The 66,207-nt window shown below is 39.8% G+C and overlaps 1 protein-coding gene across 1 annotated transcript; it reads right to left on the bottom strand.

The window, feature by feature from the left end:
- Positions 17,152–54,886, bottom strand: TMEM236 (transmembrane protein 236). The gene is made up of 4 exons (XM_005688057.2): positions 54,630–54,886; positions 44,091–44,163; positions 37,257–37,398; positions 17,152–17,822 (listed from the first exon to the last, which is right to left on the bottom strand). The coding sequence occupies exons 1-4, from the start codon at positions 54,884–54,886 to the stop codon at positions 17,242–17,244; spliced, it is 1,053 nt and encodes a 350-aa protein (XP_005688114.1). The 3' UTR covers positions 17,152–17,241.

The raw sequence follows: 66,207 nt of genomic DNA, 5'->3' as shown, positions 1-66,207 counted from the left end.
ACAGATCTACTGTGTTATTTTTCAGAAGTAAAGCACGAATTAAGAACATTTTGAAGCAGATATCAGTAATTAGATAGCCAGCTCACAACTGGAGTGTGGGAAATGTTAGCCAAATAAAAGGAAGCTGCTGGAGTATTTCTTGAAATTTTATTTTAGTTTTTTAATTTAAATTTACTTATTTTAATTGGAGGATAATTGCTTTACATTATTCTGTTGGTTTCTGCCATACATCAACATAAATCAACCATAGGCATACATATGTCCCCACCATCTTGAACCTCCCTTACACCTGCCACCTCATCCCACGCCTCTAGGTTGTCACAAAGCACTGGATTTGAGCTCCCTGCATCATACAGTAAAGTTCCACTGACTGTCTAATTTTACATATGGTAATGTATATGTTTTAATGAATAGTTTGTCTTCAAGTGGAAAGCTCGAAGATTCACCATCTTTGTAATATTATAAACTTTGCTTCCTAGTAAGAAATGTGATATATTTATCTTACCAATTTTTTTTAACATTCTAAATTTCAGATTACTCTGACAGGATGAAAAAATGATGAAAATGTAGGACACAAAGAAAAATGTTTCTTTTTCATTAATCCAGTGTTTCACTGACATAGAAAGATTGGTTACAAAACACAGCAAATGAAACAAAATATTTCTTTTTAAAGCACTGCTTCACTGATTTATCATGAGAAAAAAATATATTAAATGAGACATCCATGGTTTTTAAATGTAAATCAACCATATAAATTCAGAAAGTTTGGCCTAATTTGGATTTACTTTAATTTCAGAAGCAGATAAAACTTAACTGAATTCTCTCTACACTCACATTCAGGTTTTTTAAAAATCAAACAAAATGTGTCATATGGCCAACTAGGATCAGTGGTAGAATCTGTGATTTTCAAACAATAGGAGGCCTATCATCCCACAAAGAATTTACCCCATGACCTTGACCTTACTAAAACAAAGATTTAACAGGTAAAAAGAGGTGACCAAGCAAAAAAAAGAAAGCCAGTTCTTGTGGGAGTGTAGTGGAATAAGAAAATTTAGAAATTCATCATTCCACTTCAACAGGTACTAAACTGGGCAGAAACTGTCTGGAGTAGCTATTTTAATATCCCAAGTAACAAGCAGAAACTTAGGAGGATCCAGTGGAGAGCTTGATGGAAATGCTGGTATATTTCAGTGAATTTCAAGCTCTTCCTTGGGTAGTGGCTATCATCTTCCACTCCCCCATCTTTTTGGCAGGTGACAGCCTTTTTTGCACCCTGATGGATCCAGGATAGCCCTTCAGGGACTCACCTTCCAAATATCAGACTTGTGTATTCTGAAGGGTAATTACTGCTTTTAATTGCTTTCCCCACTTCTATTCAACATGGCAAAAAAAGTTCCAACCAGAGCAATTAGTCAAGAAAATAAATACTTAGGAATATATCTACCTAGAGAAACTAAAGACCTATATATAGAAAACTATAAAACACTGATGAAAGAAATCAAAGAGGACACTAATAGATGGAGAAATATACCATGTTCATGGATCAGGAGAATCAATATAGTGAAAATGAGTATACTACCCAAAGCAATCTACAGATTCAATGCAATCCTTATCAAGCTACCAGCGGTATTTTTCACAGAGCTAGAACAAATAATTTCACAATTTGTATGGAAATACAAAAAACCTCAAATAGCCAAAGCGATCTTGAGAAAGAAGAATGGAACTGGAGGAATCAACCTGCCTGACTTCAGGCTCTACTACAAAGCCACAGTCATCAAGACAGTATGGTACTGGCACAAAGACAGAAATATAGATCAACGGAACAAAATAGAAAGCCCAGAGATAAATCCACACACGTATGGACACCTTATCTTTGACAAAGGAGGCAAGAATATACAATGGAGTAAAGACAATCTCTTTAACAAGTGGTGCTGGGAAAACTGGTCAACCACTTGTAAAAGAATGAAACTAGATCACTTTCTAACACCATACACAAAAATAAACTCAAAATGGGTTAACGATCTAAACGTTAGACCAGAAACTAGAAAACTCCTAGAGGAGAACATAGGCAAAACACTCTCCGACATAAATCACAGCAGGATCCTCTATGACCCACCTCCCAGAATACTGGAAATAAAAGCAAAAATAAACAAATGGGATCTAATTAAAATTAAAAGCTTCTGCACAACAAAGGAAACTATAAGCAAGGTGAAAAGACAGCCTTCTGAATGGGAGAAAATGATAGCAAATGAAACAACTGACAAACAACTAACCTCAAAAATATACAAGCAACTTATGCAGCTCAATTCCAGAAAAATAAATGACACAATCAAAAAATGGGCCAAAGAACTAAATAGACATTCCTCCAAAGAAGACATATGGAGGGCTAACAAACACATGAAAAGATGTTCAACATCACTCATTATCAGAGAAATGCAAATCAAAACCACAATGAGGTACCATTTGACACTAGTCAGAATGGCTGCGATCCAAAAGTTTACAAGCAATAAATGCTGGAGAGGGTGTGGGACAATAAACACTGTTGGTGGCAATGCAAACTAGTACAGCCACTATGGAGAACAGTATGGAGATTCCTTAAAAAATTGCAAATAGAACTGCCTTATGACCCAGCAATCCCACTGCTGGGCATACATATCAAGGAAACCAGAATTGAAAGAGACATGTGTACCCCAAAGTTCATCACAGCACTGTTTATAATAGCCAGGACAACCTAGATGTCCATCAGCAGATGAATGGATAAGAAAGCTGTGGTACATATACACAATGGAGTATTACTCAGCCATTAAAAAAAATACATTTGAGTCAGTTCTAATGAAGTGGATGAAACTGGAGCCTATTATACAGAGTGAAGTAAGCCAGAAAGAAAAACACCAATACAGTATCAGTCAGTCAGTCAGTTCAGTCGCTCAGTCGTGTCCGACTCTTTGCGACCCCATGAATCGCAGCACACCAGGCCTCCCTGTCCATCACCAACTCCCGGAGTTCACTCAGATTCACGTCCATCGAGTCTGTGATGCCATCCAGCCATTTCATCCTGAGTCGTCCCCTTCTCCTCCTGCCCCCAATCCTTCCCAGCATCAGAGTCTTTTCCAATGAGTCAACTCTTTGCATGAGGTGGCCAAAGTACTGGAGCTTCAGTTTTAGCATCGTTGCTTCCAAAGAAATCCCAGGGTTGATCTCCTTCAGAATGGACTGGTTGGATTTCCTTGCAGTCCAAGGGACCCTCAAGAGTCTTCTCCAACAACACAGTTCAAAACCATCAATTCTTCAGTGCTCAGCCTTCTTCACAGTCCAACTCTCACATCCACACATGACCACAGGAAAAACCATAGCCTTGACTAGACGGACCTTAGTCGGCAAAGTAATGTCTCTACTTTTGAATATACTATCTAGGTTGGTCATAACTTTTCTTCCAAGGAGTAAGCATCTTTTAATTTCATGGCTGCAGTCACCATCTGCAGTGATTTTGGCGCCCCCCAAAATAAATTCTGACACTGTTTCTACTGTTTCCTCATCTATTTCCCATGAAGTGATGGGACCAGATGCCATGATCTTAGTTTTCTGAATGTTGAGATTTAAGCCAACTTTTTCACTCTCCTCTTTCACTTTCATCAAGAGGCTTTTTAGCTCCTCTTCGCTTTCTGCCATACTAACAAATATATATGGAATTTAGAAAGATGGTAATAATAACCCTGTATGCGAGACAGCAAGAGACACAGATGTATAGAACGGACTTTTGGACTCTGTGATAGAGGGAGAGGGTGGGATGAATTGGGAGAATGGCATTGTAACATGTGTACTGTCATGTAAGAAATGAATCACTAGTCTATGTTTGATACAGAATACAGGAGGCTTGGGGCTGGTGCACAAGGATGATCCAGAGAGATGATATTGGGTGGGAGGTGGGAGCGGGATTCAGGATTGGGAACTCATGTACACCCATGGCAGATTCATGTCAATGTATGGCAAAACCAATACAGTATTGTAAAGCAAAATAAATTTTAAAAATAAATAAATAAAAATAAAAGGAAAATAAATAAATAAAGGCATCCAAGTCAGAGAAAATGGAGTAAAAGTATCTTTCTTCCAGAGATGACATTATTTTATATGTGAAAAATCCTAAAATGTCTACCAAAAAAACCCCTGCTAGAGCTAATAATCAAATACAACAAAATAGAAGAATACAAAATCAAAACACTATTAATTAAAAATCTGAAAAGGAAATTAAGAAAGCAATTCTAGTCACAATAGCATCAAAAAAGAATAAAATATTTAGGAATAAATTTCACCAAGGAGGCAAAAGACTTATACAACAAAAACTACAAAACATTGCTGAAAGAAAGAAGACCAAAATAAATGGAAAGCTATCCTATGTTCATAGAGTTGCAAACATAATATTGTTAAAATGACAATACTACCCTAAGAGATTTACAGATTCCATGCAACCTCTGTCAAAATCCCAATGATGTCTTTTGCAAAACAGGAAACTCCATCTTAAAATTCATATGAAATTCCAAGAAATCCCATATAGCCAAAACAATCCTGAAAAAGAACAGCGTTGGAGGTCTCACACTTACTGATGTCAAAACTTATTATAAAGCTACAGTAATCAGTATCGTGTGTGGTTCTGGCATAAGAGAGAACATAAAGACCAACAGAATAGAACAGAGAGCTCAGAAATAAGCACTCAAATATGAGGTTAGTCAGCTTTTTTACAAAGGTACCAAGACCATTCAATGCAAAAAGTATTCAAAATGGGTCAAAACCTAAAGTTAAGGGCTAAGACTATAAACATTTTTGTAAGAAAACATCAGGAAAAATCCTCATGACATTCTATTTGGCAATATTTTTCTTTCTAGACATGACACCAAAAGCAGAGCTACAAAAGAAAAAAGTAGATTAAATTAGGGTTTATCAAAATTTAAAAGGACACTATCAAAAGAGTGAAAAGAATGAGAGAAATGAGAGAACATATTTGCAAATCATATATCTGATAAAGAATATCCATAATGTGTAAAGAAATACAACTCAACAACAACAAAGCAACCAATTTTTAAAATGAGCAGTGTACTTGAATAGACATTTCTCTGGAGAAAATATACAAATAGCCAATAAGCACGTGAAAAGATGCTCAACATTGTTGTTGCTGTGTAGTTGCTCAGTCATGCCCAACTCTTTTGCAACCCCATGGACTGTAGCCCACCAGGCTCCTCTGTCCATAAGATTTCCCAGGCAAGAATATTGGGCTGGGTTGTCATTTCTTTCTCCAGGGGATCTTCCCAACCCAGGGATTGAACCCACATCTCCTGCAATGCAAGTTATTCTTTACCACTGAGCCTAGGTGGGGAAGACCAATCAATATCGTTCAGTTCAGTTCAGTCGCTCAGTCGTGTCTGACTCTTTGCAACCCCATGAATTGCAGCACACCAGGCCTCCCTGTCTATCACCAGCTCCCAGAGTTCACTCAGATTCACGTCCATCGAGTCAGTGATGCTATCCAGCCATCTCATCCTGGGTCGTCCCCTTCTCCTCCTGCCCCCAATCCTTCCCAGCATCAAAATCTTTTCCAATGAGTCAACTCTTCACATGAGGTGGCCAAAGTACTGGAGTTTCAGCTTTAGCATCATTCCTTCCAAAGAAATCCCAGGGCTGATCTCCTTCAGAATGGACTGGTTGGATCTCCTTGCAGTCCAAGGCACTCTCAAGAGTCTTCTCCAACACCACAGTTCAAATGCATCAATTCTTCGGCGCTCAGCCTTCTTCACAGTCCAACTCTCACATCCATACATGACCACAGGAAAAACCGTAGCCTTGACTAGACGGACCTTAGTCAGCAAAGTAATGTCTCTGCTTTTGAATATGCTATCTAGGTTGGTCATAACTTTTCTTCCAAGGAGTAAGCATCTTTTAATTTCATGGCTGCAGTCACCATCTGCAGTGATTTTGGAGCCCAAAAAAATAAAGTCTGACACTGTTTCCACTGTTTCCCCATCTATTTCCCAATATGGTTAGTCACTAGAAAATCGCAAACAAAACCACAATCATATATCACTTCATGCCCATTGGGATGGCTGTTATCAAAAAACAAAAGCAGAAAATAACAAGCATTGATGAGGGTGTGGAGAAATTGGAACACTTGGGCATTACTGGTGTGAATGTAAACTGTTGTAGCCACTATGGAAAAAAGGTTGCTCCTATCCCTAAAACATTAAACGTGGAATTGCCATATGATCTATCAATTTCACTTTTAGATGTAACCCAAGAAATCGAAAACAGAGATGCAAACAAATATTTGTACACCAATGTTTATTGCACATTATTCATAGTAGCTAAAAGGTAAAAAGCAACACAAGTGTCTATCAATAGATGAATGGATAAACAATATATATATAATGGAGTGTTATATATAATGGAATATTATATATATTAATATTATTCTATTCCATTGTAATAAAATAATATGTCTAATGGAATATTATTAAGCCATAAAAAAGAAATTCTGATACCTGCTACAACACATACAATCTTTAAATAACACAGACATAAATAATACAGAAAAGGACAAATGCCGCATGATTCCACTTATATGAACGTAGAATAGACAAATTCATAAAGACAGGAAAAATACCTCTATTTCTACCAGGAACTGGTGGGGGAGGGAAAATGAGTGTTATTGTTTAATGGCTTCAGAGTTTCCACTGGGGATGAAGAGTTTTAAAAATAGTGATAGTTGTACAACATTGCAAATACACTCAAACCACTGAGTTGTACATGAAAATGATAAATTTTATGTTATGTACATCTTATCACATTAAAATAAAATCCAGCTCTTATCATCCTCTTCATACCCTTCTACTAAGTTTTGGTTCTGGTTTTTGCTTAGCTTTTTGATGGTTGTTTTCAATTAGTACTTCCTTCAAGCTAAAGGAAGATTTCTATAAAATAAAGGAAATCCTCTTTTTTTTTTTCTAATTGGTGAGACAATTGCTGAACTATTTCATTTCCTCTTAGATGCTCTCAAACATTACATACCTCACACCCACTCAGTTCCATGTAAGATGAACTTAGTGACTCCTTTGCTCTGAAACAGTTCCAAGAAAATCAGCTCAACAAATTATTTGGTAGCTTATTCCATCATTTCTCCTACTTTAAACTGGTAATTTACACAGAAGTTTATTTGGTTTAACCATCTCTATCTTTTAATAGGCAAATTTGCTCAAATGATACGAAGATAATTTTGACCCAGAAGGAAAAAAAGATATAATGATGCAGTAAAGCAAAAACTTAAAAATTTTAAAGATAGAAAACTGGGTTTTTAATTGTTCTTATTCTTCAATTTTCCAGTCCTTATCAAAATACATCAAAACACCAATAATGCTTTTGCAATTTAATAGAAAGTAATTAACTTTATGGGAATGAAGAATCTTGGTATTATTTATCAAAAATTTGACTTTAGTTTATAATACTCTTCAGATAGTATATTTAGATTTACTGTAATGTACAGACTATTTGAAGAGCCAGTGTTTTGTTTTGTTTGGCATGGCACATGTCTTTCAAAATAATTTAATTATAAGATTATTTGACATATTAAGAAGATCATACATTATGACCAAATGGGCTTTATTCCAGGGATGCAAGGATTTTTCAATATCTGCAAATCAATAAAAGTGATACACCACATTAACAAACTGAAAGATAAAAACCATATGATTATCTCAGTAGATGCAGAGAAAGCCTTTGACAAAATTCAAAATCCATTTATGATAAAAACTCTCCAGAAAGCAGGCATTGAAGGAATATACCTCAACATACTAAAAGCCATATATGATAAAACCACAGCAAACATTATCCTCAATGGTGAAAAACTGAAAGCATTTCCCCTAAAGTCAGGAAAAAGCCATGGGTGCCCAATCTCATCACTACTTTCAACATAGTTTTAGAAGTTTTAGCCATAGCAATCAGAGAAGAACAAGAAATAAAAGGAATCCAGATTGGAGAAGAAGAAATAAAACTCTCACTGGTTTGCAGGTGACAGGATCCTCTACATAGAAAACCCTAAAGACACACCAGAAAATTACTAGAGCTAATCAGTGAATATAGTAAAGTTGCAGGATATAAAATTAATACACAGAAATCCCTTGCATTCCTATACACTAACAATGAGAAAACAGAAAGAGAAATTAAGGAAACAATCCCATTCACCATTCCGATGAAAAGCATAAAATACTTAGGAATAAATTTACCTAAAGAAACAAAAGACCTATACCGAGAAAACTATACAACACTGATGAAAGAAATCAAAGATGACACAAATAGATGGACAAATATACCATGCTCATGGATTAGAAGAATCAATATAGTGAAAATGAGTGTACTACCCAAAACAATCTATAGATTAAATGCAATCCCTATCAAGCTACCAATGGCATTTTTCACAGAACTAGAACAAATAATTCCACAATTTGTATGCAAATACAAAAAACCTTGAATAGCCAAAGCAATTGAGAATGAAGAATGGAACTAGAGGAGTCAATGTGCCTGACTTCAGACTATGCTACAAAGCTACAGTCATCAAGACAGTATGGCACTGGCACAAAGACAGAAATATAGATCAATGGAACAAAATAGAAAGCCCAGATATAAACCCATGCACCTAAGGACACCTTATCTTTGACAAAGAAGGCAAATATATACAATGGAGAAAAGGTAATCTCTTTAACAAGTGGTGCTGGGAAAACTAGTTAACCACCTGTAAAAGAATGAAACTAGAACACTTTCTAATACCATACACAAAAACAAACTCAAAATGGATTAAAGATCCAAATGTAAGACCAGAAACAATAAAACTCCTAGAGGAAAACATAGGCAGAACACTCTCTGACATAAATCACAGCAGGATCCTCTATGACCAACCCTACAGAGTAATGGAAATAAAAGCAAAGCTAAACAAATGGGACCTAATTAAACTTAAGAGCTTTTGCACAACAAAGGAAACTACAAGTGAGGTGAAAAGACAGCCTTCAGAATGGGAGAAAATAATAGCCAATGAAGCAACTGACAAACAATCAATCTCAAAAATATACAAGCACCTCGTGCAGCTCAATATCAGAATAATAAATGACCCAATCAAAAAATGGGCAAAAAAACTAAACAGACATTTCTCCTAAGAAGAAATACAGATGGCAGACAAACACATGAAAAGATGTTCAACATCAATCATTATCAGAGAAATGCAAATCAAAACCACAATGATGTACCATCTTACGCCAGTCAGAATGGCTGCTATCAAAAAGCCTACAAACAATAAACACTGGAGAGGTTGTGGAGGAAAGGGAACACTCTTAAACCGTAAATGGGAATGCAAACTAGTACAGTCACTGGAGAACGGGGAGGAGATTCCTTAAAAAAAACTGGAAATAGAACTGCTATATGACCCAACAATCACACTGCTGGGCATACATACTGAGGAAACCAGAATTGAAAGAGACACCTGTACCACAATGTTCATCGCAGCACTGTTTACAATAGCTAGGACATGGAAGCAACCTAGATGTTCATCAGCAGATGAATGGATAAGAAAGCTGTGGTACACATAAACAATAGACTCTTACTCAGCTATTAAAAAGAATGCATTTGAGTCAGTTCTAATGAGGTGGATGAAACTGGAGCCTATTATACAAAGTGAAGAAAGTCAGAAAGCAAAACACCAATACAGTATATTAACATATATATATGGAATTTAGAAAGATGGTAATGACAATCCTATATCCAAGACCGGTCCCATCACTTCATGGCAAATAGATGGGGAAACAGTGGACACAGTGGCTGAGTTTATTTTTCTGAGCTCCCAAATCACTGCAGATGGTGATTGTAGCCATGAAATTAAAAGACACTTGCTCCTTGGAAGGAAAGTTATGACCAACCTAGATAGCATATTCAAAAGCAGAGACATTACTTTGCCAACAAAGGTCCATCTAATCAAGGCTATGGTTTTTCCAGTGGTCATGTATGGATGTGAGAGTTAGACTATAAAGAAGGCTGAGTGCTGAATAATTGATACTTTTGAACTGTGGTGTTGGAGAAGACTCTTGAGAGTCCCTTGGACTGCAAGGAAATCCAACCAGTCCATCCTAAAGGAGATCAGTCCTGGGTGTTCATTGGAGGGACTGATGTTGAAGTTGAAACTCCAATACTTCGGTCACCTGATGAAAAGAGCTGAGTCATTTGAAAAGACCCTGATGCTGGGAAAGATAGAGGACAGGAGGAGAAGGGGACGACAGAGGGTGAGATGATTGGATGGCATCACTGACTCGGTGGACATGAGTTTGGGTGGACTCTGGGAGTTGGTGATGGACAGGGAGGCCTGGTGTGCTGTGGTTCATGGGGTCACAAAGAGTTGGACATGACTCAGCAACTGAACTGAACTGATATGCAAGACAGCAAAAAAGACACAGATATAAAGAACAGACTTTTGGACTCTGTGAGAAAAGGTGAGAGTGAGATGATTTGAAAGAATAGTATTGAAACATGTATATTACTATATGTGAAATAGATGACCAGTCCAAGTTCGATGCGTGAAACAGGGCACTCAGAGACAGTGCACTGAGACAACCCAGAGGGATGGGATGGGGAGGGAGATGAAAGGGGGGTTCGGGATGGGGGACACATGTACACCCCTGGCTGATACATGTCAATGTATGGCAAAACCCACCACAATATTGTAATTTGCAGATAGAATTATAATAAATTAATAATAAATAATGCCAAAGTCTTTGACTGTGTGGATCACAATAAACTGTGGAAAATTCTGAGAGAGATGGAAATACCAGACCACCTGACCTGCCTCTTGAGAAACCTGTATGCAGGTCAGGAAGCAACAGTTAGAACTGGACATGGAACAACAGACTGATTCCAAATAGGAAAACGAGTACGTCAAGGCTGATATTGTCACCCTGCTTATTTAACTTCTATGCAGAGTACATCATGAGAAATGCTGGGCTGGAAGAAATACAAGCTGAAATCAAGATTGCCGGGAGAAGTATCAATAACCTCAGATATGCAGATGACACCACCCTTATGGCAGAAAGTGAAGAGGAACTAAAAAGCCTCTTGATGAAAGAGAAGGAGGAGAGTGAAAAAGTTGGCTTAAAGCTCAACATTCAGAAAACGAAGATCATGGCATCTGGTCCCATCACTTCATGGCAAATAGATGGGGAAACAGTGGAAACAGTGTCAGATTTTATTTTGGGGGGCTCCAAAATCACTGCAGATGGTGACTGCAGCTATGAAATTAAAAGACGCTTACTCCTTGGAAGAAAAGTTATGACCAACCTAGATAGCATATTCAAAAGCAGAGACATTACTTTGCCAACAAATGTCCATCTAGTCAAGGCTATGGTTTTTCCTGTGGTCATGTATGGATGTGAGAGTTGGACTGTGAAGAAAGCTGAGTGCCTAAGAATTGATGCTTTTGAACTGTGGTGTTGGAGAAGACTCTTGAGAGTGCCTTGGACTGCAAGGAGATCCAACCAGTCCATTCTGAAGGAGATCAGCCCTGGGATTTCTTTGGAAGGAATGATGCTAAAGCTGAAACTCCAGTACTTTGGCCTCCTCATGTGAATAATTAACTCATTAGAAAAGACTCTGATGCTGGGAAGGATTGGGAGCAGGAGGAGAAGGGGACGACAGAGGATGAGATGGCTGGATGGCATCACTGACTCAATGGACGTGAGTCTGAGTGAACTCCAGGAGAAGGTGATGGACAGGGAGGCCTGGTGTGCCGCGATTCATGGGGTCGCAAAGAGTCGGACATGACTGAGCGACTGAACTGAACTGAATGTTTATATTAATAATGTTATAATATAATTAATATATTTATAATAAATTAATTTTAAAAGCTTGTTTGATCCATTTAATATTTGAAAAAAAACTAAGAATAAGGCAAAAAAATGTATTTTTATGATCTGTAAATGACCCAGATTTTACAGATGGAAGTCAAGACACAAAAACAGTGGGTATCTTCTTCAAATTACACCAAATATGCAATATTATGTATAATTGTAAGCAATTTAAAAGGTAGTTTTTAAAGTTATGTACTAAAATATTCTGGAAAACCTATTTTCTAAGGAACCTACATCTTTAAGAAGAATAACGAAATGCATTGTAGAGAAAGAAGACTTTTCTAAAAAATATCCATTAATATTCCAATTTCAAAGCAAGAGAAATTATGAGATTTTTATTGATAATTAGTTAGTTCAGTCGCTCAGTTGTGTCTGACTCTTTGCGACTCCATGAATTGCAGCACACCAGACCTCCCTGTCCATCACCAACTCCCGGAGTTTACCCAAACTTATGTCCACCGAGTCGGTGATGCCATCCAGCCGTCTCACCCTCTGTCATCCCCTTATCCTCCTGCCCCCAATCCCTCCCAGCATCAGAGTCTTTTCCAATGAGTCAACTCTTCACATGAGGTAGCCAAAGTATTGGAGTTTCAGCTTTAGCATCATTCCTTCCAAAGAACACCCAGGGCTGATCTCCTTTAGAATGGACTGGTTGGATCTTCTTGCAGTCCAAGGGACTCTCAGCAGTTCAGTCGCTCAGTCATGTTTGACTCTTTGCAACCCCATGAATCGCAGCACGCCAGGCCTCCCTGTCCATCACCAACTCCCGGAGTTCATTCAGATTCACATCCATTGAGTCGATGAAGCCATCTCATCCTCTGTCGTCCCCTTTTCCTCCTGCCCCCAATCCCTCCCAGCATCAGAGTCTTTTCTAATGAGTTAATTATTCACATGAGGTGGCCAAAGTACTGGAGTTTCCGCTTTAGCATCATTCCTTCCAAAGAACACCCAGGGTTGATCTCCTTTAGAATGGACTGGTTGGATCTCCTCGCAGTCCAAGGGACTCTCAAGAGTCTTCTCCAACACCACATTTCAAACGCATCAATTCTTCGGCGCTCAGCTTTCTTCACAGTCCAACTCTCACATAGGCACATCCTAAAAATTAAGATTTGTGTATGGATAAATGCCAGTTTACAAGCAAATATTACTTTGGAAAATATTATTCCCAAAACATATTTTTAAAGTTTGATGTATTTAAGACTATTTTTTTTTTTGCTTTCCAATTATTATGCTGGAGAAGACTCTTGAGACTCCCTTGGACAGCAAGGAGATCAAACCAGTCAATCCTAAGGGAAAGCAACCTTGAATATTCATTGAAGGACTGATGCTGAAGCTCCAATACTTTGGCCACCTGATGTAAAAAGACAACTCACTGGAAAAGACACGGATGCTGGGAAAGATTGAAGACAAAAGGAGGAGGGGGCGTCAGAGGGTGAGATGGTTAGATAGTATCACCAACTCAATGGATATGAATTTGAGCAAATTCCAGGACATACTGGAGTATCAAGGAGTCTGGCATTTTGTAGTACATGGGGTCACAAAGAGTTGAACACGACTTAGTGACTGAACAATAACACTACTACTTTTTTAGGAAGACATTTTTTTGAGCAATTTTAGGTTTACAATAAAATTGAGTGGAAATTACAAAGACTTCCCATCTCCTTCCCTGTTCCCACACATGCATTGGTTTTGGTTTTATTGGTTTTCCTCTATAGATTTTGTTTCAATTTCATTGATTTCTGCTGTAATTCTTATTGTTTCTTTTCTTCCCCTTATTGGCATTTGATTGCTCTTCTTTTTCTAGCTTCCCAAGGTGGAAACTTATTTTACTATAAATTTCCCTCTAAATACTGCTTATGCTTGTACATTTGTACAACTCCATACATTTGGATAAGGTTTGTTTTCACTTTTATTTACTCCAAAATATATTTTAATTTCTGGTGAGATTTCTTCTTTGACCCATGTGTTATTTAGAAATGTGCTGCATAATCTCCATGTAATTGGGAATTTTTCTATTACCTGTTATTGATTTCTAATTTAATTCCTTTATGAAAAAAGACTTTATATTGTTTCTTCTTTTAAATTTGTTGAAGTGTGTGTTATGCCCCAGAATGTGGCTTATCTTCGTAAATGTTTCTTGTGAGCTTGAGAAGCATGTGTATTCTGCTGTTGTCAGATGAAGTGGACCACAGAAGTCAATTATATCCAATTAATTGATTAGTGTTATTGAATTCAACTCTGTCTTTACTGATTTTCTATCTGCCAGAACTGTCCATTTCTGAGAGATGGGTGTTGAAGTTTGCAACTATGATTGTAGCTTCATCTATTTCTTTCTGCAGTTCTATCAGTTTCTGCCTTATATGGCTCTGTCATTAGGCGCATATACACTACAGATTATGTCTCCTGAGAGAATTGACTCCTTTATTATTATGTAATAATCCCTTTCTTAACCCTTGAAAAATTTTTCTCACTTTGAAGTCTGGTCTGTCTGAAGTTAATGTAAGTGCTGCTTTCTTTTGATTAGTGTTAGCATGGTATATTTTTCTCCATCCATTTTCTTTTATCTATATGTAATGTTCATAACTTTTTATAAGGACACAAAAGCTACATGGGTCTTAATAAAAAAAAACCATTAGAAACAATGAGAATTGCAATGTAATTTTAATAGCTTAACTTTTAATCACAGAGTGTATAACAACCAATGTTTTTTTAGCATAATTTGCTGCAATGTCTGTTAAATACCATAGACAAACTTTATAAACATGCACATACCCTTAAAACTATTAAATTAAATTAGGTACTCTGTAATTTTCCTCCTACATGGAGTGTTTTGTACATGCCTTCATTATTTATACAGTGTTGTGACTCTCCAAAATATCAGGCACATTCATGTTCAATTAAGTGCAAAATGCATTCTAAACTCCAATAAGTAATACTTCCCAAATTATCTGAGCATTGTTCACTCTATACATTCCAATACAAAGATAAATATAAATGTACATAAAATATTTTCATATTTAGGAATATTAAAATGAACTACATGGTTATATATTTTTCTTAATAAAAAACTATCAGGTATAAATTGAGAGTAATTATTTGTGTGATAATCTTGTTTTAGAGTTACAAGCATTATAAGTTTCTGTGGGATTGACAGAGGAAGATAAGATGCATTGTTAAACAAGATATTCTCAGGCCTTTCTTTAAGGATTTAAAGATTAATGAGGAACTCAGAAAAGCAAACACACAATGAAAGTCTTTAAAAAGTGCTATAGTTAGGGTTCTATAAGAACTCATAAGAGGGACACTTTTTTGAATTAATACCTATATCAAGTTTAAGTCTTTTAAAATTTTAACCTTTTTCAAAAAACATTTATTTATTTGGCTCTGCCAGGTCTTTAGTTGCAGCATGCAGGATCTAGCTCCCTGACTGGGGATCAAATCTAGTAGCCTGCACTTGGGAGCATGGAGTCTTAGCCACAGGACGACCAGGGAAGTCTGCTTACATCAACTTTAATCTCTATCTTCAGTAGATTACTGACTTCTAAACATAATACTATTTGATGAAAAATTATAGTCTGAGGTAACCTAAAGATTTCATATATTATTTTTCACAAGTGTATGGTTTAAATTATTATTCCCAGAGGGTAAGCAAAGACACAGAAAAGAAAAAATAGGAAAATTAAAACAATGCATTAAGCTACCCGTTTCTCTGCAGGGATTTGCTCCAATTAAAAGTCTTAGCTTTTATCAGTTATTATAGTTAGCCAGACAATACAATGAGAACACTCCCTATCTAGTTAATCCTCTCAGACCTATAAAGTACTATTTAACCTTATTTGTAGCTCAAACAGTAAAGAATCTGCCTGCAGTGCAGGAGACCCGGGTTTGATTCCTGTGTTGAGAAAATCCCCTGGAGAAGAGAATGGCAATCCACTCCAGTATTCTTGTCTGGAGAATCCCACGGAAAGAGGAGCCTGGTGGACTACAGTCCATGGGATCGCAAAGAATCACACACGACTGAGCAACTAACACTACTAACCTTATTAAAGTACTAGTAGTATACTCACTTTTGGATGTTTGCCCCAAGTCATAAAACCAGAAGTTAAGCTTTCAGCAATTGTGAATAGACCTTATCTTATGGTATAAGGAAAAACCATAAAGCCTAGGGGGAGAGTGAGACTGGAGGATTTGGTGGAAAGTTGGAGTGACAGTAAATTCAGTTATTCATTCTTTAAGCTATTTGTTACCGCAGATCACTGAAGAGATTGCCTGCATAAAACATGACTCTGCACATGTAAGACTCTCAGAAATCTCTATAGCATTGGAAAATTTATACAGAGTGGAGAGCCCCTGCTATGCATATCTGAGGGTATCCCAACATATGAAATCAAATCACATAATTCCATATTTAATTATTTAATGTCAAGATAACTATTATATATTATCACATAAGACACTAATGCACTTGCTGTTATATTTGTAAGTTGAACTTCTAACTTTAAACAGGGCTTGCACCTTGCTTTCATGATGGTATCAAATTCCACAAATAAATATTCTTTCACTTTGAAATTTTCCTCTTCAATTAATGGCTTCCTGTTATAAAAGTTTATCTAGATCTTACCTTAACTTCATTACATTAAATTGAGTCAAATGTCTGTGAAATTAAATTGTTTTCTCTGCTGAAATCAATTACATAAAAATCTCTTGCCACAGTGGAATAAAGAACATAATTACATGTCTGAAGGAGACTCTAAAACAATTCAATTAAAAAAAAAAAAATACATGAATCAGTCATGGGTGTGCATGCGTCCCCCATCCTGAATCCCCCTTCAACCTCCCTCCCCATCCCATTCCTCAGGATCAATTTGTTAAAAGTATTGATAGAATCTAAACTTATTTAATAATAACAGGCTTATTTCCTAAAATTAATTTTAACTAATTCTTGTAATGCCCTTTCTGTCAACGATAAAAAAATCTCATTCTTGGACTAACTTAGTAGGAAGACATGTTCTCATTTTTTAAGATGCTTTACTGAAGGGTACTTTCAGAAAAAATGCAGAATACATAACAAAATTAACTACTGACATTTTCTACAAATCTAGGGGAACCAACTTAGAAGACTACAACTTTGCTTACATTTAGCACCATTTGCATACATTTAAAAAATTGACATGTTATAGTTTTTAAAACTAGTTTTTTCTCTAGCATCTATTTCTTCATTTCTTTCTAGAGTGCAAAGTAACATATGCCTGACCCCCAAAAAGATCACAAATGTACGCATGTGCATAAAAAAGAGGTTTGACCATAGGACATTTTCTCTTTAAAAAGACCTCTCAAAGGTAGAGAACATCCTGAATTTGGTTAAGAAATTGAAGTAAACATAAGACAGAGTCACCAGCACATTTTTAAAAAGACCCAATACGGGTGTGATTGTTCCCAGGACAATGATTAAACTCAGTCTAACAAAGATAAAAGGTAGATCTTGGAGAAGGATGACAAGGGAATTCAGGAGCGGGTTCCGGGGAGTGAATATCATTCGAAGAAGAGAAATGTAACTGAAGATGTAGACCGCGTACAGCCAGCCTGACTTGTACACCCTGGGGTGTCCGGCCACCCGCACCATTTCTATGGTGTCAGCCCAGAGTGGAAAGCTCCCGAGGAAGATCTCTGCACGCACGTCCTGTTGGGACAGCGTTCTCAGGATTCCCCATTCAAAGGTGGGCTCCTGGGGTCCCTCCAGCTCAGGAGAGGAGCTCCCTGTGGCGCCTCCTAGTGGCCGCGACAAGTGGGTCCTGCTGGCTGGCTGTGGGCGAGTCGGGTTTTCTTCATTTTGCTTCGCTTCACATGTCACAGTTCTTATTTGTTGCAAATTGGTCGTATGGATGTGCCTGTCTTCGTTACCTGCAACAAATTGATTTATTTAAATTTTCATTAAAATGTAACTTTTCATTCAATTTTATTTAAACTTACAAGGATTTCCCTGGTGATCCAGTGGCTAAGATTCCACGTTCGGAATGTGGGGATCTTGGGTTTGATCCCTGGCCAGGGAACTAGATCCACAGGCTGAAACCAAAAGGTCAGGCACAGTTGCAAGGAAGATGGAAGGGCCCACATGCTGTGACCCAATAAATAAGTGACTGTGTCTGTTACTGGCTCAGTTGTGTCTGACTCTTTGTGACCCCATGGGGTGTAGCCCACCAGGCTCCTCCATCCATGGGATTTTCCAGGTATGAATACTGGAGTGGGTTGCCATTTCCTTCTCCAATAAACAAATAAAAGAATAAATATTATAAAATAAATAAATGAATATTACCTTATTTATATTTGTTGCAGTCAAATAAATAAATATTTTTAGAAATAAATTTAAATTTTAAATGCCTTATTTAAATTTTTAAATTTTATTTCAAATTTAACTTTTCCTTCAATTTGTTTAAAATTTAAATATAAACATTTTATTTAAATTTCAAATTTTATTTAAACATAAAATTCTTAAATTTTTATTTGAAGTGAAATATTTAAATTTTTATTAAAATTTAAAATTTTATTTAAACTTGAAAATGAAATACAAGTGATCTCTTATTTGAGGTCTGTGTCACACATGGAACTTCAAGATAGCAATTGATAGCACAATGCCAAAAAATGTAGAGGCAGAGAATGCTTTTTGTGTCTGTATTTCCGGAGGTATGGATCCTAAGTCATTCTTACCATTTCAAAATAATACCCATTACTGATTACTGAGCTAAGTAAGCACTTTCACATATTGACTCATTTAATCCTCAGAAAAAAATTGAGAAATAGGGATTAGTATCCCAGTTAATAAATATGGAAAATGGAGTCTAAGAGATAAAGTGACACCTGAATTCAAACACACAGTTAGGAATAAACGGAGCTGGAATTCACACCCAGACTTGTTTGACCCCAATTGACAATTTCTTAACTTTATCACTTTCTAGAGGCAATACATCAAGTGCTAATTATAAACCATACACATATCATAAAATCCAATGAATCAGAAGTTCAATGGTTCAGTCTTGTCACTTTATAAGAAGCCTACAGGAATGACCACAACCCAGATCTCCAGGTTTAGAGTCTGGTGCTAAGAGGGTCTTTTTTTGAGCATGAGACAGTCTTAGGGAAGGGTAACATTCTGAATCTAAGATTTTTAAGCTGTTCTTTCCCCTGAAATTTTTGAACTAGTCAGTGTGATTGTTTAGACAAGTATCTCATTTGTGACCACTAAGCTGTGGCTGATCAACAGGTCAGTCATCTGAATGAGTAGGGTGTTCCTCATCAGCATCACAAGAGTAAGTGTGTGTGTGCATGTGTGTGTGTGAGAGAGAGAAAGTGAATGTATGTGTCTCTCCATACACACATAGGTATTAAGATTGTGATTATGAAGGAATCTCAGATCTCAGAACTTACTGCTGATGATTATGAAAGAAAAAGAATATTATTTTCCAAACATTTAACCACTCAGGCACCAATTTCACTGCTAAGAATTTCTCAGCTCTTGACACAGTTTACTCAGCCAACAACATGCTGAGCTGTCGCATTCCTTGATAAGATAAAATTTAAAGGGAGTCATTAGATGAAATAACTCTAAAGGTTAAAGACACAAAGGCAATAAAATTTGTTGAAATGTACTGAGCAGAAGTGAAAACATTTTAAAACAAATAAGTTATTATGATTAATGACTAACAAAGGGCTTGATGACTATAAGTAGGAGTTATTTAAAGAACAAACTTCAGTTTTCTTTCTATACAATTATTTTAAAACTGTAAGTGTGACTTGAATACATTTATTAATTAAAAAAATAAATTATTGATGAGATATTATTTCCTTCTGATATGAATTATTCATAAGTGTTAGGACTCATGACCCTTAGAAACCTCCTTTTCAAACTTAAGATGTCACAGTAGCATGAGGAAGAATCATTTTTTTATTAGAATATAGTTGACTTACAATGTTATGTTAGTTTCAGGTGCATATAGCAAAGTGATTAAATATATATACATATATTGTGATTGAGCTACCCTGCGTCCAAGGTCAGGGGTGGCGGCCGAGAGGAGCTACCCTACATCCAAGATAAGGAGCAGTGGCTGCGCTTTGCTGGAGCAACTGTGAAGAGATACCCCACATCCAAGGTAAAAGAAACCCAAGTAACACAGTAGGCACTGAGAGAGGGCATCAGAGGGCAGACAGACTGAAACCACAATCACAGACAACTAGCCAGTCTGATCACGTGGACCACAGCTTGTCTAACTCAGTGAAACTAGGCCATGTCATGTGGGGCCACACAAGACAGACGGGTCATGGTGGAGAGGTCTGACAGAATGTGGTCCATTAGAGAAGGGAATAGCAAACCAGTATTCTTGCCTTGAGAACACCATGAACGCCATGAAAAGACACAAAGATAGGACACTGAAAGATGAACTCCCCAGGTCAATATGCTACTGGAGATCAGTGGAGAAGTGACTCCAGAAAGAATGAAGGTATGGAGCCAAAGCAAAAACAACACCCAGTTGTGGATGTGACTGGTGATAGAAGCAAGGTCCAATGCTGTAAAGAGCAATATTGCATAGGAACCTGAAATTTTAGGTCCATGAATCAAGGCAAATTGGAAGTGGTCAAAGAGGAGATGGCAAGAGTGAACCTCAACATTCCAGGAATCAGTGAACTAAGATGGACTGGAATGGGTGAATTTAACTCAGATGACCATTATATCTACTACTGTGGGCAGGAATCCCTCAGAAGAAATGGAGTAGCCATCATAGTCAACAAAAGAGTCCAAAACGCAGTACTTGGATGCAATCTCAAAAATGACAGAATGATCTCTGTTTGTTTCCAAGGCAAACCATTCAATATCACAGTAATCCAAGTCTATGCACTGACCAGTAATGGTGAAGAAGCTGAAGATGAATGGTTCTACAAAGACCTAGAAGACCTTTTAGAACTAACACCCAAAACGGATGTCCTTTTCATTATAGGGGACTAGAATGCAAAAGTAGGAAGTCAAGAAACACCTGGAGTAACAGGCAAATTTGGCCTTGGAGTACGGAATGAAGCAGGGCAAAGACTATTATTAGAGTTTTGCCAAGAAAATGCACTGGTCATAGCAAACACCCTCTTCTAACAACACAAGAGAAGACTCTACACATGGACATCACCAGATGGTCAACACCAAAATCAGATTGATTATATTCTTTGCAGCCAAAGATGGAGAAGCTCTATACAGTCAGCAAAAACAAGACCGGGAGATGACTATGGCTCAAATCACAAACTCCTTATTGCCAAATTCAGACTTAAATTCAAGAAAGAGGGAGAACCACTAGACCATTCAGGTATGACCTAAATCAATTCCTTATGATTATACAGTGGAAGTGAGAAATAGATTTAAGGGACTAGATCGGATAGAGTGCCTGATGAACTATAGACAGAGGTTCATGACATTGTACAGGAGACAGGGATCAAGACCATCCCAAGAAAAAGAAATGCAAAGAGGCAAAATGACTGTCTGAGGAGGCCTTACAAATAGCTAAGAAAAGAAGAGAAGTAAAAAACAAAGGAGAAAAGGAAAGATATACCCATTTGAATGCAGAGTTCCAAAGAATAGCAAGGAGAGATAAGAAAGCATTCCTCAGCAATCAATGCAAAGAAATAGAGGAAAACAATAGAATGGGAAAGACTAGAAATCTCTTCAAGAAAATTAGAGATACCAAGGGAACGTTTCATGCAAAGATGGGCTCAATAAAGGACAGAAATGGTATGGACCTAACAGAAGCAGAAGATATTAGGAAGAAGTGGCAAGAATACACAGAAGAAATGTACAAAAAAGATCTTCACGACCCAGATAATCACAATGGTGTGATCAGTCACCTAGAGCCAGACATCCTGGAATATGAAGTCAACTGGCCCTTATGAAGCATCACTACGAACAAAACTAGTGGAGGTGATGGAATTCCAGTTGCTGCTGCTGCTGCTGCTAAGTTACTTCAGTCGTGTCCAACTCTGTGTGATCCCATAGACAGCAGCCCACCAGGCTCCTCTGTCCCTGGGATTCTCCAGGCAAGAGTACTGGAGTGGGTTGCCATTTCCTTCTCCAATGCATGAAAGTGAAAAGTCAAAATGAAGTCACTCAGTCGTGTCAGACTCTTAGCGACCTCACGGACTGCAGCTTACCAGGCTCCTGCATCCATGGGATTTGAATTTCAGTTGAGCTATTTCAAATCCTAAAAGATGATGCTGTGAAAGTGCTCCACTCAATATGCCAGCAAATTTGGAAAACTCAGTAGTGGCCACAGTACTGGAAAAGGTCAGTTTTCATTCCAATCCCAAAGAAAGGCAATGCCAAAGAATGCTGAAACTACCGCACAATTGCACTCATCTCACACACTAATGAGGTAATGCTCAAAATTCTTCAAGCCAGGCTTCAGCAATATGTAAACCATGAACTTCCAGATGTTCAAGCTGGTTTAAGAAAAGGCAGAGGAACCAGAGATCAAATTGCCAACATCTGCTGGATCATCGAAAAAGCAAGAGAGTTCCAGAAAAACATCTATTTCTGCTTTATTGACTATGCCAAAGCCTTTGAGTGTGTGGATCACAATAAACTGTGGAAAATTCTGAAAGAAATGGGGATACCAGACCACCTGACCTGCCTCTTGAGAAATCTGTATGCAGGTCAGGAAGCCACAGTTAGAACTGGACATGGAACAGACCGGTTCCAAATTGAGAAGGGAGTATGTCAAGGCTGTATACTGTCACCCTGCTTATTTAACTTCTATGCAGAGTACATCATGAGAAATGCTGGGCTGGAAGAAACACAAGCTGGAATCAAGATTGCCGGGAGAAATATCATTAACCTCAGACATGCAGATGACACCACCCTTACGGCAGAAAGTGAAGAGGAACTAACAAGCCTCTTGATGAAAGTGAAAGAGGACAGTGAAAAGTTGGCTTAAAGCTCAACATTCAGAAAACTAAGATCATGTCATCCGGTCCCATCACTTCATGGCAAATAGATGGGGAAACAGTGGAAACAGTGGGTGACTTTATTTTGGGGGGCTCCAAAATCACTGCAGATGGTGATTGCAGCCATGAAATGAAAAGACACTTACTCCTTGGTAGGAAAGTTATGACCATCCTAGACAACATATTAAAAAGCAGAGACATTACTTTGTCACCAAAGTCCATCTAGTCAAGGTTATGGTTTTTCCAGTAGTCATTTATGGATGTGAGAGTTGGACTACAGAGAAAGCTGAGCACTGAAGAATTGATGCTTTGAACTGTGGTGTTGGAGAAGACTCTTGAGAGTCCCTTGGACTCAAGGAGATTCAACCAGTCCATCCTAAAGATCAGTCCTGGGTGTTCATTGGAAGGACTGATGTTGAAGCTGAAACTCCAGTACTTTGGCCACCTGATGTGAAGAGCTGACTCATCTGAAAAGACCCTGATGCTGGGAAAGATTGAGGGCAGGAGGAGCGGGGGATGACAGAGGATGAGATGGCTGGATGGCATCACCGACTCAATGGATGTGAGTTTGGGTAAACTCCGGGAGTTGGTGATGGACAGGGAGGCCTGGCATGCTGTTGTTCATGGGTTCACAAAGAGTCAGACACGACTGAGCAACTGAACTGAACTGAACTGATGGTGATTGACTGAGTCCCTCATTCGTGTCTGACTCTTGTGATGCCATGGACTATGGTCTGCCAGGCTCCTCTTTTTCATATTCTTCCCATATAAGTTATTACAAAATATTGAGTAGAGTTCCCTGTGCTGTTACAGTAGGTCCTTTTTAGTTATCTATTTTATATATAGTAGTATGTACATGTAAATCGCAATTTCCTAATTTATCCCTTCCTGCCATGTTTCCCCTTTGGTAACCATAAGTCTGATTTTGAAATCTGTGAGTCTGTTTCTGTTCTGTAATAAGTTCATTTCTGTCATTTAAAAAATAATTTTATTTAATTATTTTTGGCCGTGCTGGGCCTTCGTTGCTGCGCAGGCTCTCCTCTAGTTGTGGTGAGCGGGCTTCCCACTGCAGTGGCTTCTCTTGTTGCAGAGCACAGGCTCTAGGGTTTGCAGGCTTCAGTAGTGGGCTCAACAGTTGCAGCTCCTGGACTCTAGAGCACGTGTTTGATAGTTGTGATGCATGGGCTTAGTTGCTCTGTGGCATGTGGAATCTTTCCAGACGAGGGATCGATCCCACATCTCCTGAATTAGCAGGCAGATTCTTTACCACTGAGCCACCAGGGAAGCCCTGTGTCATGTTTTAAAAGTAGATTTCACATATAAGTGAGACCATATGACAATAGAATACTACTCAGCCATAAAAATAAATTTTAAAAAAATGAAATAATGCCATTTGCAGCAACATGAATGAACCTAGAGATTATCATATTTAATGAAGTCAGACAGAGTAAGAAATCATTTTGATAAATTACACTCGAGAGAAAAATATACTTATTGTTCTAACTTCTCTCTTTTGCAAGTTATTACTTTAATAATCATAAAATCATCTTTTAAAACTCAGATGCTTACTTACATCAGTTGTATCTCTTATTTTACCAAAAAAAAACTAATGTAGAAAATAGAGAGTGTGTTGTGTCTTAGAGTACACTCCTTCACCTCTCTTAGTAGATGAAAGTGTTCAAGTGAAAATTCAAATTCCTTTGTCAATATGAAGAACACAGCATATAATACAGACTCTTGAGGATGACTGCAAATTCAGCATTGTTTCAAGGCCAGGAAGTGCCATCTAAGAAGTGACACATTAACAGATTTTAACCAGTGAGAGTCATAATATCTGAGGATGAGAGCTGTTGGTTTGAACAATAAATTCTTTTTTTATCTATTTATTTTTAATTGAAGGATAATTGCTTTATTGCATTGGTTATGAATCAGCCATAGGTCAACCCATGTCCCTTCCCACTTGAACCTCCCTCCCACTTCCCCCTCATTCCACCCCTCTAGGCTGTTACCAAGCCCCAGTTTGAGTTCCCCAGAGTCATACAGCAAATTCCCACTGGCTATTTTATATATGGTAATGTATGTTTCCATGTAACTCTCTCCATACCTCCCACCCTCTTCTTCCCCCACCCTCAACTCCCCAGCTGTGTCCATAAGTCTTGAGCAATGAATTTTTAGGTAGGGTTCATTTTTAATGAAATGAGAAGAAGGCTTCAATCCATGCGTATTTGGTAAAACCAGGCCTGGAAGTCTCCCATTTCTCCATACTTCATTAGGGACTAGTTTAGATTTGGGGACTAGCTTAGGGGACTAGTCCTCTTCCCAAGTAAGAAACCCTATAACTAAGAGCTGGAAAGCTCTGCTGGCCTCTCAGAGGGGACGGCAGAGTTGAGGATGTCAAGAAATCATCTGGTCATTAGAACAGACCAGCAAAGCTATCCTCCAGTCACGTAAACCTTCATGTATTCGTTACTGTTTCCTTAGGCTCCATGATCACTTTCCCTCCAAATTAGTATTTGTTCAAATTTCCACTCACAGTTGGAATTCTTTTTATTGTTGCTGTTAATTGTCAGGGTTCTGTTTGGGGGAAACTATATTTATTTGTGCAAAATCTGTAAAAAATATAAACACAAAGAGCAATCTGTTCACTTCCTTAAAGGCTCACATTCACTGTAAAAAGCACAAATAGCAGCCATTCTGTGTAGTTCCCCACAGCTAAAGCCAGTCACCAAAACTTTTCGTCCTCATTGTGCATGCTATATAATTAAAGAAATGCAATTTTGATAACAGAAAAATGTTTAAGTAGGTAACATATCCCTTTTACTTCATTATTTCTTTATGGTGATGTATTTCCATGTCTAACTTTTACCTCAAAACTTTTTTGATCACTTCCAGGGAAAATGTAAGTACAATATAACAAATCAGTAGGGAGGAATTTTCTACAGTGAGCATGTATTCCTTTTGAAAAGAGAAAGCAAAAAAAGTTATTTTTCTCTTCATTTTCTTTATTTTCTCTACTCATGTTATTTTAGGAACTAACACAAGCTGGAATCGAGATTGCCAGAAGAAATATCAATAACCTCGGATATGCAGATGACAGCACCCCATGGCAGAAAGTGAAGAAGAACTAAAGAGCCTCTTGATGAAAGTGAAAGAAGAGAGTGAAAAAGTTAACTTAAAGCTCAACATTCAGAAAACTAAGATCATGGCATCCGGTCCCATCATTTCATGGCAAATAGATGGGGAAACAATGGAAATAGCGACAGACTTTACCTTTTGGGGCTCCAAAATCACTGCAGATGGTGACTGAAGCCATGAAATTAAAAGATGCTTGCTCCTTAGAAGAAAAGCTATGACCAACCTAGACAGTATATTAAAAAGCAGGGCTATTTTTTGTGACAAAGGTCTGTCTAGTCAAAAATGTGGTTTTTCCAGTAGTCATGTATGGATATGAGAATGGAATATAAAGAAAGCTGAGTGCCAAAGAATTGATGCTTTTGAACTGTGGTGTTGAAGAAGACTTCAAAAAATATTCATTGGAAGGACTGATGCTGAAGCTGAAACTCCAATACTTTGGCCACCTGATGCGAAGAATCAACTCACTGGAAAAGACCCTGATGCTGGGAAAGATTGAGGGCAGGAGTAGAAGAGGGGGACAGAGGATGAGATCGTTGGATGGCATCACCGACTCAATGGATATGAGTTTGAGTAGGCTCCAGGAGTTGATGATGGACAGGGAGGCCTGGCGTGCTGCAGTCCATGGGGTTGCAAAGAGTTGGACACGACTGAGTGAACTGAACTGAAAAGTTATTTAAATAAAAAGAGAAAGAGAGAGAAGGATCACAAGAAAGGGCAGCTAAAAACAAGGCAGGAATGAAGCTGCTACTAAGACTGTACTTTTTAAAAGAAATCAATATTTTTATTCTTTCCAAGATTTCATTCTGTGTAGCTTAGGGGTAAAACAGCATTTGTGAAGAAAAATGGGGGCTGGGATCAAGTGCCAACAGCAGGCAAGTGCTAGGTCATTCCACTGGCAGGGAAGAGGTGTCAATACTGCCTCTGCAAACAGCAGCTTCAAAACTGCCCCTCATGGTCAAGTGGTTAAGACTCCATGCTTCCACTGCAAGGGACACAGGCTCAATCTCTGGTCGGGGAACTAAGATTGCCACATGGTACAGCCTAAAAACCGCTCCTGATATTGGTTAAGGGCTAAAGCAATTGGACAACCAAGCTGTCTGCTGTGATCAGACAAACTGTAGAGTGCTGTTCCGAGCTTAGACTGGGTTTTGAGAACAGTGCACCAGGTATTGTGCCCACCTTCATCACCCTGTCTCCTGACATCACATCAACAAGCACAGAAGAATAAACTGGCAGGGCTCTCAAAGGAAGGTAAGTTCTGTGATGAGAGACTACCTCAGGGAGTCCAAGTTAGACTGGCAGTCAAGCACAGCTCATCTCCGAAGTGACAGTTTTAAGTGAAAGTGAAGTCACTCAGTTGTGCCTGACTCTTTGTGACCCCATGGACTGAGGAGCCTACCAGGCTCCTCAGTCCATGGGATTTTCCAGGCAAGAATATTGGAGTGGGTTGCCATTTCCTTCTCCAGGAGATCTTCCTGACCCAGGGACTGAACCCTGGTCTCCCACATTGTAGGCAGATGCTTTACCTTCTGAGCCACCAGGGAAGATTGACAGTTAAACACAGACCTAAAGAATGCATGGGAATAAACTATGTGAAGAGTGGAGAAAGAACTTTTCAGGTGGTAGAGAGAACAGGTGCAAATATCTTTCAGCTAAAGGGACTTCCCTGAGGGTCCAGTGGTTAAGAATCCGCCTTCCAATGCAGGGCACAAGGGTCACAGATTTAATCCCTAGTCAGGGAATTAAGATCGCACATGCTGCGGGGCAACTAAGCCTGTGCACCACAACTAGAGAAGCCTGTGTGCTGTCACGAAGACCCAGCACAGCCCCCCAAAAGGAAAAGATCCTTCAGCTAAGATGAACTGAAAGGAGAGTGTGATGAGGGGGAAGCAGACAGAAAAGAGGAGAGAAGCTATGATTTATGTAGGGCTTTCTATATACGAGGAACTGTGTTAACCTCTTTCTATGCATCCATTCACTTAATCCTTATAAAAACTGTACGATGTGGTTACCAAAGGGAACAGTGGGGAGAGGGATAAATTAGGTATATGGGATTAACAGATACACACTACTATATGTAAAACAGACAAACAACAAGGATTTACTGTATAACACTGAGAATTATATTCAACATCTTGTAATAACCCATAACAGAAAAGAATTTGAATATATACATATCAATATATTGATATATAACTGAATCACTTTGCTGTACATTTGAAACTAACACAATATTGTAAATCAACAAAGGTTCAATAATAATAAGCCTCTATGATATAGCTACTACTATTTTCCCATTTTATTTTTAAATTTATTTTCTTTAAAGATTTTTTTTGATGTGCACCATTTTAAAGTTTTTATTGAGTTTGTTACAATATTACTTCTGTTTTACAGTTTTTGGCCATGAGGCATGTGGGATCTTAGTGCCCCAAGCAGGGATTGAACCCACATCCCCTGTATTGGAAGGGGGAGTCTTAACCCCTGGACCACTGGGTCAGTCTCCTAGTTTCCCATTTTAAAGATAAACAAACTGAGGTAGGGAAAGACTAAGAGTTGTTTCCAGGGTCACACAGTAAGCAAGGAGAGGGATGGAGCATGAAACTTAAACATCCAACCATTAGACTACATTGCCTGTGGTGGAGCCAGCTAATGTAGAGCTTATTGGTCATGATAAAGTTTGTGGACTTGATCCTAAGTTCACTGAAGATGCGGACATTGGATAGCAGGAGAGATGACTTGGGGATTCAGTAAAGAGGCTGCTGAGGCTGTCAAGGCAGCCAATGCCCCACTGGATTGTTACTCAACTCACAGCAACCAGAAGATGAAATTAAAGACTTGGTCAGAAAAAGTAAGACAGGTCTTGATGAACAGTTTCCAAAGTTAATTTTGCCCTGAGACAAAAAAGGTCTAGAGAAAGCAAACTGCTAATAATTTAGATATAACATGATGAGGGAAAAAAAATCCGGAAAAGAAGAAAAGCCACAGTCTTATGGAAGATTTTTTTAAAATATATGAAACACACAAAGAATTTTTAGTCATGGTACTTTAAGAGAATAAAAAATAAAACACACAGCATCCAAAATAAACACTTTAATATGTCTAAGTGTTTAAAATACAGATTATAACCATTGTTATTTTGACCCTCTCCAAACCAGTCAATCCTAAAGGAAATCAACCCTGAATATTCATTGGAAGGACTAATGCTGAAGCTTCAATACTTTGGCCTCCTGATGTGAAGAGCTGACTCATTGGAAAACACCCTGATGCTGGGAAAGATTGAGGGCAGGAGAAGTGGGAGGCAGAGGATGAGATGGTTGGATGGCATCATTAATCCAATGGACATGAGTTTGAGCAAACTCCAGGAGATGGTGAAGGACAGGGAAGCCTGGCATGCTGCAGTCCATGGGGGAGCAAAGAGATGGACACGACTTAGGGACTGAACAGCAACTGACTAAACTCACTGATCTGTTTCTACACACAGTCTCCTTTGACAAGCATGTCTGAGGTTGGGAAGACAAGCACCATCACTGCCAAGTAATAAATGATGAAACCCAGCACCAACCTCCCAGCATGATTATGACAAAGAATTGAATCAGTGTTTGTAAAGCATTTAAAGTAGCGCCTGACACAGAAACAGTTACTTATGTGTTAAATAAGTAACGGGTAGCCATTGCTAAACCATCTATTGTTTCAAACGAATTAGAAGAGAACAGAAAATAGAATGCAGTAAATAGTGATTACAGTTTGTTCAACTTTGGTTATAGTTACACTACAACCCAGCATCCCAGTTCAGTTCAGTTCAGTTCGGTTGCTCAGTCGTGTCCGACTCTTTGCGACCCCGTGAATCGCAGCACGCCAGGCCTCCCTGTCCATCACCAACTCCCGGAGTTCACTCAGACTCACGTCCATCGAGTCAGTGATGCCATCCAGTCATCTTACCCTCTGTCGTCCCCTTCTCCTCCTGCCCCCAATCCCTCCCAGCATCAGAGTCTTTTCCAATGAGTCAACTCTTCGCATGAGGTGGTCAAAGTACTGGAGTTTCAGCTTTAGCATCATTCCTTCCAAAGAAATCCCAGGGCTGATCTTCAGAATGGACTAGTTGGATCTCCTAGCAGTCCAAGGGACTCAGGAGAGGTCAAAAAGTTGGAGACAGAGTGTCACACTATAGAGCCTGATTCTTTAATTCTTAGATCTGCCTGTCCACATCACAAAGAAAAAAACTGCTGCATGGATATACCCTACGCAGGCAGAGACAGCTTGCACCATCTGACAAGAGCTACAGTATGTACTGCTTCTCAATTCTGGGATCAGTGATCAGTGATACCACCTTGGTATCTGGAAGTTGGTCATGATGAGAGGACTCACACTAGAAAAGCTGGCAAATGCTATCCATAAGGACTTTTACCCCTCCTCAACCAGGAGAGACAGTTTAAATACTGACCAGCATACTACTATCTCTCTGCTCAAAACGGTATACAAGTTTTCATAAAATAATAATAATAATGAATTCAACCCATCATTAGTTCTGTAGAATCTCATGGGCATACATTCTCAGCAGTGAGACAGTGGTGACAACTTTTTTAAAAAAGGCATTGGATTCAGTAAATTCAATACCCTCAATTCAGTTTCAGCTCCCTGCTACACATTGCACAAATCTGAGAAGAAATATTAATAAATGTATGATTTCTTAATTTTAGGCTACGTGAAATTCTAAGAGAATTCTTTTGTCTGAGGACACAGCAGGAAGGCTTGGTAGTTTAAAGACCATCTTTCCCTCTATAGACTCATCTAACACTGGACAAGAACTGCTAAAAACATAAAATTATTAATTTTTTTAAACCCCATTTTTTAAGATTGTGAAAGCTTTCTTTATATTCTAATCTTCAGTTTTTCATTTGAGATAGTCTGGTCCTTCTCTTTGATAGGTGTTTAGATCAGAGAATGTAATTTAATTAGCTATATATAAATAGAAAAATTCTTTTCTATATAAATAGAATAATTAATATATATTAAGTATAACATATTATACACTATAATATTCAATTATATTAATTATGCTGATAACATAATAAACACATAATATATTAATATGCACTGTGTGTGTGTGTGTGTCTGTGTGTGCTTTCATTCATGTCCAACTCTTTGCAACCCCATGGACTGTAGCCTACCGAGCTCCTCCGTCCATGGGATTCTCCGGGCAAGAATACTGGAGTGGGTTGCCATTTCCTTCTCCATAATACACATTAATATACAATAAACATTAAATGATTCTAGATTTTGAAATGGTTTGATATTCCTCTACTAGTTAAGTGCTTGGATACAGAACAGAGCTAGAAACCCAGCCTGAGACCATTCTGGGTGACAAAAAACGAATGCACGTGGGAATGAGCCTGATTCCTTGCCTTCAGAACACTTAGCTTTAACTATATGTATTTGTTAGTATAGTTTTAGAAACCTGCTATTGCACCCACTAGACTGTGTGTGCATGCTCAACCACATCTGACTTTTTGCGACCCCGTGGACTAGCTAGACAGGCTCCTCTGTCCATGGATTTTTTCAGACAAGAATACTGGAGTGGGTTGCCACTCCACCAGAGGATCTTCCTGACCCAGGGCTAGAACCCCAGTCTCCTACATTGGCAGCTGGATTCTTTACCTAATGAGCCATCGCAGAAGCCCGGCTAGATGGTGAGCTTCATGCAAAGGGGACTCTGCTTTCACCACCTCTCCCTTTCACCTGCCGCTGTACCCCCAGCACCTAGTGGAGTGTCTGGTATGGACTAGATCCTCCATAAAAATTTGCTGCATAAACAGTAGGAGGAATTCCTGATACGGAGTTCTATAAGCATGAGGGCATCATGGGCATTCTGGTCGGGGGGAAAAAAATCTGCACTAAGGGAAGGAAGCCCAACTATCAAAGCTAGGCTGAATAATAACCCCTCCCCGGAACCCCACCACCCCCATGCTCTCAATCCTCTCACATCACAAGAAAACTTTCGAGTGTTGCACGTGGTCTACCACTCAGATAGCCCTCTGCCTCAGGGTCCTAAAGACAGCCCTTGAAGCAAGATAAGCTTTGGAAGGCATTTGGAATTCCTGGCAGTGCAGCCTGGGTACCTTCCGGCGACCATGGCCACCACAGAACATGCGCATGAGCAGAGTGAGCTCGCCCAGCCTCTAGGACCCCGCGAAGGTGGTGGGGGCTCAAGGTTTTCATCAGCAGCGACAGGAGTGACCAAGCACTGGCAGATGTGCCAATGAGTGATTCCAAGAAGAGTTTGTGAGTTCATAGGAAGCAGCCTTTACAATACCCACTCCACCCTAAACAACAGAGTCTGAGCAAGCTGGTGTCCCACTGCTAATGTATACATGACTTAAAAGTCTCTCTGGCCATCAGCTCCACAACCTGTCACTCTCTTCAATCCTATGCAAGGAAATTTAGATACCAAAAATCCTTGACCTGTCCCTTTAATTTCTAGCTGGGACCTTAAATTTTTGTTGCTATTATAAAGTAATGCATGCTGGACTTGCTTCCACACAGGGGGCATAGGTTCCATCCCCGGTCTGGAACTAAGATTCCACATGCCCTGTGGCCAAAAAAATAATAAAATAATGTCAGGTTAAAAAAAATAATAAAGTATTGCCCATTGAATTCTTTATGTTCTCTTTCTCTTACCAGACCCTGAAAAAGTTTATTTTGAAAATACCTTGCAATTCTCAAAAACTGCGCTTTATATATTTAAAAATGTTCATACATTTTACTTCCTTCCTAGAGAAAAAAAATAACAATTAAATACCAAATTGCTATGATCACGTAAAGCTGTCCTACTCAAAGGGGGTCAGCTCAGACCTGACAGCACCTGACGCCCCATGTCGTTTGGCACAGGGACCACGGCAGTCTAGTTTCTGGCCAGGTCTGCGCTGACCTAATCCTGACAGCTGATGCTTCATTAGAAGTTATAAATCAGAAACTCTACCCTTCTCTCACCCCTAGTCTGGTAAATGGCTACTTGTTTCTTGAGAAGGGGGGAAAAATCCTAGAGCTGATATACTTTTCTGAAACTTCCTTCTTCTAAACAGCAAAAGGAGAGTATAAAAGGAAATGCCCCCCTCCCCTTCTTGGCATGGCTGCGGACTCAGTGTTCCTCTTATGTGCTCTCTAACCACATTGCAAAACACATTATGGAAACCAGTGAGCACATTGGGTTCAGACTGTGTGATAAGCTTTTTCTTAAAAAGAAGCAAAGGGGGAACTCAAGATGCCATTCATTTTATTCAGAGAAAAGCAGTGTCCTTTTTTTTTTTTTTTAATTTCTTTTCCCATCTCTAACATGCTATTTGGTTATGGAGTGATAAGTTCCATTTCAAAGAAATCTGAGAAGGAAATTCCTTTCAGAATTGGGATTTTATCTCTTGGGTTTTAACTTGCTATTGGTCTCAGTTCCTGATACTTTCTATGGTCAAAGGCTCTCAATCAGGGTGGGCATCAGAAGTGCTTGGAGAACTTTAAATAAAGTACATATGCCAGCCTTAAAACCTTGCATATCCTTTGAGCGTGAAATTGCACACAGAGGCATTTCACTTGAAGAAATGATCATCTGTGCTGCTGAAGTGCCTGCAGCACTTGGTCCAAGTCTCTGGTATTAAAGAGACTACACAGAAGGAACTGGAGCACAGCCACTGAGAGCAGATTTATTTGAAAACCTTACACTGCCAACATCATACCTGGCACCTCTTACTGATGTGGCAGTGGAAACCGCCTCCTCTGCAGGGCTATGATGTTTTCCACTCAAATAGCCTGTTGATCTCACTTCTAGCAAGTCACGTCTGACTCTGCAGACACCCCTCATGGAGCCAAACCATCTTGCCACCCCACTGGTACAATCCCCTGTGGCCCCTCTGTGTTTGTCCTCATGAGCAGCCAGTCCATAATAGTCCCTCTCTTCTGGCTAGGGCTGTTGCCAAGGAGTCTGGGCATGTGCGATGCTCAGGGTCTTCTAAGGACAGTGTCTGTGGTCATCATACTGATATCATTCGGCTGCCGTCCAGCAGCAGTTAACTCTGTCTGTCTCCAACCTCTGCTGGGCTAGACACATCATGGAGTGAGTGGCTGCTGACTCTTGTACATGGCAGAGGGTCCCCGCAAACAGAGACCCCCTGCACTATCCACACACCTGTGACCTAACTGGGCACGTCTCCCCTGCCCAGTTCAAATACACAGCATCTTATTCATTTTAACCATATCCTTGTCCTTTTCTTCCCAACCCTTTCACTTTTGAAAAAGTCAGAACAATAATGTCTGTAGTAGCTAAAAACTAAGAGGGGACATCCCTGGTGGCACAGTGGATAAGAATCCGCCTGCCAATGTAGGAAACACAGGTTCAATGCCTGGTCCGGGAAGATTCCAAATGCCACGGAGCAACTAAGCCTGTGTGCCACAACTGCTGAAGCCCACACACTCCAGAGGATAGTCAACAGTCTAGACCAACAAATGAGAACATGGGAGATACATCTTGGGTCTAGATTAAAAATGCGAGAGAGAATAACACGGAAGGAAGAAGAGAGGTGAAGTCCAGTCACTAAGAGGTTGGGACCAAGCTAGCAAAATTCAGATGGAAATGTTAAAGTGTGCTCATTTGTACTCACATATTAGTAAGAGCCACTCCCTGGTGGCTCAAACAGTAAAGAATCTGCCTGCCCCGCAGGAGACCTGCGTTTGATCCCTGGGTCTGGAAGATCCCCTGAAGAAAGGAATGGCTACCCACTACAGTATTCTTGCCTGGAGAATGCCATGGACAGAGGAGCCTGGTGGGCTACAGTCAATGGGGTCACAAAGAGTCAGACACGACTGAGTGACTAACATTAGTAAGAGGAGGAGACATGCAGGCTCTATCTTGTATTCTTATTGTCTGCTCACATGACTAGGACTTGACACTATTAGGTGCTATGGGCACCTGTGACATTACATGCCTTGGAGATCTGCGTTCCAGAAAATATTCCCAACTGAGCCACAGTCTATGGGAAATGACTCACTTAGACATTACAACGTGGTAATTACTTGATACTTTGGCATCTCAACTGGTAATAGGAAGTTAGCAGAAAGGATCCCTTGGGCCATTGAAGATTGGTTTAACCATATATCAAATATAGAGCTTTTATTATTTTTTAAACTTACAAAAAGAAAAGCGAAATGATGATCAAATTTTGGTGGCTTGGAATTAAAGAGTTAAGACAGCTGGGGAGGTGGGAAGGGATAGAATGGGAGTGTGGGGTTAGCAGATGCAAACTAGAATATATGGAATGGCTAACACCAAGGTCCTACTGTATAGCACAAGGAGCTATATTCAATATCTTGTGATAAACCATAATGGAAAAGAATATATAAAAAAGAATGTTTATGTATGTACAACTGAATCATTTTGCTGTACAGCAGAAATTAACACAACATTGTAGATCACCTATACTTCAAGAAGCAGCAATTGGACAAGATGTTCTAGAGTCTTCTCCCCAGGACTGACTTCTTCCTTGGGGTTCTCTTATTTTGATTCTTTTTTCAGCATTACTTCTGAATGCAAGGAAAATTTCCCTTTAAAAAACCAGTTCATCACTTAAAATATAAAATGCCAATAACTTATGCTCAAAAATATACATGTGCATTTTAAAAAAAGAATTTTCACTAAAAACTTAGATCACATTCACATGGAAAATACAGGCTCATTAAAAACAGTCCAATTTCAAAATAGGCTTGTGTCATTAAGGAGTCTAGAAAAGTAGTCAAGGGTTTGACAGTTCTCAAACCACCTCAGTTTAAGACAAAACACTCAGCTCTGGAAGGCAGGTGTGCCTCGGGAGTACCTTTTCCTCCAGACTCACTGGCTGCCACTGTCATCTTCTCCGCCTTATCACCTGTGTCATTTTAAACGTTTAACAGCCTCTCGGCCCCCACCAAAGGACAAAGTGCAAAATATGAAGCTCAGAGTCTCAGATTTCATGGTGGCCTCCAATTCAGTTCTGCTTTTCAAACTGAGGAGCAAGAGTGGCTAGAGCGGTGGTGGCTCACTCCTCCATAAGGAAGGGGTGGTGGCTCACCCCTCAGTCATAAAAATGACTGTCTAGTGTTTTCCTTCCTGGTTGTAGTAGTCACCTTATTACTCCAAAGCATTCTCCTATGACTCACTCAATTTACCCTCATCCACCCCATCAGTCAGGAAGTGATGAACAAAACGTACCAATTTTAAACGCAAAATCTTTGCCATTCAATAACCACACCATGCAAATATTGTACATCGAACACAGATACTATCACGTAAAACAAAAGTGGAGGGGACTTATGATTGACCAAACAAAATATTCAGTTAACAAAATACTTTTTAAAAAAGGCCAATTGATATTTAGTTTCAACTGTTCCCTTTGGAAAAATGCGGCATATCTTGGTAATCTTCAGTATTTTGACAGTTCACAACTATGAAGCAACTAAATTTTAAAAAAGCACATAAATCTCCAGGAAATATCTGCAGTAGTCATATTAACTCCCATATCAAAGTATCCAGACTAAAAAGTGTATTAGTCACTCAGTTGTGTCCAAACTAAACTTCTTATATATTCATCTAAACTTTAGGTTTTGAGAGAGTTCCTAAAATACAAATGTATAATAATTTACTTAGGTAATTTTCCTGTTAGAGCAAACATTAAAGATTTAGTAGTTAATATTTAGTAAGTTTATTCATTTATAAGTACTATCAAAATCAAAAAAGAAAAGAACTGTATAGCTATCAAAGTAGGTTTAAAAATAATATTTAGATATCTTCATTTGTAATCTTCTAACTACAATGTTAGCTCTTAAAAAATATCATGAAACATGTCAACAGATAACAGAAAGGGAGAAAGTTGAATTATATGTTAAACTTTTAAAAAATATTTGTATTTAAAAGAATACTGATTCAAATTAAAAAAAAAAAAAGAATACATTTGAATCAGTTCTAATGAGGTGGATAAAACTGGAACCTATTATACAGAGTAAAGTAAGCCTGAAAGAAAAACACCAATACAGTATACTAATGCATATATATGGAATTTAGAAAGATAGTAACAATAACCCTGTATGCGAGACAGCAAAAGAGACACAGATGTACAGAACAGTCTTTTGCACTCTGTGGGAGAGGGAGAGGGTGAGGGTGGGATGATTTGGGAGAATGGCATTGAATATAAAATAAAAGAAAAGAATACTTACTCTTTTGCCTCCCTCTAAGAGGATATATCCTGAGTTTTTCAATAATATCAACCACAATCAAGCAAGTCAGAACTAGGGAGACTGGCAGGTCAGGTAACATATCCGGCAACATATCAGTGGAACCATTAATATTCTTTTGAACCTGTTTTCAGAAGACCATTAAAAAACATTAAATTTTTGCACTTTCTTTGTTCACAGTTCTTTGAGGAGTCTGAAAAAAGCACTAAATTAATTATACATACATTTGCTAAAAGATTAGAAGCATGGTTTTCAGCTTTTTAGGTGTTCAGTCCCACAAAGTTTTGAACCACTTCTAAAGATGTCATTAGGATCCATGTTAATGGAAGACAGAACTCTATCAGTTAAAGACAGAGTTAGTAAATGTGCATTAAAATTTAACAGTAGGCTCCTGGAATAGTGGAACAAGGAATCTCTCCCAATCCAACAGCTATACAGAGCCTCTGAGAGTCCTAGCTCAAAGATGTAGGGAGACAAATATTAGAGTGCAGGGTCTTGTAAGAATAGAGAGCTGGGTAAACCCAGCTAGGCTTTGGAGTACTTGCTTCATCAGTTTAAGGTATCCACAAAAAACCTATGGCAATATCAAGTTAACCACAGTACATTAAGAATTTTTAATACCTCTGAGGACAAGAATAAACCAAAGGTTACACCATTACCATTTCTATTCAAGACTGTACTGAAGTCCTAGCCAGTATAATGAAGCGAGAGAAAGAAACGGTGTTTAAGTATTAGGAAAAAAGAGAAGCAAAATGTCATTATTCATAGACTATATGATTATAAATGGACAAATCTCCCCCAAAAGTATAAATTATTTCCTCATACCAAAAACAGAAGTTATAAAATAAGATTTTTAAAAAGTGATACAATTTGTTACAACCTCAATAAAATTCCAACTTTTCTGTGGAAAATGATAAGCTGATTCTAAAATGAACATGGAGATTCCTTCAAAAACTAGGAATAAAACCACCATATGACCCAGCAATCTCACTCTTAGGCATATACCCTGAGGAAACCAAAATTGAAAAAGATACATGTACCCCAACGTTCACTGCAGCACTACTGACAATAGCTAGAACACGGAAGCAACCTAGATGTCCATCGACACGTGACTGGATAAAGCAGCTGAGGGACATATACACAGTGGAATATTATTCAGCCAGAAAAAGGAATGCTTTTGAGTAGGTTCTAATGAGGTGGATGAACCTACTGCCTATTACACAGTGAAGTAAAGCAGAAAGAGAAAGATAAATATTGTGTACTAACATATATATATATATACATATATATATATGGAATCTAGAAAGATGGTACTGATGAATTTATTTTCAGGGCAGCAATGGAAAAACATAGAGAACAGACTTATGGACATGGCGGGGAGAGGAAGAAGGAGAGGATGGGATGTATGGAGAGAATAACACGGAAACTTACATTACCATATGTAAAATAGATAGTCAATGGGATTGCTGTATGACTCAAGGAACTCAAACAGGGACTCTGTAACAACCTAGAGGGGTGGGATGGGGAGGAAGATGGAAAGGAAGTTCAAAAGGGAGGGGACATATGTATACCTGTGGCTGATTCATGTTGATACTTGGCAGAAAACAACAAAATTCTGTAAAGAAATTATCTTTCAATTTTAAAAAGTGGAAAAAAAAAAGAGAATACAAAGAGCAAGACATTCTAGAAGAAAAGGAAAACAGGAAGGTTTACTCTTCTGGATACAAAGAGCTATTATAAACATGTAAGAATTAAGATATTGTAGTGTTGGCACAAGAATAGAAAAGTAGGCCGTGGAACAGAACAGAAAACTCAGAATAGACTATGGACACACACATCTGATTTATTAACTACAGAGAAATGTGACAAGGACAGACATTTTAATAAATGGTGCTCAGTCTATTAGCTATTATTTGGGGAAGAAAAAACAATCCCTTACTGCACAACACACACAAAGATTAGTTATGGGTAGATTGTGAAGTTCAAAGAGAATTTCAAAATGTTATATAGGACACTGTTTTTAGGACTTTAAGGTTCAGATTCACAATATGACAAAATTGTTTCAAACAAGTAACCAAAAGAAAATACAGCAAATAAAGTGATGCAGTGGACTATTTTAAAATTAAAAGCTCTTCTCCATCAAAATATACAATTAAGAGCATGAAGTCACAGAATGAGAAGATGTCTGCAATGCATAAAATCAACAAAGAGCCTGAAATCTAAATATATAAATAATTCCTCCAAATCAATTTTTAAAAGATAAGCAACACACTAGGGGAAAAATGGAATGAAAAATATGCTCAATCTCATTAATTATTGGGGAAATGAAATTGAAAACTATAATGAAATTCAAGAATATTCTCACCAGAATGGTTAAAATAAAAAGGCTGACAACGCAAGTGCTACTGAGGATGGGGAACACAAAGATTGCTCATTCTCTACTAGTGGAAGTCTAAATTAATGTAATCTCTTTGAAAAACTGACACTTAGTTATAATTAAGTACTTGAACATCTTGTGATCCATCAATTCTACTCCTGCACATTTAACCAACCCGTACGCTTATATATGGCAAAAAGACACATGTTTAAGGATGTTCACAGCAGCAAAAACTGGAAACTGAAATGACCATCAAGATTATAACTGATGGGAGTTCCCTGGTAGCCAAGTGGTTAGGATTCCAGACTTTCACTGCTACAGTGCAGGTTCAGTCCCTGGGCAGGGAACCAAGATCACGCCAGCCAGTTGGCATGGCCAGAAAATAAAATAACATAGAGTTGAACTGAAAGAGTGTGACATATTTGTAAAATGAAATATTGTACAGGAATAAAAAATGAATATGAATGAACTACATCTAAACAGAAAAACAAGAATAGCCCATATTTTGAATAAAAGATGCAAAGACAGAAAGATCATAGATAGATAGACAACAATTTCATTTCCTTTTATAAAGCTTTCAAAAACAGATAAGCTAACCTGTGATATTAGAAGTAAGGCAGAAGTGATCTTTGGAATAAAGGAAAGGTAGCCAACAGAGATGGCCTGTAGGGGGCTGGCAAAGTGTTTTGTGTTTTTTTTTTTGTTTGTTTTTTTTTTTGAACTGAGTAAGGAGAAAAGGAAAGATATACCCATCTGAATGCAGAGTTCCAAAGAATAGCAAGGAGAGATAAGAAAGCCTTCTTCAGCGATCAATGCAAAGAAATAGAGGAAAACAACAGAATGGGAAAGACTAGCGATCTCTTGAAGAAAATTAGAGATACCAAGGGAACATTTCACGCAAAGATGGGCTCGATAAAGGACGGAAATGTTATGGACCTAACAGAAGCAGAAGATATTAAGAAGAGGTGGCAAGAATACACAGAAGAACTGCACAAAAAAGATCTTCACAACTCATATAATCATGATGGTGTGATCACTCACCTAGAGCCAGACATCCTGGAATGTGAAGTCAAGTGGGCCTTAGAAAATATCACTACGAACAAAGCTAGTGGAGGTGATGGAACTCCAGTTGAGCTCTTTCAAATCCTGAAAGAGGATGCTGTGAAAGTGCTGCACTCAATATGCCAGCAAATTTGGAAAACTCAGTAGTGGCCACAGGATTGGAAAAGGTCAGTTTTCATTCCAATCCCAAAGAAAGGCAATGCCAACGAATGCTGAAACTACCGAACAATTGCACTCATCTCTCATGCTAGTAAAGTAATGCTCAAAATTCTCCAAGCCAGGCTTTAGCAATACATGAACCGTGAACTTCCTGATGTTCAAGCTGGTTTTAGAAAAGGCAGAGGAACCAGAGATCAAATTGCCAACATCCGCTGGATCATGGAAAAAGCAAGAGAGTTCCAGAAAAACATCTATTTCTGCTTTATTGACTATGCCAAAGCCTTTGAGTGCATGGATCACAATACACTGTGGAAAATTCTGAGAGAGATGGAAATACCAGACCACCTGACCTGCCTCTTAAGAAATCTGTATGCAGGTCAGGAAGCAACAGTTAGAACTGGACATGGAACAACAGACTGGTTCCAAATAGGAAAACGAGTACATCAAGGCCGTATATTGTCACCCTGCTTATTTAACTTATATGCAGAGTACATTATGAGAAACGCTGGACTGGAAGAAACACAAGCTGGAATCAAGATTGCCAGGAGAAGTATCAATAACCTCAGATATGCAGATGACACCATCCTTATGGCAGAGAGTGAAGAGGAACTAAAAAGCCTCTTGATGAAAGTGAAGGAGGAGAGTGAAAAAGTTGGCTTAAAGCTCAACATTCAGAAAACGAAGATCATGGCATCTGGTCCCATCACTTCATGGGAAATAGGTGAGGAAACAGTGGAAACAGTGGCAGACTTTATTTTTGGGGGCTCCAAAATCACTGCAGATGGTGACTGCAGCCATGAAATTAAAAGATGCTTACTCCTTGGAAGAAAAGTTATGACCAATCTAGAGAGCATATTCGAAAGCAGAGACATTACTTTGCCGACTAAGGTCGGTCTAGTGAAGGCTATGGTTTTTCCTGTGGTCATGTATGGATGTGAGAGTTGGACTGTGAAGAAGGCTGAGCGCCGAAGAATTGATGCTTTTGAACTGTGGTGTTGGAGAAGACTCTTGAGGGTCCCTTGGACTGCAAGGAGATCCAACCAGTCCATTCTGAAGGAGATCAACCCTGGGACTTCTTTGGAAGGAATGATGCTAAAGCTGAAACTCCAGTACTTTGGCCACCTCATGGGAAGAGTTGACTCATTGGAAAAGACTCTGATGCTGGGAGGGATTGGGGGCAGGAGGAGAAGGGGATGACAGAGGGTGAGATGGCTGGATGGCATCACTGACTCGATGGACATGAGTCTGAGTGAGCTCTGGGAGTTGGTGATGGACAGGGAGGCCTGGCGTGCTGCGATTCATGGGGTCGCAAAGAGTCGGACACGACTGAGTGACTGAACTGAACTGAATGTTTCCAAGTATTCCATTGATATTGTCTATATTGTGTGAATTTTTCTGTTTGTGTGTTACACCTCAGTGAAAAATAAGAAAAAAGTAAACAAAAATATGCAACAATGGGTGAAACATAATGAGAAAGTTGGCCCAAAAGAGCAAACCATAGATAGTGCATCACTGTGACAGTAGTGTTCCTTGAAAGGTCATACCCTGAATTTCTGAAGCTCATAGGAACCTCCCAAGTGCTTTACAAGGTCACTGGTGGGGAAGGAAGAGAAAATGACAAATCAAGATTAAAATATTTATGTGTTGCCGTTTGACGCAAAGTCCATCTCTGTAGCCTTCTGAGGATATTCTGTGTGTTCATATATTGTCCTAATGCTGCATCTAGGACACGTTCCAAAGTCATGTAATTTCTAATGATGTCATCCATTACCTGGTATACATCTCTCTCATAGCACTAAGCAGACCTACTCTTACTGCCTGTTTTTTTGCTTTCTACCATCAGTTTAAAAATTACTGAGGGCTGTGAGGGTGTGCGGTCACTTCAGTTGTGTCCAACTCTTTGTGACCCCATGGACTGTAGCCCACCAGGCTCCTCTGCCCATGGAATTCTCCAGGCAATACTGGAGTGGGTTACCATTCCCTTCTCCAGGGGATCTACCTGACCCAGAGATCGAACCCATGTCTCCTGAGGCTCCTGCATTGCAGGCAGATTCTTTACTGCTGAGCCACCAGGGAAGCTCACTGAAGGCTGCTGCTGCTGCTGCTGCTGCTAAGTTGCTTCAGTCACGTCTGACTCTGTGCAACCCCACAGATGGCAGCCCACCAGGCTCCCCCGTCCCTGGGATTCTCCAGGCAAGAACACTGGAGTGGGTTGCCATTTCCCTCTCCAATGCATGTAAGTGAAAAGTGGAAGTGAAGTCACTGAGTCGTGTCCAACTCTCAGTGACGCCACGGACTACAGCCCACCAGGCTCCTCCATCCATGGGATTTTCCAGGCAAGAGTACTAGAGTGGGGTTCCATTGCCTTCTCCGCACTGAAGGCTAGAGACTGTCAAATTTTCTGAGTGCTCTATCCTCAGGATCTAATTTCATGTAATATGCACTTAGTGACAATCTACTCAACATGTAAATAAAAATTTTATTAATAAATTAAAAAATTACATCTTTCAAGCACCTTATAAATAATAAGATTAGCAGGGCATTCTGCTTTTTCTAAAATATAAATTTATTTATTTTAATTGGAGGCTAATTACTTTACAATATTGTATTGGTTTTGCCATACATCAATATGGATCCACCACGGGTGTACACGTGTTCCCCATCCTGAGGGCATTCTGCTTTGAATTACTATCTGGGTAATAAGAGTTCTCACAGCCTGAAAGTTGTATCTATAATATTCCTATTCTGCAGATACCCATCCATCAGAGTCTCTTGGGAGCTGCCTTTGGTTGAAACATAAACTCAAATTTATTTTCAAATAAACATCACATGCAAATTATTTGGCAACAGATATCTTATCAAAGGTCTTATGTGAGTGGCTGTTCACTAAGATACTGTTTTATTCTCTTTAGAACCAAGAACACTCATGAAAAAACATCAGGTTAGAAGAAACAAAATGTGGATCTTTTCTCAAATTCCTTGCTTGTTTATTATTTTCAAGTGATATTCCTTTCTCCCCACCCCTCTACACAAACACAGTAGATTTTAAAAAATTGGCTTAGACCTTCCTCCACAATCACAGAGATAACAATGATCTAAGACTGGAGAAAATCAACTTTAAGAAACTTGTTGGGCATACCATTCTGTGAAATTTTAAGAACAGGGGGACATTCTAAAATCTCAAAATCTTACAGGCAGAAGAAATCAAAATTCCATACCTCAGTCACTGCTATAGAAAAGCTGAAGCTGGGAAGCGTGGTGAGTACTACACACATCATCATAACAGGTCTCCTAGCAAAGGAGAAAAAATAAGCAAAAGCAATAATGTACAAGATCAACAGTTCCTGTTACATTTTGCCAATTGTGCAGTTCTTGCACTCCTTTATAGTTTTTCTAAGAAGCCACTGCTTCCCTATTTCCATTTCCCAAATGTTTGAGTATGGCAAAGGGGAACACACAAAAAGCCAGGATGTTTTTTCAGAATAAGAGGGTGAAAGGTTTCCAAATAACTAACAAACCATAAATGGCTAAAAGCATCACAGTGCAAGACAAATGACGTTCAGTATTTTCATAATTCATTCATTAGAATCCTGTCCAACGCATTAGGCTCTGGTGACCAGTTGAAAATAAAAGAACAGCATGACTCTCTCTAGGGATACATCATTTTTCATATTTGTTTTTGGACCACCTTTTAAGCCTTGCCTGGAGAATTCCGTGGATAGATCATGTGGTCACAAAGAGTCGGACACAACTGAGTGACTAACACTTTCACTTTTTAAGCCTTGCATGATCAAACAATCAAACGGCTATTGAGATATAACATAAAAATATTTTATGACAGAGAGAATTAACACATATATTTAGCATTATCAATTTACAGGAAGATACTGTATATACACTCAAACTTTTCTATAATGAACTATTTACCTCCTCTCTCCTTAGTTAAATATATACTAATTACGTTTATAGGATAGTGTCTGTTTAAGCACACAGTATTGGAGTCTTTCAAAAGACTAAGAATTTCTGCCTGCTATGTCCCTCTACTCCAGCCTCATCCTAGACTTTCTAGGTATAGACATAAGGTAGGGGTGAGATAGCCCAACTCTTATACACAGACCCAGATCAACCTGCTAAAACCAGAGGTATGATGACATTTTAAAATTGGTAGCTTTGCCTCTTTCTCTGAGCCCAGATGGAGATTCCTGAAGCACTCAGCTCTCTGAGGCTGGCAAGGGCATTCACAGAGTCCTCTTCTCAGCTTCACCTTTCAGAGTACCTCAGGAATTATTCCAGCACCTCTTCTTTATCTGTGTATTTGCCTTGACTATCTTGGCCAATCCCATCATTTAAACATCACCCACTCACCCAGGACTTGCAAACAGATTCTAGAATATATACTATGGCCTCTGTCCTGAGCTCTGGAGTTGGACACCCACCTATCTATTTGGTACCTCCATTGGATGTCTAATAGACAACTCAGGCTTAACAGGCCTGAAAAGGAACCCATACTCATTCCAGTCATCATCCAATCCTGCATGATTTACTGCCAAAGTGCATTTCAAATCATCGTCCGCTAACACAGTAGCTCACTCACTGTCATCTCTTATCTGCAGTGCTTCGTAACCAGTTTCCTGTCAGTGTTTCTATTCTTGCCAAGCAATATTTTTCCCATAAAGCAAACGTCAAATTTTGTAAATGTAACACTCATCTTACTACTCAGCTCAAAATCACCAGGGTTGGGAGGAGTGGGGAATGGGGAGTTAACGTTTAATGGCTATAGAGCTTCAGTTTTTCCAGATGAAGAAGTTTCTGTGGATGGATGGGTAGCACACCAATGTGGATGTACTTAATGCCCATGAGCTAGCTCTACATTTAAAAATCATTAAGATGGTAAGTTTTATGATAGGTGTATTTTACCACAAAATATATTTATTTGTGGATTTAATAAATTTTCTAAAAATCTCCAGTGGATAAGTAATTAAAATCAAATGGAAACCTAGCACCACTGTCTACATGTTCTCCATGAGGTGGTTTCTCTTATTTCTTTTACTCTCTTCACTTAGAATGATCTGCCCCTTCCCCAACATCCACATACCTATACTAATAACATACTAATAACATTTTGTTATTCTGTGATCATACCAACCTTGCCCCATCTGCCAGATTTACACTGGTTATTCTTTTCTGACAGGGAGTCTCTGGATGATAGACCTGGTCTAGATCATAGATCTTTCATGTCTGACTCCAAGGTAAGTTCCGTGGGAAAAGGTACCTTATCTGAGTTGTTCATTACTTTATCTCCAGCATTTAGAACAATATTTCCAAACCATTTTTATACAATAAACTTTCTGGCAATCTTGTGAATCCTATGGACCCTTCTCAGAATTTTTAAGTGCATAAAATACATAGACTTATACAACAAAGTAATGAGGCTGAAAGACAGTTATCCACAATCTTTTAAAATTTTGATTTAGTAATTTACAGATCTCAGGGTAGGAAACGGCAACCTGCTCCAGTATTCTTTTCTGGAAAATTCCATGGACAGAGGAGCCTGGCAGGCTATAGTCCATGGGGCTGCAAAGAGTCAGACACAACTAAGCAACTGAGCACTCAGGCAATATACACACCTAGCTAACGCTTACTCCTTGGAAGGAAAGTTATGACCAACATAGACAGCATATTCAAAAGCAGAGACATTACTTTGCCAACAAAGGTCCATCTGGTCAAGGCTATGGTTTCTCCGGCGGTCATGCATGGATGTGAGAGTTGGACTGTGAAGAAAGCTGAGCGCTGAAGAACTGATGCTTTTGAACTGTGGTGTTGGAGAAGACTCTTGAGAGTCCCATGGACTGCAAGGAGATCCAACCAGTCCATCTTAAAGGAGACTAGTCCTGGGTGTTCATTGGAAGGACTGATGCTGAGGCTGAAACTCCAATACTTTGGGTACCTCATGCGAAGAGTTGACTCATTAGAAAAGACCTTGATGCTGGGAAGGATTGGGGGCAGGAGGAGAGGGCGACAACAGAGGATAAGATGGCTGGATGGCATCACCAACTCGATGCATATGAGTTTGGGTGAACTCTGGGAATTGGTGATGGACAGGGAGGCCTGGCGTGCTGCGATTCATGGGGTCGCAAAGAGTTGGACACGACTGAGCGACTGAACTGAACTGAACTGAAGAACATATTGTCTTATTTTCTTTAACATACTCATATCCATATTGCTAAAGATGCAGAAAAGATGAGAGAGCACATTCTGGAGAAAACAATTAGGGTGTGGCTTGTGAATCCAATCAACAATCTCAGCAGAAACACTGACAGATTGCACTGAAGGGCGACAGAGACAGGACAAAATGAAGAAAGGCTGTGAGACTTCCAGGATACAATAGGCAGGAAATGGGCTAATACAGAGCCGTGCCGTGCCATGCGTGCATGCTCAGTTCTGTTCAGTTCCTTGAGACCCCACAGACTGTAGCCCACCAGGCTCCTCTGACCATGAGATTTCCCAGGCAAGAATACTGGAGTGGGTTGCCGTTCCCTTCTCCAGGGGATCTTACCGACCCAGGGATTGAATCCACATCTCCTGCATCGGCAGGTGGATTCTTTACCTCTGAGCCATCTGGTAAGCTCAATACAGAGCCATCAGGCTGCAAAGATGTACCATCATTAAGAAAAGGGAAGAATGACCCTGATGATGCCACAGAGGCCAGGGAAGCTCCCACTTCTACCATGGGCCCAGGGGTTCTCTCCTCAGATGCAGAGAGCAGGCCTGCTGCCCGTGGCCCAGAGGGTGGAACCCTTACTCTGATAGGTCCAGAGGACAGAGTGTCCACACACACAGGTTGGTTGTCAAGCCTTAAACCTTAGAACTGCTTTCTAAAACCAACATACATGTTTTGCTGCATTTTGCATTACTGTGCTCTGTAATAAATTGAAGGTTTGTAGTATTATGGAGAGTACACTCAGACATTAACAAGTCAGCTAGTATCCCAAGGAGACATCACAAAGAGTAAAAGGTCCAGAAATCACAGGACACAGAGAATAACTGATGGGACTTGGACACTGGAGAAAACTTCTTAGCAGACTAAATGGGATGTGGTTGAAATGGCTGTAATGATCCCATCTTCAAATATTTGAAAAGCTTCAGTATAGACACAGTGAGCTCAGACAGGAAGTCACCCTTAGAGACACAATGTGGAGAGCTGTCATCACACAAGTGACAGTTTATGAGAGCTGACAAGAGAGCTTGAAAAGCAATAAAAGGGGACATATGTATTCGTATAGCTGAATCACTTTGCTATACACCTTAAAATAACAGAATACTGTAAATCAACTATACTCCAATAAATTTCTTTTTAAAAAAGGGAGAAAAAAGTGTCATGCTACTGAGAGTGACTATTACATGTGGCTAATTAATTGCTGGTAGCCATGCCAGCATAATTTCATAACAAGGACAGTACTCTGAAATTGATGAGTGTTGAATCACTGAAAATTGGCTGATTGACTGATTGAAGCAAAAATTTTCTTTTTCTTCTTCTTTTTAAAAAATCTTTCAGCCCCACCATGCAGCATCTGGGATGTTAGTTCCCCAACCAGGGATTGAATATGAATATGGGCTCCCTGTGGTTACAGCATGGAGTCCAAACCACTGGACAGGGTATCCCAGAAGCCAAACTTTTCTATTCAAATTAAAATATGCAACCTCCAAATTAAAATGCTTGACATATAAAAAAGAAAAGCAATAAAAAGAGAAAATCAGGGGGCAATGGTTAGGACTCCCAGCCATGGCCAAATTCATTGGCATCTAAGGCAAGGCATAGGATGTGACATCTACAAAGAAGATGGGACGGAAGCTACACATGGCAAAGTTTATTTCAATACAAGGAAATAAGGAAGACTATTCTCATAATTGCTTCCCAGGTGCCACTAATGGTAAAGAATATGCCTGCCAATGCAGGAGATGCAAGAGATGTGGGTTCAATCCTTGGGTCAGGAAGATCCTCTGGAGAAGGAAATGGCAACCTACTTTAGTATTCTTGCCTGGAAAATTCCAAGGGCAGTGGAGCCTGGTGGGATACAGTCTATGGGGCCCAAAGAGTTGGATACAACTGAGTGAGTGAGCACAACACAACACATTCTCATAATTAGAGACACAAAAAGTCATGAAGCTCCTTTAAAATCAGAGGCAGACTGTCTGTATTGTGAGAAATAGGTGATAGATGGACACTAAGGTGTCTTCAGCTTTCAGATGATTCCAACACTGAATTCTAACAGCAAGGGGAAGAGTAGAGTTTTAGAGGTGGAACTGAAATGCAGGCAACATTTTTCAAGGTTATTACTCTGTCAACAAGGACATGGAGGGGATGAGAGGGACAGAGAGGCAAAAGGCAAGGACAGCTGTTGGTGAAGGTCTCCAGAGCCCCAGGAGTTTCATAAAACTCTCTCTGTGCCTCCTTGAGCAAAAGCGATCAGAACAAGGGATCTGACGCTGGACGTGAATAGATCAAAAGTTGGTGAGCCATGCCAGAGACTCAAGTGCACAGTGGCCCTGGAAATCAGTGCCTGACTGGGGTGAGGAAAACAGTCATGAGAACAAGATGCTGAGTCGATAGAGATGAAAGAGGAAGAACTCACGGAATCTGGTGACTGACTGCATACGCAGGAGAGAAAAGCAAAAGTGAATCCACTCCTGCTGACTGACTGGAGGTGGGACAAGCAGAGAAAGCCTGTGGTCAAGGACAAGAAAGTGATCAGTCTCGAGGTTTTCAGAAGATGACAGACAGACTGAGAGAAACAGGGTTCTCTGGGAAGAAGTAACTGTTAAATACCACTTGTTACCTCCTGGCAATTCACCCATGATCTTCTCGGAGGTGCTGGAAAGAGTGAGCTCTGCCTCCTCGGGTGAGTCGGTCACTCGTGTGTGTTGCTGTGCACCATTAAGGTGCTCAGACTCGAGACAAATGGGGTTGGTCTTGACTCCCTACTCACTGGCCAGGTGGTCTTTTAACCTCTGTGCCCCAATTTCCTCACTCATAAAATGAACACTGTAAAGGTTCTTCTTCATAAAAGAGAATTAACTAAAATAACACAGGCAGTGTGTTTACAACTCTTCTTGGTACATAGTAATTGTTCAATCAATATTTACTCTTATTTTACTATGATGACAACTAGAACTATTGCTGCTATGACTCCCACTGCCACCAGAAATAAATCAACATCAAATTGTGCAGTGTAAGTTAAGGATGTCAACAAAGGAAAATGTTCCATTTGGAGTCTTTCCAACTTGGCACTGCCCAGGATGGTCGACATGTCATGGTCTGAGGCAGGGGTCCCCAACCTCCAGGATCTAATGTCTGATGATCTGAGGTGGAGCTGATATAATAGTAGAAATAAAGTGTACAATAAATGTAATGTGCTTGAGTCATCACAAAACCATACCCCACCATCCTAGTCCATGGAAAAATTGTCTTCCATGAAAACGGTCCCTGGTGCCACAAAGGTTGGGGATGGCTGACTAAAGGAATCATACACTCTGCAAGACTTGATAAATTCCTAAAATATCACCCAATCCAGTCTGGGAACCCCCAAAAGTCTTCTAGGATTATCCTTCCCCAAGGTACCCTCTCTGAGGAAATCTACTTCGGTTCCAGGTTAGTTTGTAGCTCAACGGTTTCACCCATTCACTGATTGGTCTATAGCTCAATGGTTTCACCCATTCCATGATATCCTAGGCAAAGTTTCCTCTTATTTACTGGGATATAAAATTTGGGGTGGATATAAATAGTTTTTCTTCTTTTCCTCAAACCATGTCCCTAGTTTATTATAAATTATGACAGGCATCCCTAAAAAGAACAGTCACTCCAAAAGAATGAGGAAGTGTTTAACAAGAGTAAAAGGAAGAACACTGGATTAAAGTTCAGACTTCTGTCGGTTAAGAGTGTGTCCTAAACTTTCTGACCTTGTTTCCTCCCTTATAAAATGACAATTATATCCATTCCCTCAACTTTACAACACTGAGTGCAGGCCAAATGAGAACATGAAATGTAAAATCACACCCTAGTATAGAACAGTCTGGTGGTTGCCAAGAGGGAGAGGACAGGGGGAGGACTGAATCGGGAACATGGCATTAGCAGCTGCAAACTGCCATATACAGTATGCACAAACAACAAGGTCCTGCTGTATGCCACAAGGAACTGTATTCAATATCCTGAGATAGAGACTTCCCTAGTGGTCCAGTGGCTAAGACACCACACTCTCAGTGCAGGGGGCCCAGGTTGGATCCCTGGACAGGAAACTAGATCCTGCATGCTGCAATAATAGAAAGATTTCACATGCCAGAACTAAGACCTGGCAGAGCCAAATTAAATAAAATATATATCCTGAAACAAACCATAATGGAAAAGAATATAAAAATATGTGTATATATATACATATATATATATATATACGTATAATTGAATCACTTTGCTGTACAGCAGAAATTAACACAATATTATAAATCAACCATGAAAAGTGAAAATGTTAGTCACTCAGTCATGCCCAACTCTTTGCAACCCTATGGACTTTAGCCCCCCAGGCTCTTCTGTCCATGGAATTCTCCAGGCAAGAATACTGGAGTGGATAGTCATTCCCTTCTCCAGGGGGTCTTCCTGACCCAGAGATCGAACCCAGGTCTCCTGCATTGCAGGCAGATTCTTTACCATCTGAGCCACCATTCTTCAATTCTAAAAAATAAATGGAATCACGCTATGTATAGAATAGAATCACAAAATATAAGATATTCATCATTTCACTCTATTGACCTTCACTACTCTCAAAGGATAAAAGAAACTGAGAAGATTCTCTGGATACACAGAGTATCACTTCTGGAATTTTCTTCAGTTTTATCATTACTTCTCAGAGTCATTCGGAGGATTAAACCAGATCATGTTTTCAATGGATACTAAATTCAGCCTGAGATAATAACACTAACATTCACCAGGTCCTTACCATGTGCTAGGCATTGTGCTCAGAAGTTTTCATGCATAATCTTACTCAATTTCTTAAAACAACCCAATAAAGAAACTAGGTTGTCCCCATTTTGCTCATAAGAAAACTAAAACTTAAAGAATTTAAAGGATGATCTCACAATCAGGGCCGATGCTGGAATTTCAATTCAGGTCTGCACCCCTCAGCCACAATGTCAGGAATTCATTAGCTGGATGACTCACTCTCTCCTGAATACCAGCCACATAGGACCCATGGCACCAGTGTGGATGTACAGAGAGATTCTCAAATAGGCCCATCAACAATGTAGCTGTGAAAGCTAAGAATCTATGAGATCTCACAATAACACCTATTTAAGTATTCTTCAAAAATAATTCATACTTTCAATTCCTACTTTCTGTAATAGCAATTATTTTTGCATCATCTTCCTCTAGAAATCAAGTTATATGACACACACTGTATTACCACATATATTAAAATATTCTATACACATTTTGGGGGATCACATATAATATCCAAATATATATCTTTAGGGAAGATGTATCGTAATGACACTAGAAAAACTGCATTTTTTAAAAAATATACTTAGCATTCAAAGTCAGAAAGAACATTTTAAAAGTTGCATAAGGTAGAAGAAACAGCAGAGAATCAGACCACTCTGGCCTCACAAATTCCAGCTCCACCAGTTATAAACTTATATCACTAGCCAAAGTTAATCACTTCTTCAAGTTTCCATTTCTTCATCTATACAACAAGATTATTAGTGGATACCTCACTGGCATAAAGTCTAACAGTATGGAATGTGTAAGGTTCCTTGAATAGTACTCAGTAACAATTTCTTCTTTTCTAGGCCAGTAAGCAATAACAATGGCTCGTAAAAGAGGTCATGGAGGGAACAGTTTCACTGAAATCATAGATAACATGCCATCCACCTAAAACTATTTAGAATACTTATGACCAACCACACCCACAAACAGAAATAAAAGACTGGAAGAGTATTTTCCAAAAGGAATCACTGAAAGATGTAACTATTGTGACAGCCCAAGACCACTTAGCACAAGGGAAGCAGCTGGACCAGATGTACACACAAAAACAACAAACAAAAACACAGACCCTAAGGAGTAGAAAGACTGCTCCTTCTTTCCTTTCAATGGCCCCCAGAGACTGGGACCTCACCCTTCAAAGAAGCAGTTTAGGGCAGTGGTTAGAAGGACCAACCACAGAATCAGACGGACCCACATGAGGCATGTGGGACCTTAGCTCCCACATAATAATAATAAGCAATATGGGAAGGTTTCCCGCCTAAATGATATTCAGACCTAAAAGGTCCTAGGGATTAAGCCAATGCAGAAAAAGATCAGAGAGCACCTTCCTGGGCTGGTGTGGCCAGCTTCCTACTGGTTTACTCATGTTGTCATTTAGACCCTCCTTATCCCTTCAGACACTTCCTGGCCTGGTCAGGAGTCTTGAACAGTTGAAGCAACTCCTAGCAGATATGAGGGGTGGAGGGCCCAGCTCAGCTTAGTTGATCTTGAGGATTTGGGTCAAGGGTTGGAAAACACCTAAACCCCACTGATGAAAGCACTGCCAACCACATGATTTATTTTCAGAAACCACTCAGGACATCTGTCCTCCAGGAACTGAAAGTCTCCTAGTGGGTTAGGGGATGACATCAAGTATCAGGAGCTAACAAGTAGGTCCTGGGCCCCACCCTCCCTGGCCATACTCTCCCTACAGTGTTTCTCACTATACAGCTGTATAGCTGTATCTATTATTTTTACATTTCTGTATTTGCTTGAATTAAAATTCCCAGTTCCTTGTTTTTCAAATGTATTCTATCTATCTCAGGTGACAAGAACCAGATCTGAAGATTTAAAAGGAAAAATACATTAGGACCAGAGATTATTTGTTCTCAATACCTTTACATGGATCAATATAGTCATTAACCTATGAGTTCAATCCTTATTAAGCCATGATTTATTTAAAATATTTCTGTATTATTATTTGAATACTTACCCTTCTCACCACCAAGGTAATAGAATTTATCAACACAATCAAAGTATTATTATTTTTTTAATCTAAATAAAGGAACCAGTTTGCTTAAAAATTTTAGTTGGTTAATGATCAAAGGATGCCTTAGAGTTACAAAACATTGCAAGGTAAACATTTAGACATTACTTTCAGCTTTAGACATTACTTTCAGCTTTATACAACAGAAAAATTCTATATTAGAATCTTATGATTATGATTTCTGTAAATTAACTATGATAACTTTGTGCACTTTAGTGTACAGAGGATTTAGTACAAAAACAATCACTACTCAGAGTATCAGAGTCTTAGGAATACATGTAAATTGCAATTATCAGTCAGCAAAAAAATGACTCTTTAAAAAAAATATGGAAGGAGACTTCCCTGGTGGTCCAATGGTTAAGACTTTGCCTTCAAATGCAGGGGGTGTGGGTTCAATTCCTGGTCAGGGAGCTAAGATCCCATATCTCATGGCCAAAACATAAAACAGAAGCAATATTACAAAAAATACAGAAAAGACTTTAAAAAAATATTTCACATCAAAAAAATATTTTAAAAAAATATGGAAGATACTTCCATACTTTATACAACTATGAATACATTGATTGAAACAGTGGTTATTACTTCTCCTTAATCTCACATTACACACCTGAGTGTTATGTTAGCATCCTTGCCCAGAGAACATGAGACAATCTCTTTGAAAGCATCCCAGGGGGTCCCTGCGAAAGAATTCTTTTTACTCACCATCCTTTGATTTTTTGGTAAAGATGACGTTTCTTGTACAAGATAACTTTCACAGGAACCCAAATCAAGAGAGTCACTGAAGCTACATAGGCAATTGAACAGGAAACAATCAGCCAATAACGTGTTTTGTCAGGCGGACGCCTCGTGGTGGAATAGGCAACAGCAAACTGTTCCATTATCACCAACGTGGGGACACAGAAAGCAGTAAACTCAAGCAGCTCAAACACCAGCAGCTTGATTAGATTTCCCGAAGCCATCCTGGAAGGCCGAGCACCCGGGGACCACACTCTCCTCCTCTGACTGTGAACAGCATATGGACGCACAGATACTGAACTGGGGTCAAGTTCCTTGTACTTGAATCACTCACCAGTGACTTTATTCTTTTATTGACCCTCATATGGTTCAGTGATCTTCCAACTTAACAACCGAGGTCTCTTAAAGAAACAGAGCCGTCATGGAAGTGATCACTTAATGTGTTTGCAGATCCGTTACTAGAAGTCAAATGAATTTCACAATATGCTTCAGAGCATCAGTAAAAGTGGGGTCTTTTAATGTAGTCTTTATTGTGAATTTGAGCACAAGAAAACATTTATTTAATATTTAACACTTGTTAAGTAGAACCATTGCAATAATACAATTTTAGTTAAAAAAGAAGAAAAGACATAATCCAATCCCTTATTTTTATAACTGAGCAGATCCAGGCAAAGAGAAATACTCAAAGCTTGAGTATTTGTCTGAGAGAGTGACTTCTCATTTCTCTTCAAAGTGCATGAAAATGGAGTTTGGATTCACTTTGCCAATTTCCCAACCAGACTTCTTCCTGGTACTTGAAGTATTTATTTGTTCTTGCACATTAATTGCTATGCAACACAGATTAACGTTATTTTTATTTTGCAGGTCAGGAAACTAACGATGATATGAGAAACCTGTTATCAGGATCAATACATGAAGAGTTATCTATATCTAGTCTAAAAGCATATCCAATATTTAAAAGACAATTGTCCCCATGAATATTTTTCCTTCGCACAAGCCACTTTTGAGCAGCTGCGATCAGCATTCCACTGGCTGTGGGGTGGTTCGATATACGTGTGACAAAGGGTCCTTCCCTGCAAACCCTCACAATCCATAGAGGAAACAAACCTACGGGCAACAAAAAATAACTGGAGTCAGAAGTATAACCTAAATGCCATGATAAAACAGAGGAGAGCTTCCTCTTTGGTTTTGGGAAGGGGAGGGAAAGATAATGATGATGTGAGCAGATGGTGGGTGTTGGGGTGTCAGTGACATTTCAGAAAGAAAAAAACAACTGGGAGGGAGGCATGATGATGAAGTCTGGTGTGGCATGGCAGGACACAGGGGAGGTGATGCTAGGAAAATCAGCTGGACTCAGAACACCCACACCCCATGAAGGATGTGTGTGTGTGTGCACATGTAAATGTGTGTGTGAAAAGGCATTTTCTAAGCAGGGGAATCAGCTGACTACTTGGAAAGGAGGGACAGTGCTGATGTGAAGGCAGGGCTAGAGTGGTGTGGACCTAGAGATGGGGAAGCCACCTAGGAGCCACAGAGGAGCAAGACAGAGCCTTGGCTACCACAAGTGGTTCGGGGGCGATGCACCCACACAGGCTGGTCCAATCCCTCCCGTCTGCTGGCTTCATCAGATGGCTCCCCCGCGCCTGTGTCTGAGACACGTCATATTTCTCTTGGCTTCTGTGTCTCCAGGCCCTTTTCAGAAGGGATCCCATAGTTGCCTGGTTCTTGGGATGCACCTAGGATTCTGGGGGGGTGGCTCTGAGGATTCACACCTCCTGCCCTCCCACAGCAGGATAATCAGATACAAGGTTCCTTGAACTGCCAGGTGATTCTCTTTGAGCTCGCAGCCACTGAAGTGTAGCAGAGGACTTCCGTGGTGGTCCAGTGGTTAAGACGCCACGCTTCCACTGCAGGGGGCACAGGTTAGATCCCTGGCTGGGGAACTGGGATCCCACATGCTGCACAGCACCACCAACAATAATAATAATAAAGTGCAGCACAAGTCCTCTATATGAAAACAGACACCTGGAAGAAAGGCGGCAAGAATGCAAAAGGATGGAGCAGTAAACCATCTAAGCAGCAGTTGTGTTGGCAACTGTTTCTGAGAGCATACCACTGACATCAATTCTCTGTTACCATCCCTGAAAAATGTTCTATTTAAATGATACTGGATACAGACTAGATTTTAACCTCCTAACCCTGGGTCTTGGGTCATCTAGCACTACAAGGTATTATAATTTCTTCCACAAATTTTGTTATTAACTGGAATTGTGATCTGAGAATTTGAAGATAGTTGAATAAAAACAGTCTGGCTCTTACCTGGACTGGAATTCCATTTATTTCCATATATATGGGAATTGAAAACTGACACTCACTTTATATTTCTCACCTATCATCTTCCTCCAGTTCCTATTCTTTAACTTTAGCCTCAAAGATAACACTAAGCGGTGTTACATTCATGGAATGGGACCTACTGTTCTCCACCACAGGGAATGCCCTGATAACTAGCTGTGCTTCTCTTGAGCAGGAGTTAGTTTATGGCTGTTGTCCTCTGTTCACAAGGAGCCCAACTCCATGTAAAGGGAAGACTGTTTGGGTTACCCTTGTAACAGACCACAGGTCATGGTAGAGGCATAGTGACTGACTGACCCTTGACTGGGGAGATGACCAGATGCACAGGTAGGACCTGAGAAGGTGTGTGGAGTGAGCTGGACAGCCCTACCCTGCCCAGGCCTCCACCCACTCCACCAGACACGTCTGGATGAACATTCTGGCCACAAAATGTCCAGCCGTCCAAGAGTAGCCTGGCATGACCTGGGCCAATCACTTTCTCACCCTTAGGAATTTGAACTAAAACACCTGTGGAGAAATTGACAGGTGGAGTTAGAGGAGGCCATGATTTTTGAGTCAGAATCAGAGCAACTCAAACTGTATGTGCCAGAACCATCTCTGGCTTGTGGTTGAATTCTGTAATTGGTTGAATGAATGAACAAATGGAAGCCAAATGGTGAGAGAAGAGTGAGCAGAGCAGGGAGGCCAATCCAGACAGTAACAGTCAGGACAGATCTATGGGGCTATGCAAGCACACCAAGGAAGACCAGCCCCCTAGTTGCTTGACTCCCCAGATCACCTATATTCTCACAAAAGGGGGCCTTTGTTCTTTGCAACCAAAGGGCTTAAGTATAAGGGGGGGGAAAGGTATTTATGATCAGGAGCCAAATATACAGAAACAATATGTAAAATTACTGGATGATTCAGAGGACAGGATTGAAAACATTGAAGTCAAGTTGACTAGAGAAGGTGAATTTTGGCCCATATTCATTTATAAATTGACACATGATAATATCTCTATATTGTTACAGCAATTTTCTCTTTATGGTATGTCTTATTTGAAAAATAGTTCTAAGAATTTTCATGATGCAGTGAGTTGGGGAGAGGGGTGGCAGAGAAAAACAATGGATTTTGGTTTTGAAATATTGTAGTTGTAGATTTAAACGTAAATTTAAAATCCAGGAAGATAGCAATCAAACTGTTAACAGCATTATCCCTGGGGAACGGGTGAGGTGGGGCAGAGAGGGTTTTTGCATTTTTAAATATTTGCATAGTTGGAATATTTCACAAGCATAAAAATTAGAAATCAACTTTAGTAAATAGTCAACTGAACAAAGAAATTTAAACTTATTTAAAATGTTGTGCTCTTTAAAAATCTTCCCTATACAATTTTTCCCCCTACTTCCAAGCAGAAGCAGAATGAACAAATTTTACTTTTGCCTACCCCCACAGTGGCTGAACTAAGCAGGGACGTAGCTAAAAGGCAAGCAGGAGATGGGGCAGTGGAGGGAGGCTGTGAAGGATTGTTTTCTGGCTGGCAGTTGGGGTTGAATTCAGATATTTTCTCCTGATCTCACAGGAGAGTGTGAATAAGTACCATCTTCACCCCTCAGCTCCAGATTCAGGATTTCCATCTCTCAGAAATCTTTTACTCTCCTTCTTCAAGTAGAAGCGAGTAATTCCTCTTGGGTGTAAAACACTTTTTCAGGGGATTTCCTTGGCCGTCCAGTGGTTAGGACTCTGCATGTCCACTGCAGGGGGCCTGGGTTCTATTCCTGGTCAGAACTAAGATCCTGGATGCTGCATAACTCAGCCAAAAAAAAAAAAAAAAAGACCAACAGATTAAAGCTACATATAAAACACCTTTTGAATACTCTTACTTGTCTCCCTAAGATGTCTGCACATTGGGTTCCTATGAAACTGAAAACTCCTTGAAGGCAGACAGCTTGTGCTCTTGTCTTTGTACCATCATCTCTTGGCACAACACTCAGCACATAATCAGCCCTTAGTGTACATTTGGGGAAGGAAGGAAGGGACAGATGACATGTAAGAGAAGTGGCGGGCAGCAGGGAGAATGCGCTGGATTGTGAAAATGGCTGCCTTGTTTTTATTTCAGGGGAACGCTGTTTCTAAACTGACTTTGCAGGGGGAGAAATGACATACTATGAGCTCCCATACAATCTGTTCAGTCAGCCTATGAGGTTCAGTGTCCCTGAGTGGCCCCAATGACAGCGGCCATGTCTCCTTCCTCACTAGCCATGGCTTCAAAGTTAAAGACCCTGGGGATTACAAAGCTTCTTAAACCCACAACGCATGTTTGGAAAAACAAAACTGTGCCCCTTGCAAGCATTCACAAAGACTTTCCACATCCCAAGGTTAAAATGTCTTTCCCAACATTTTCCAACACATGTGCCCTCAAGAAGGCATACCCCATGATGGATTTGCATTGTTAACAAAGGTGGTTGGAGAGGACTGTCTGGTAATCATCTGGGCCAAGGCATAGTCTTCAATCATTTCAGGGTCCTCAGTCCCTCTTAAGGATCATTTGTCCAAATTTTCTGCAACAGATTGAGAGGCATGGAAATCTCCTTCGTGAGGGATAGAGTAACTAGCTCGTTTGTCAAAGGGAAAATAGAAAGCTTCGATGCCAGTGTGAAGCTATGGGTAAAAAACAATGCCACACCCCTGACAAACACAAAGGGATATAAGAGAGGGTTTGGGATCCCTACCCCCACTTCAGCTGGGCCCAGTTTCTGTCAGTCCTAATTCTGTCCCTTCTAAGTCCCCTGGCGAGTCCGCCATGCAACTGTACTGCCAGTCACTGGAAGGACACGGAGGGGGACATTTTCAAACCACCTTAATTCTTAACTTGGAATTACCCCAGATTGATTCGAGGAATTCTGCCCCTGAGTCTGTTCTTGAATGCTGGGTTTAACAACTTCCTGGTAGGAAACAGATTTGGTTTTCTGAAGCGGGGTCTGTGGTGGAAAGACTGAGTCTTGTGGTTAGAACTCACTTCCATGTAGGAGTGTTGATGCAGGGGTTTTTATTTTAGTAAGCAGAAGATATCATGCTGTCCAGGGTGACACCTGTTCTCCACACTTCCAACTGTCATTTCCTTCCTGCAGGCAGGAAGTCAAAAATTGAAAGTTTCTTAAATTGTTAGCAAGATCATTTGTAATCTCAAGGTTTTCTCATTGTTTTCGGCGTTTTGTTCCGTGAAACAAAATGTACAAGCTGCCAGGAATGTTCTGGCATGTCCATGGCTGGTTTCCTGTGATCTGTGGTGTTGATATGCAGCAAGGCAGGCTCTGGTGGCAGTGAGACTGCTCCGGGATCAAGTGGGATCTGCAAGGAGCCCAGACAAGAGGCAAAAGCGTGTCCCCGCCCAATTTACTGATTATTTATCATTTCCAAAGAGTATTTCCAAAATACATTACTGATCCTAACAAGAAGAGGTCACCGAATAAATAACTTGAAGTAAACTCACTAAGATTATGCCCCACGTGATAACTCCTTTTTACTAATGTTAGGCTGTCATAGTCCAGACTATACTGAATTCATATTATAGGGAAAGGATTAATTTCAGCTCTCTGGCTATTTATAAACAAGCAACTTTGTCAGAGTAAAAACCACAGCATATCCATTCTTGTAACCCTTTGAATATCTATCTGGTATCTAGTGACTCTGTTCTTCAAAGTAACAAAATGTATAGAATGTCCTTACTTTTTTAAAATAATGGTACCAGATCTCAAAAAAAAGCAGGAAAGAAAGGAAGAAAGAAAACTTGCCACTCCAGGACTTACCTGGCAGTCCAGTGCTTTAGACTCCATGCTTCCAAGGTAGGGGGCTTGGGTTCGATCCCTGGTCAGGGAACTAAGATCTCACATGCTACGTGGCACTACAAAAACAAACATACCAACAAACAAACAAACAACCTTCCCACTCCACTGGGCTTCCCTTGTGGCTCAGCTGGTAAAGAATCCACCTGCAATGCAGGAGACCAGGGTTCGATCCCTGGATTGGGAAGATCCACCGGAGAAGGGAAAGGCTACCCACTCCAGTATTCTGGTCTGGAGAATTCCATGGACTGTATAGTCCATGAGGTTGCAAAGAGTCGGACACGACTGAGTGAATTTCACTTTCACTTTTCCACTGCACTATATAATCATCACACAAATGTGCATAGTGATATATAAATGGGAGTTAAGAATTAGAACATTAAAGAAAACAGAAAGTCACTTCATTCTTTACAGTAATTCTCAGATTTTACTTTTTAAGGGACTGCAATAATCTAGTTAGCCTTTCAGCATTCCAAAATGACAAAGTTAAGAAAAGAAATAAAATCCATTTAAGTGAAGATGCAGCCCTAATTCATTACAGTACATCCCCAAATTCACAAGAATAATTTAACTATATTCTGAAGGATATAAGTTTGAGTTTTCCAACTGTTCCTTACTTTAAAAAAAAAACAACTTGAAAACGATGTTAGTAGACACACTCATATCTTCAGAAAGTGAAGAAATGATGATTGTCCAGTTATTTTGTTCAATGTATTGATCAATGTTAGATCAAAATCTCCAAGCAGTTTGCCTTAATGCAGTATTCTCTAACTCCACTGCATGGTGCAGGTTTGATTTGGTTTAAGTGGGTATTTTTAAAGATATTGTGTGTTTGGAATCTTCTGACCTAAATTACCACTTAGACTATAGATGTACATAACTAATATGTCTTCTTGAACTATATACATTTGGTCCATTCAGTTTGATAAGCATTTAATGAAAGAAATCATCTGATCTCTTCTCTGTCAGAAACCTTCCCTGGGGTCCAGTGGTTAGGTTTCTGCACTTCCACTGCAGGGGCATGGGTTTTAATCTCTGTTTGGGGAACTAAGATCCTGCATGACCTGTGTCATGGTCAAAACAAACCAAAAAAAGGCCCTCATTGGCTTCCCATCTAATTTAGAGTAAAAGTCCACAGCTTTACCAGAATTTTCATTGTGGCTACGACCCAGCACATTTCTCTCTGACTTAACTTCCTATTTCTTTCTTATCCTCCTCCTCAATCTTCTTCAAACATATTAGGCATCAAGGCTTACCCAGCCTGCTCCCTTCCTGCTCTCACCTGAAGATGTCCCAAAAGTCAACTACCTCACTCTCTTTAGGTCTTACATAAATGACACTTTGCCCATGAGACTGCTTGCCCAAAATTCCAGTGGTCTCCCCTCTAAATGTCCTGTTCATCTCCCTACTTTATTTTTCTTTTTACTTACTAATAGCATAAAGTTTACTTGACTGATTTATTGCATTAATTGCCTACCCTTCCAATTGCTGTGTTGTGCTCAGTCACTCAGTTGTGTCTGACTCTTTATGACCCTATGGACTGTAGTCCGCCAGTCTCCTCTGTCCATGGGGATTCTCCAGGCAAGAATACAGGAGTGAGTTGCTACGCCCTCCTCCAGGGGATCTTCCCAACCCAGGGATCAAACCCAGGTCTCCCGCATTCCAGATGGATTCTTTACTGCTGAACCACCAAGGATGTTTCTCTAGGGGATTCCCAGGTGGCACAGTAGTAAAGAATCTGCCTGCCAATGCAGGAGATTCAGGCTCAATCCCTGGGTCAGGAAGATCCCCTAGAGGAGGAAATGGTAACCCATTCCAGTATTCTTGCCTGGAAAATCCTGTGGACAGAGGAGTCTGGTGGGCTGCAGTCCATGGGGTTGCAAAAGAGTCAGACATGACTGAGCAACTGAGCACGCATGCATGCAAGTTTCTTTAGGACAGGAATTTTTACCAATTTTGATCTGCTATACTCATACTAGGCATTTAACACATAGTAAGATCTTAGTAATTATTTGTTGAATGAGTAAATGTCAGAATGGACAAATAAACAGAGTGGACTCTCTTTGCAAACTACGACACTGATGCAGAAGTACAAAGATGACAAGCTCTCTGCCCTTACAGGTTATGATCTGGTTGAAGAGACAGATGGAGCCATGGGTCATTTCAGTACAGGTGCAATGAGAAATGTGTGTCCAAGTCATCGTGGGTGCAGAGAGGAGAGGTACATGGTCAACCGAGACGTTCAGGTGAAGTTTCCTGAATAAAAACAGGCACTTTCTTGAGTTGAAGAACCTGCTCTAGCTAGAGAAATAGAATACTGTTTCAAAGTTGTTGTTGTTGTTGTTGTTTTAATATTTATTTGTATTCATTTGGTGGCACTGGGCTTTAGTTGCAGCACATGAGATCTTTAGTTGCAGCATGTGAACTCTTATTTGCAACATGTGGGATCTAGTTCCCTGACCAGGGATCAAACTTGGATCCCTTACATTGTGATCGTGTTTGTTGTCTTAACTACTGGACCACCAAGAAAGTTCCTCTTCCAAAGGTCTTAATAGAATAGACTTTTAAGTTTTGCTCCAAGGTGTGACATCAGCAAGATGGTGGAATGGGAAGTCCCCAGCCCTGGTCTCTCAACAGAAATGCCAATTTAGCAACCATCCACGGACAAGAATGCCTTTGTGAGAATTCCAGAACCCAGGGAGAAGACTACAGCACCCTGATAGAGTATGAAAACTAAAGTCAGAAAATCACATTTAAAAGGACAAGAACAGCTTTACTTTGTTTGCAGTGCCCTCACCCTCCACCTCAAGCCAGCACATCAGCACGGAGAAGGAGCCCCTGGGCCCGTGATTTCTCTAGCAGAGAAAAGGAGACCAAGGTACAGATTCAACTTTCACAGCATTTCAAGGCACTGCTCAAGAGGCTCACTTCTGTCTCACCTCATGCATAAAACTGAAGACACTGGCACAGCTCAACCACCTAGGGATTGTAAGAAAGTAAGAAGGGATGGCTAGTGCATACAGATCTCAGAGATGGTCCCATAGCCCACCACCAACCCTACCCGACCACGAGCTCCACCAGCCAGCCCCACCCAGCTATAGATCCTGCTAGCCAATCCTGTCCAACCACAAACCCCACAGCCACTGTTGAATTACATAACCCAAGGACCCTGAATTGAAAGCCCCTGCCTGTGGATGATTCCAGGACTGGCTGACTGATAGTGATGAAGTCCTTTCCCTGTTGAAACTCCCTTGAAATGCACAGACACCAGTACAAGGATACAAAGACCACACAGAATCAGGGAAACAAGACACAACCAAGGGAAACATAAAACTTCTAGTGCACGCACGCTCAGTCACTAAGCCACGTCCCACTCTTTGCGACCCCATGGACTGTAGCCTGCCAAGCTGTCCATGGGATTCTCCAGGTAAGAAAAGTGGAGTGGATTGCCATTTCTCTTCTAGAGGATCTTCCCAACCCAGGAATCGAATCCACATTGTCTCCTGCATTGGCAGGTAGATTCTTTCCCACTGAGTCACCTGGGAAAATCATAAACTTCTAGTAATTGACCCTGAAGAAACGGAGTTCCACAAACTGACAAAGACTTTAAACCAATCATCTTAAAAAACTCAGTGGGCTACAAGAGAATACAGATAAACAACTAAATAAAATCAGGAAAAGATAGGAATGAAATGGGATGGAATAACATCAGCAAGATGGCAGTATTAGAATTCCCAGTACCTATCCTTTCCCAGAAACATCCATTGGAACAACTATCCACATGAATTTATAAAAATACCTTCAGAAGACCTAAGCATTCCAGGTGAGGGATGACAGCCCCTGGGCAGAGCACAGAAAAGAGAAAAGAGGCATTGAGGATGGTGAGAAAGGTAACTTCACATTATGTCTATGATCCTCCTCTAAACCCAGGCAGCCCATCAGGGAAACAGACATCCTCCCTGTGGGAGAGAACTGAAGTGAGCACCCATCTCCACTGTAGTCCCCAGCATGGCCCCTCAGCGCCACCATCCCTAGGTGGCTGTTGTGGTGCAAGGTTTCTGGTGGGCTCTTGTAAACCCAAGATCCCACCCATCCCAGCACTGGGTTGGAATCTGCAGCTCTAGGCACCAAAATGGCCTCAGTGAACCTCGGCTAGAGGCAGGCTCCTATTAATCCAGGCTCCCAGCCAGGCCCAATGCTATGTCAGCTATCATAGGCCCAGGCTCCCAACCCACCCCACCACCATGTTAGCTCCATGAAGCCAGGTGCCCAGCCCAGAACCAGGCTAGGACTTGCAGACTCACACATTGGGCTCATCCCAGGTCCACAGCATTTAACTGGTTCTGTGGAACCAAGATCCAGGCCTGATCCCATGAACTCAGGCAGTGGAACTGCCACCCAAGGATTTCATCAGAAAGGTCAACCACAGATACCACCCTGTATGGCTCACCCATAATATCTCACTGGTAAAGGGCTTTCCTTGCTGAAGTCACCCTGTAAAGACTAGAAGAGGTGTCTACTTCTTCAAATGTACAGAAACTAACACAAAGCCAGAGGGTCATTAATAATCAAGGAAATATGATTAGCTCCAATGACTGACCCTAAAGAAAGGGAGATCTATGAACTGTTTCACAAACAGTGAAATCCTTCAGTCAGAGTAGCCAAAGAAAAGTAAATTAAAAAAAGAGTGAACAAAGCCTCCAAAAATTGTGGGATACCATTGACAGAAGCAATCTATACATTACTGGAGTCAAAGAAGAAAAGAGGGATAAATGACAGAAAGCTTATTAAAAGAAATAATGACTGAGAACTTTTCAAATCTGGAGAGAGATCTGGATACCCAGGTTCATGAAGCTAATAGGCAATCCTCAAATTTCAATTCAAAAAATTTTCTCCAAGATACATTATAATAAAACAGTCTAAAATTGAAGATAGAGACAATTTTAAAAACAGAAAAAGAAAGATTAAGTCCTCACATATGACGAAATCTACACGAGTCAATCAGTGAATTTCTCAGCTGAAACCTTGCTGACCAAAAGAGTAAGACGGTATATTCAATATGTCAGGAAAGAAAACACAAAAACAAAACCAACCAAACAAGAATACTTTACCCAACAAAATTCTCCTTCAGAAATGAAGGCGAGATCGAGACTTTCCTCAAAACACAAAATCTGAAGGAGTTCATCACCATTAGACCTGCCCAATGAGATATTAAAAGTAGTTCCTCAAGTTTTTTTCAGTGATACCAGGAGACTATCATACTTCATGTTCAACAATGGATATATCTTTCAGATGGAAAATCAACAACGGAACACTGGACTTGCACAACACTATAAACCAACTTTGACTTAACAGCATGTACAGACTATTCC

The sequence above is a fragment of the Capra hircus genome, chromosome 13 (genome assembly GCF_001704415.2).
Source record: "Capra hircus breed San Clemente chromosome 13, ASM170441v1, whole genome shotgun sequence".
NCBI classification, from domain to species: Eukaryota; Metazoa; Chordata; class Mammalia; order Artiodactyla; family Bovidae; genus Capra; species Capra hircus.
This window is presented reverse-complemented; position numbering and strand designations above follow the sequence as displayed.

What these genes read in the sequence shown, in the direction of transcription:
- TMEM236 (XM_005688057.2), bottom strand. Translation starts at nt 54,886, where the DNA reads ATGGCTTCGGGAAATCTAATCAAGCTGCTGGTGTTTGAGCTGCTTGAG. An exon ending in TACCAAAAAATCAAAGGATG is followed by an intron (nt 44,164 to 54,629) that starts GTGAGTAAAAAG and finishes CTCCTTTGCTAG; the next exon opens with GAGACCTGTTATGATGATGT. An exon ending in TTTCTATAGCAGTGACTGAG is followed by an intron (nt 37,399 to 44,090) that starts GTATGGAATTTT and finishes TTCTGAAAACAG; the next exon opens with GTTCAAAAGAATATTAATGG.